The sequence below is a fragment of the Gavia stellata genome, chromosome 5 (genome assembly GCF_030936135.1).
Source record: "Gavia stellata isolate bGavSte3 chromosome 5, bGavSte3.hap2, whole genome shotgun sequence".
Taxonomy (NCBI): domain Eukaryota; kingdom Metazoa; phylum Chordata; class Aves; order Gaviiformes; family Gaviidae; genus Gavia; species Gavia stellata.
Window position 1 is genome coordinate 6386617 of NC_082598.1, and position 71599 is coordinate 6458215.

The following is a 71599-nucleotide window of genomic DNA, read 5'->3' on the forward strand; positions in this document are numbered from 1 at the left end:
TGCGAACACTTGTTTACAGTGCTTAAGAATAGGTAGTCTCTTGCAATTCGGTTTATTATTAACCTGGTCTTGGTTTCTGTACAGTTGGAGTAATGATATGTACTCAGCTTATAAAAACTCATGTATTCTACTGTTCAAATATTTGCACAATTGGTGATTGTGATGTTTGGCCACCTTCAGAAGTAGGAGATGCTATGTTATTTAAAGATGTATTTAATTTTCTGTTTATTAAAAATACAGTGCTGTAGTACAGTATAAGGTGCTCTAAAAGTGTGTGGGTTACTTCTACATGTAAAACTGCAGTGTTTTACATGACCTTTGTTATAAGTGATGTAATAAGCCACTGTCCTTGAACATGTTTTTAAGATCATGATTTTAGTTTTTCCCTCTTTAAAGAAAAATTAGAGCCCCCATCACTTCTCTAAACTTCAGCTTACTACACTGATAACTCTGGACAAGTGAGTGTATTTGGCTTCAGTTCTCCACAATAATGTAGTGTCCCTTATTGTTTAAAGTAATGATTCATATACATGTCTGTGTGTGCATTACCTCCCCCCTGCCCTTTCACGCCCACCCGAAAATAGTTAATCTACCCATCAGGTTTATTTGCACAGTTCCTTATTCTCATTGAAACCAATGTCTATAAAGGTCTTTCTGGGTCATTAGATCCAGCCCCCCTCTGTAGTCTGTAAAGTGATCAAGCTCTGCTCCCACAGCCTTTTAAGATTGGTGAGCCTGCTGCAAGCCAAAACTGCCAACACATCCCAGTTTTTTCAGGTCAGAGTGAAACAATCTTCAGGGAAAAAAAGGCCCTTCAAAAATGCCTTGTCAGTGTTTTGTCTCTGATGTGTTGTTTAGTTTTTTTTGTTTGGGTTTTTTTTTTCTTTTTTATTTTATTTTAATGCTTGAATTCTAGCCCAGGCAGAAATGCTTATTTTAGTTGTACTGCTGTGTAAGAAACAAGATTTACTAAAAATTGATGAGCTTCAGATGCTGTAGAAATCAAAAGCTACCCTGCCATTACCATGCATCCCCAGACAGATCGGCTACTTAAAGCCTAAGCTGTATAAGGCAGTTTGCTTGCTTTGTTGTCTGCAGATGTTGGAGGTTGTTTCTAGTGTCCTGTGTATGCCTTAGGTGAGACTTGTTTTATTCTAACTTGTCAAATCTCCAGGATTTTGATGTTTCATCTAGAGGTATTGAAAACTTAGTTGCAACTTACTATTTCTTATGTACTCATTTGCTGGGTTAATTGTTTCAGGTTTTGATTGTTTTGAAAGGATATATTAAAGATCAATGTGGAAGGGACTTGAAAAACTAGGATCTGTACTGTTAACATAAATATCTCAAAAGGTGATATGGTTCAGTGTTGTAGTGGTAACACCTGCATGTGGGAGCAAAAAGTCAACTATCTTCCCCTGAAACTGAAGTCTGAAAGTGTCTTACAGCACGTAAATTAGTTTATGACATCCAGCCAGAGACTTCAACTTTTCTACTCTCTTTTGTTGGTCTATGTAGAGCTACCAAGTTAAATTGCTGTTTTGCAGAATGTATAAACTTAACTTTAAAGTTGGAGTTGCAGTATGTTAAATATAGAAAATAGCTAATAGATAATCTCCATACTGCTGTAGTTTTGACTGTGAATGCTTCCAACTTGCAGATCTCTAGTAATTATCAGCACTTTGGATGGACGAATTGCTGCACTGGATCCAGAAAACAGTGGGAGAAAACAGTGGGATCTGGATGTGGGATCAGGTTCTCTTGTGTCATCCAGTCTCAGTAAACCAGAGGTAAGGCTTACTCTCATTCCTGACCAAATATTTAAAAACAGAGTTTTCTATAATAAAATTAATGCAACTTCCTCCATATTTGATAGATGTTAAATAATGCAGCAAACTTAGTATGGATAAAGTTTGATAGCTACTATCAAACTTTTTTTTGAGTGCTTACATAATGTTGCCATTTCAAACTAGAGTGTGTCAGCATTTTAATCTTGTGATTGATGTATGTGATAACTGTCAAACCGGATGATGTAACTGAGTTTGGGAATTGTATGTGATTGCTGATTGAAAACAAGTTATTTGTAATTTGAAGCAAATGAAAGGATCATCTGCTTTGTATTACTAGAGTATGTTTTGGCAAGTAGTGGCTTTTTTTTTTCCCCTTAAGAGAAGCAAAAGTCCTTGTGACTTAATAAATGAACAAAGGGTTGGGTTTTTTATACTAGATAAGCGGGCTGCCTATGAATTAGAATGTGTTAGCAATGAAATAGAGCGCTGAAGGTCACCCTGAAGTACTGAGTGCTAAAGGGTTGCATCACTTCTTGCTGATGAACTGTAAGAAGAAAATCTAAAGAGTTAAATTTCTTGTTTGATGCTATTTCTACCATCAGTTTGAATAAACTTAGGCTAGAAATTAGAAGGAAGTTTTTTGCTGCTTTTTTTCCTGCACTGAAGAAGTGAGATCCATGAGTCATTATGTCCTAGAATTAGGAGGAATAAATACACCAACTAAGAGGTAGTTTGTGGTTATGACAAAGTGCACGGTCCTTCACTGTCACGGATGGTTGGATTTGATGACAAGTGTTATAGCGTGCTTTCACATGATGAGCATCAGAGAATGGAAGTTGAATTCAGGGGTGTTCAGACTGCATGAGCTTCTTGCTTGTGGTTCTAGTTTACATGACCTCTGTTTCAGTATAAAGAAGTCTAAGGAAAGAGTTGGTCTGTTGCTGTGGTAGTGTAAGTATGAGAGCTAGTAATAAGTATCTCAGATTGCTAAAGCAATATGAATGTTAACTCATGTTCCTTTGTTTCTGAGAGAGAATTTTATTTACAGATGCAACTTTTTGAGTAGTGTTCAGATATATTTTTGTGTTTAAGATGTATTTTTGTGTTTAAGAAAAAACAGCGTGGGAAAGAAGAACTTTCTTAACAATATGTTCTAGAACAGAATTTAAAAGAATACGAAAACTGTAAAGAGCTCTGTAAAGAGGAAGGTGCCAGTTATAAACTGTGGTCCTTCACAAATGTTTTCAATACTAGATTCTTAAAATATTATGTTAACTGTTGCTGCAAATAGTTTCTAATGCCCACTGTGAAAATAGAACAACCGGTTATAAAACACACATTTGAAATATGTGCAAATATAAACTTCATTTTTTAGTACACATTAAGACATGAGCCCAGGTTTTTAAAGATTTCAAGAATGCAAGCATTTGATACTATGGAAATGTTTTTGCAAAACTAGATTTTGTCACTCAACTGATCTGTCCAGAGTTTTGATCTTTTTCCAATGTGGTATGACTGTAGAAACTCAAGATTGGTGCTTAGACAACAAAAATTGTAGTTTGTCCATGCAATATTTAATTCCCTTTTGTGGCTACAAGTTAGTAGGTTGTGGGAGTCATAAAAATATGCTTTTAAAGAATGTTTGTTATGCATATAGGAAGTTTTCAGATGGGCTTTCAAATTGTTGCATTTTTACAACTGTGGCCAAAGACACTGATGGATTTTGGCAGTTAAGATGCAGAGCCTACGAGAGAACTAATTTTGGAAGTAAAACTTCATTCTGGCCTTTTAGAAGCTGTTAAGCGTTGTGAATATAGGCCTTTTTAGACTTAGTATCATGTAAACAAATGCTGTTAAGATGAGACAGAATTTAATAAGAAACAAAAGTGATGAATGCTCCAAATAAGTTACACTTAAACATTTATTTTAAACATTTCAATATTTAAATGTTTAATCTGCTGTCAGTATCAGCTGAAAGACTTCATGCGGCGGATCTAGACACTACTTGAGTGAGTAATTGGCCTGTTTAAAGTTGTTGGGACAGTTCTGTTTTGGGTCAAAATATTAACAGACTCTGAGACTTTAATGATTTTATCTCCCCACTCTACAGTATTTCCTCTCTGATTTGAGCATGTGGCATGTTAAGTTCTACTCTCTCAAACTAACTCTTGAGGCTTTTTCAACCCCTTCTAACATTTCAGAGGTAAAAAAGGTCTCTGTGCTCACAACCACAGTATTATCTTCATCATAAACCTGTATCGTTATGTAAGCTGATAACCTACATCATCTGGCAAGAAATGGCAGATGAGAAACTCTTTTCGTGTTACACTTGCAGTGTTAAAGATTTGTGTTCTTTCAGAGTGAGGAAAGCGTGTGCTGCTGTGTCTTCACTGTTTTGTTGAGGGTTTTTTAACTGTCTTGGTTGAGAGTGCAATGAACTGTAGTTCCAGGTCCTGGTGCGAAAGCATCAGTTTAGTTTCCAAGTGCCTTTTAAGAAAAGACATTAGATCTTCAAACTTTCAGTGTTTAATACAACAGTAGTTACTTCCTTTGCCTAACTGTAAAGTGTCAACTTGGCTGTCTGGAGCTCATGTGTTAATTAGGAAAGTGAGGTAGTAAAATTTCAAATGTTCCAGCAGCTCTGTCAAACACTTCAGATCTTGAAACTACTGCTTAAGACACTGACAAGTGAGATGTTAATAATCTGTCATGTGAACAGATCCATTAGAAAGTAAAGGCTGCTGAACTGGTGATTGTGTGTCTGGGTAACTAAAGTGGTAAAATTCATTCCTTGGCTCTCAGCTCCAACATAAACAATCATGGTCAGGGTGCCAGTGCTGAAAAGGTATGACTCTGCATTTCAGTCTTGTGCCTAAGAATTTAAAAACTTTGTTTCCCTCTCCATTGTGTTAAAATGAAAAGCCCTTCTCTATAAAAGCTGTATGTTTATAACTCCAAGATTTCTTGTTACTTGCACGTAACAATTGCTTCTTGAAGTTCAGGGTAAAGTCATTGAATCTCAACTTTTCTAAAAGGGAGCCTACTTTTAATGAAAACATTTTAATTTATTCTTCAAAATCTAGCTTTGTAATGAATGTATCATCTGTACTTAGAATGCTTTTGGGAGAATCAGCCTGTAAAAATGATGCTTAATCATAGTGAAAATAGAGAACTGCCTCTCAAGCAGTGGAAATGGTTCATAGCACATCATTATGAGACTGTTGTTGTTTACTAACGAGGGTGATGTGTCCTCTTACCTGCATAGCTTTATACTAAATTACTTAATGGGCTTCTGTCTTTCTTTTATGAGGATCTATTATATGAGAGAAATGCAAGTGTGAACTTGCCTGTATATTAAAATGACTGGCCAGTAGTGACTAGCATGACTGATGGGACAGGGGGAGGCTGGAGAAGAGATGGAGACAGAAAAAAAGCTTACTATAGGATGGATAAACAGTAAAGATACTCCTGTGAAAAAGCTGGTAGCTGATGTTTGGTGAGAAAGGGGAAAATAACTGGGATACTTGATGGTCATGATGTAAGAGTAACAGCTTAAAAATACATTCACGACTGTGCGATTTTTTTTCTTTGCACTGTCAGGAATGCTGTAGGGAGTTCAGCCTGATGGCACAGCTCCAGTCATAGTAGTTACAGTGCTCTGGGCAGAGGCTGCACTGGGATGTACTCGACAAAAGTAACTGCATTGGCTCATGATTTGGCTGTTACGGACTAATCCCTAAGTAAGCATCTTATTTCCTTATTTGAGAGATTGGGGATCATGGGACAAAATGAGTTTCAGTCCACAGGGCTGACATTTATAGCAATCACAGTAAACATATCACTGTATCCTGGAAAAATTAAGTAATTGGGTTATGTCTTGTCACAAAATCTGTCAACATCCTTATTCCTCTAAAGGCTCTCAGAATCTTTGAATTACATTATATATATATTAAAATATTGTCCTTTTTTTCTTGTGATAGCCACATAAAATAAACTTCTTTACAAACTTACAACATCTGTGTGGTGTTTTTTGACATAAAAGTGGCATATTTTTGTGGGATAGCCCAGTATTACATTTTTTCCTCCAGAGAAGAGCAGAGATGCAAAGAAGTTTTATACTGAAGTCAGCTGAAAACTAATGGCATTGTAGGCAACCCATAGATATCTTTAGCAGATTGTTCCCTTTTTGCTCTTTGGAGAGGACAGACTGATGCATAGAGCAGTGAGTTGACAAAGGATTTGGAAATCTCCAAAGCTCCACTAGTGACAAGATTTAAGGTACAATATGAATGTATCTTTTTTCTTTTCTTTTTTCTTCCCTTTATCAGCATCATAAACAGTTTCAAATTTTCAGTGCTTTGATTCCCCAAAAGAAATACTAAGTTCTGCTGTGAAGTGTCGAGGCACCTGGGCATCACTTTAAGGTTCTGACTGCCTGCACTTCCCTGCACATTTGATAAGGTAACCTCTGTACCCAGTCAAGCCAGAGAAGAGCCAAAAGCTGTCCTCAGTTTTTTTGAGAACATGGGAAGAAATTCAACACCTCTCATCCGTGGGCCTCTTAGGCTTTGGTGCAGAAGAAATGACAAAACCCACACTGAAGCGGGTCAGGGCAAGACATGAGATCAAAATGCCCTCTGAGAGGCTTGAATTATGATTTCTGGATTCTTTTATGTGCCCTCCTAGAGGTTAAGGGATGGTAAATAGTTTAACTGTGTCTCTTTGAAAGAGAAATCTTGTGACATGTGTTTTAGGAAGTTCACACCCACCACTTAGGGCACCCCTGTAGCAGCATTTTATTAGCCTGAATAAGCCCAAGGTTTTTGTTTGGTCCATGGTTTTCTACTGTAGTTATTTTTCAGTTAAGTCACTGCTTGTAAATATCATACAACAAAAAGCTGAGCTATGTTTGTTTTGAGCTTGGCTGGGGAATGCTTAAGACAGACTTGTTTGGGTACTTAAAAGGTTAAAAAAGTTAAAACTGTTGAATACAGTGCTGAATATTATGAATTTCTATTAAACCTGTATAAATCTGTTCTGACTCTGCTAACAGTCACTGGACAAAACAAAAGGAGGTTCATTTCAATCTACATAAACATTCAGAGAAAATGGCTTTCTGTCTGGCTTTCTGCTGAAAAATAAATGTGTCTGTCTAGCTCACTAGTGTTACTCTTAACTTCTAATGTATCTGTGCATCTTAAAACATCTGGCATGGGACACATCAGCAACAGAAGCAATCTTTCCTGCTCAGCACTAGTCTTTGTGCACCGAACAGGCTGCTTGCAGGAGCAAATGCTGTGCAGTGCGGTCAGACTTCCACATACAGAGAATAAGTTGGTGCTCTTAAGCCTTTGAGTGTGTGCAAAACTTCCTAAAGCAAAGTCTTATTCAAGGAAGTGAAGAATAAAATTTCAAGAATTTCTATTAATGCTGTAAAATTACTTTCCAGCCGTAATATGTTGTGCCCAGATGTAAAGCCCCAAATTGCCACTCTGTTCAAGCAGGCAGAGTGTGAATCAATGGACTTGTTATTGAGGTGACTAATCTGGGGAAAATCCTTTTCCTTGCAGATATTTTAGTTGTCTGGAAGAGTATTCTCAGTGTTCCTTGTGTCTTGTAGCTGATCCTTATTTTTGTGTGCTACTGAGGCAGATGTAGAACCACCAGCTGCTTTGATAGCTGGAGGTATCATTCCTGTAGAGGAAGACTGGGGCATTATCCAGTGCTCCATCGTACAGGTTTTCTATAATAGAAATGGAATTAAAGTGTGCTGAACAAAATACAAGATGTGGGGACTGATAACAACAACTTTGTTGGATGTGACCCGTTTAAAACTGAGAGTACTGTGTACAAAGAGATCCCGTGACAGGTTATCAGCTGCCATCTCGATTCCTCTGCAGGGGAAGGAAACGTGATCCTGTGCTGCCTGCGGGTAGCGAGAGAGAGAGATATTAGTGTCTTAAATGGTCCTGGCAAAGCTCATAATGAATAAGAAGTGAGTGTCCAGAATTGTACTTCAAAGGAAGATAAATTCTAATTGCAATTGAGGCAGAGAAGGCTTATTAGGGCTATCAAGGGGAGTGGAGCCTGTGTTTTGCAAGAAGAGAATAGATGTGACTGCTCTTTAACTACATTGATATATTATGATTTCTGATGGCACAAGCAGTTCTTTTCATTTCTGTTACTGGAAACGTGCATGGCCGTAAAGAGACGACAGGCTTGGGAAACTTGCTGGAGAGATCTGTGAATTTCTGAGTATAGATCTTTGCTGCTTTCTTGGTGAAACAAAAAGCTATAATTTATAATTCTTCTGAAAATAAACTTCTAATTATGTTTACTGGACAAAAAATCATTGGCAAAAGACTAATTGCTTTAAAATATTTGGATAGCTAGAAGTTGTGCTTTTCTAGGAAATACAACGAAACTTTTTAATGTGAAGTGGTAAACCTGCGGAGAAGGGGAATTGCTGTCAGACGCCTGAGCTGAGTTAGTGGTTAGTATGATGCAGTGTTATGATTTTTGTCAGCACGATGAGTAGGGCTATTGCTTAGACAAGCGGTCTTATGTATTTATCAAAACTGCACATCTTCAAAGACAGTCATCCTAGTTCAATGTCTTGTTCAATTAAAAAACCAAAAGACTTCCTGTAACTGCAGCTTGGTGACTTTCTTGCTGACACTTGATGTAGTTATCACTGATAAAGCTCTGATAAAGTGCTGACATGTGTCCTCTAACTCTTACTGTAAGGATGTTTGGGGCGATGACAACTTCTGTTATAAGACACGTGGGAAGCTACAGAACGAGATCTTGTGGCTTGTATGACATCAGAGCTCTCAACCCCAATCCTCACAAGTGATGCTCTGCCTTGAACAAGGCTGGGAAAGTTTCTCGGAGTGACTCTGGGCTGATGTTTTTGACCAACTTTCATCTGTCTTGCTCACAGACACGGTCAAAAATGCATTGCTGCAAATCTTGGAAAGGATGTTTATTATCAGCTCGCTGTCACTCTTTTTTAGTTATCTTTACAGTAGCTTGTAATTTAATTACATGTGGTACACTGCACGCTTTGTATTGGCTGTTAAGCAGTTGTAGTGTTTACAGATATTAAAATGGATCAACTCTAGTAATGCCTAGACAAATACCTGTTTCAGCACAGGGAATGGATAACGTAGCTATCTGGAGCTTAGCTACCCAAAACACAACAAAGTGATTTACTCTGCCCTAAAGCCTTTTTGAACTTTCGGCCTGTATCTTTATCTGTAAAAGAAAGTGCCTGTTTCAAGCACTGAGCATTTTAGACAGTTTAGCAAATCATTCCTCTAGCAGCACAGCCGCTGACATTTCATTTCCGAATTTCTTCTGGACTTTGTCCTCCGTAGGCAGGTAAACATTAATCTTTCTGTTAGAGTCACTGTGTGTTTCGTGTTCTCTGCTTTCTTTGCATCCTTGAAAGAGGAGACTGCGTTTGCCGTGTTCTGTTCTTCTCGTGTACTGGGCTCTGCTTTCCCATAGGAGTTGCTCTGTGACTTAATTTTTCAAGAAACATGGACTCTTTGTCCTTATCTAAAAAAGCACCCTGTCCAGGCAGGGCCAGAGGAAGAAACACATAAGGTCTGGCAGAGATCAGCTTAAATCCTGGACCCCCGAAGTGACATGGGCTTCTGCTATTGCCTGTTTAGCCTGTCTCTGAGGAGAAGCATCTTGCTTAGCTCCCAGGTTGTGCTATAGGAGCCCAGGTAGTCTGCAAGAAAGGGCGGGGGGGCGGGGGGGGGGGCGGGCGGGAGTGGAGGTGGTGGTGGAGTTAAAACACCATCTTAAAATGTCCAAATGCTGGAACAGTACCAATTTTGACACGGTGGCTAATGAGCTTCTGTATAGGGCCTGTTTCTGTAGAGGCAGGGTTCTGGGTAATTTTCATTTTTATCACTGATCTTCTCCCTTATGTGCTATTAGTTTTAAGGAGCTCAGTGATGGGCTCAGTAGCAGCAGCAGCGCCGGTGTTTCAGAAAGGACTGCTCTTAAGTTCCAGAAGACTGCTGCAGTCTTTTCTTATTAATAAAACTTGCCACGTTAAAAGAGGGGGATGGAATAATGTCAAAATAAAGTCTTTCTTAAAGCATCATGAGGGTTTTTTTTATTATTAAGGAGAACAGTTTTTAAAAGTCTGTTACCATGGCAGCAGAGCAGGCTGGCATCTCTGTAGTCAAAACCTCAAGTCTTATTTGACTATGATTAAAGTAACAGTGGTATTTTAGTTTGCTAGTCTTCAGAAGAAGGGTCTATTTGATTGCACAGCAAACAGTATTGGGGACCTGATCTCTTTTGAAGCTGGAGTGGTGTAGTTAACACACTGCGGTTCCTCCATTTCCCTGCATGGCTGCTCAAGAGAGGGCAGAGTAGGACTAACTCTTCTAATGGCAAACTCAAGATGAACAAGATACTGTGTGCCTGACATTGGAAAGGAAAGTATAATTCTCAAGCTACTGAGCTGCTGTCATCTGTTGCTTTTTGCACTGTTTGTGTAAAAGACAGTTTTGTTGGGACCCTGGTAGTTTACACCTGATCAGATTTTAAGATCTGAAGTGTAGAATCACGACAGAGATACCAACTATAGTAATTTAATAAAGTTGTTGAAAGGATATTGCAGGTGTTGCTTTGAGGAGAAAGGAAAAAGGAGTTTTCAAAGGAATTCTCTAGTACTCATCCAGGCACAGGATTACAGCATTACTTCATGCGCTCATCATATACAACATACAGGGCCATGAAAGTTGTGTTTAGACTTGGCCCAGTTTTCTCTAACCAATGAAAAATGAAACTACCAGCTCGTGGAGTTATCAGCGATGGAGGAGGGAGAAGGCAGACCATAATAGATATAAACTTCTGTCGTATGGATCTTAATGTGGGCGGCAGCAGGGGACCAGGTTTGGTCACTTGACAAATCCCGTGAACTCCTGTTTCTGGGGGAGCTGTACAGCTTGATGGTAAAAATCATCCTGAGGTTTGAGAAACATCTACACTCACTGTTGCTGTGCAGAGCTGGCTTCTACCTCTTCAGAGGAGGAAGGCCACATAATCCTGCCTCCATAAACTGCTCCATAAAATACTGATCCATCAGATGTCCAAACGCAGCCTTTCTCACGGTCCTGGTCTTGAAGATGGTCTCAGCACGTACACTGGTTAACAGAAGCAGGAGGTAGTCAGGAACAGGTATGCACTTCGTAAACAAGTGTAGTGCTGAGATCAGAAGTAATGACATTCACAAGAAAAGTTTTTTCTAAACAAAACAGCCACCTGTCTGTTGGTTATTTCCTGCTTCAGCTTCCTCATTGCCCTTGAACACATCTCAGAAGGACATTTCGCTGATATAAATCATAGACTCCCCTTTGCAGTCAATTTTCTTCTTCCTTGGCTGGTTAAACAGCACTGTATGCTCTGAAGAATACTTTGCTCTTTTACTAGTGCTTTAGGCAGTGGAATAGCTTAACTTGACAGCCTTTGTTTTGCAAAAGATTGTACTAGTGACTGGGTCTTTGTTCTCTTCTTAAGGAAACGGTGATGTTGTGGGCCTTGCAGAAAGTTTGAAGAAAAATACCTCCTTAGACTCTAACTGGCTCCTTCATCCCAGTGTACTCCTGTTTGATTAGGGTTTGCCTGTTAGTAATAGTACGCTGTCATCATTGTAGTACCCTGTGCTTCAGGATTTCAGCAGGTAGCTGAAGGGAAAACAGATGAATCAACATCTTGAAATCTGAGCTGAAGAGGAGAAATAACCTCTTGTGTTGGAAGGAAGTTATAAACCAGTGCATCTGTGCGATACCTCCCTGCATGCATACCTAAAAAGAGCAGACAATAAATCTGTTCCAGACCAACCCGAACTAGGGACATCTGAAGACCTTGCCCAGTGTGTGTGTATGTATATATATCTCACCTGAAAAATCTGTAAACATTTATAGTAGGGATATTGGTATTACTGTATGCCTATGAATTTTAAAAAAAATGTGGAACATACAATGATTGCTTTCTCTTTCCCAGATTTGTTTGTGCGGACTCTGGTTTCTACCCTTTAGAGTGAAGCTGCCATATCTGGCTTTTAATATGTTGCCTAGATTAATTTTTAAGGGGCTTAGAAGACATAGTTCTCACTGAGAAGCAGCTTTCTTAAGAACATGCCTAATATTGGCTTTGATCCTGTTTGTTACAGTGATCCCATTGTAGAGATAATCATAGAGGAAAAAAAAAATCGGTAACCTATATGATCTTAAATGATAAGGGTAGTCTTAGTTAATTAGTAACTGGAATGAAGCTCTTGCAGTTTATCATAAGAGTAAGGTTTGAAAACCACAAGCTGAAGTGTTAGAAAAACATGAAGACATAATACTTCCTAGTCTAAAGAAAATACTTTACCTGTGCTTAGTTATTTCTTTGGAGTTATTGGAAAGTCCAGCCCATCTGAAAACGATAATATTGACTGTTTTGGCACCAGACTTGTCTCAGATGTGCCTGCCTGTGAGCAGGCTTGATTTTTGCTTCATGTGATAAAGAGCGTTAGGCATGGGAAATGAATGTCACACTGTTAAACAGCTCATGGAAGCTTTAGTACTTCAGCTTGTTTTGATCTCTGTTTACACGATTTTTTTTCCTTTCTTTTTTTCTTTTTTCCACTGCTATAAATCAGCAGCTTTCTTCCTGCACCGATCAACCTGCCGTGGAACCTCGCGTGCGGTGCCCTCCTTTCCAGTAAAGAGTCTAGACAGCAAATTCCCTGGTAGCGTATGCCATTTCAGATCGTTATGCCTTTTTGCTTTTTTGTGAAGGCTTTTTAGAAACTGCATTACCTCACCCGTCGGCCTGGAGATTGAGCAGCCAGCGCCGCTGATAGGGCTGCGGCACCCCGCGCTGAGCCAATGGAGAACTTCAGCTTCAAACTCGTAATGAGCAAAAGAGCAGCGTCTCATTTAGGGCTCGATAGTTAATGTGGGGTTTTTTTAAGTGTTACTTCTGAAAGACAAGCCACTTAACAATTATGTGCCATATTGCTGACCAGTGAAGCTGAACAAATAGCTATTTACATTGACAGATCAGAGGAATGTGTAAGTGCATCGTGGTAACCTACATTTTCTGTGCCAAGAGATTTGCAGCTGACTGCCTGGGTGACTCACTCCTTGGATTAGGAGATGAGGTAATGCTTTTGAGATACAGGGTGATGTCATTCCTTTACCTGAGCTGCATGCCGATGCTAGTTGCTGGTGCTTTCAAGGAAAGTCCCTTTACTGCTTCCGATGTACTAGAGAATGAGCTGCATAACTCGGACAGGAGTTGTTATTATTAATGTCCTTCTAAAGCCTCTGGCTAAACTACTCTTTTAAAGGATGTCAGCACAAGTAGCCACAAATGCCTTTTGTTATGTGTCTGTGTGGGCACCTGCAAGTATGCACATTTGCATACCTGCACCATTCTTCAAATAAAGCTATTTTAGTAAAAGAAGACCTTTGTGGTAATCAGGTGCAGTCCTTTGTCAACACCATGTCATATAATCCCATTTACAGATAGATACATCTTAAAAGAAGGTGATTTTTTTTTTTTCCCTCTGTTCTGTTTCTGTTGTGAAATAACACGTTTGTGATGGTTGGTAACCAAAATGTCTAGCTTGCACTTACTCACGGTCAGTTTAACCCCATTTGCTTGTACTCTGGCATTGTCCTAGAGTGTAATAGCTCTTTCTGCTGCCTGCACTCCCTTTCCTGATGTGTTCACCAGCAGCAGTTGTGTCTTTTCTCAGCCTTTTTTTCCCAATGTCACGCAGGACGTGCTGCTCCTGTAGGCACCCTCAAGGTTGGGAGCATGGGCAGGTGATCAGTCAGCAGAGCTGACCGAAACGGTCTCGTCTGTCCTCCGCAGCTTATGGGGACCAACAGATGAGCAGGCAGTGCCATACTGTTGGGGAATTTTTGAAGGCATACAAGCCGTGACCTGATTTGACCCATATCTTGGGAGCATACAAGTGTGTGCTGCTAAGTGACCTTCGTGCATGTTGGGAATTTGGGTGTGTGGTTCCCAGAAATGGCCAATGTTTTGCCTGTTGTTTGCTAGTGGAAAATTTCCTACTCAAGCCCTGGAGCAAAGGTTTCAGGACGAGGGAAACACTTAAGGTGACGTGTGTCACGCTGTCCCCAGAGCTCGCAGAGTTACCCACCGAGAGTCTCCTTTGCTCAGCAGCAATTCCTGGGCAGTTTGCACCGCTGCCCCCTCTCTTCCCAAACTGATGGGATGGTCTGCAGCCCTTAGAGCACGCCGCGTTACAAAGCCACTGTGGTTGTGGCTTCCAGCAAGTGTATCTGAAAGTCTGAACTTGCAAGTGGCTGTCTAGCTGCCACTGGCACGTGTCTAGTTTGACCACACCGTATGAATGTAGCTGACTGATGGCCAGTTGAATTTCTTCAGGATCTGGCTTGAAGTCAGTTGATGGCATAGCAGGGTTTGCCGGGCTTGGGCTTTGTGTGCTGAAACAGTGGTACCGGAGCTGTTCTGGCTTTTGTATTTTTGGAAGGCTGCTCATAAAAAGAACCTTTGCTGTTCATTCTTATTTATGTATGGAATATCTCATATTGCTGGAGGTGAGCATGGGCCTCCAAACTACTTGCAGGTATCTGGACAATGTGCAGGAAGAAACCTTACAGAGGATTTATTAATGCAAAGTAACAGCTGCACAGGATAAAAGTTATATTCTTTCAGAAATGCATGATAATTTTGGTATTACAAAAACATTTTATGATGTTACTCTTCTGTGTTGAATGTTTTAACAAGATACTCCAACATGGTTACAGCTGCAACTTTGGCACTGGCATCTTTTGTTTTTAAAAAGGTATTTTCCAAAATCTGCATGCCTTTGTTTCTCACGATCACAAGGCTGCTCTTGAATATGAATGTTTATGTAAACCTTATTTGTTTGCTTTATTTTTCCACTGATCAGGTGATGTCTACAAATGACTCCTCCCCCCCTTTTTGCTTTTTTGTTGGTTTATTTCTGTAAGCATATGTATAGAGCCATGTGTGTATTTTTCCTCCTCAATGGTAGGCCATAATGTAACATTTCTTGTGCATCACAGATCTCATGCAATGTCTCTTCAAGGATGTTTGGCCTTTTTTGCCATAAGGTGAATATCTGGGGGGGAAAGAACATACCTCATTTTGCTTGGTAAAGAACTTCGCAGCTACTGTCAGGGGTTTATTTTTATCATCTCTTCAATTACACATTGTGCTCCTGAGAGGAGTTTTTATTTTAATTGTCAGTCATTGTGAGGCTTTTCAAAACCAGAAAGCATCGGTGTTGGATCCTTTAGGGATCTTAAATAGAGTCACCAGCGTTGTTGGGTAACTCACCTAAATTTTCTCTTTGAATGAGGTGTGTCAAACAGTGTAAGAAGAGGTATTAGTCATGACATGCACGCATTTACAAGATCTGTCTTTCCCTCCCTGTTTAGGTGAATCCCAACTTTGCTTAATGCTGTTTGCTTGTCTGTGACCCAGTTAGAGGAATAAAAAGTCTCATGTTAGAGAGAATTTTAGCCATGCAGAAGATGTGGTTTCAGATCCTCACAGTGGTTTCAGAAATAACCAGAAACCTTCTGCATCTTTTGTATGGCTTCTGTGCCTTGGAGTCTGAGCGGGAATATTTTGTTTGAAGTGACTAATACACATCTACCAGAAGTAGTCTTTAAATCCTAATGTGTGAAGTATCTGAAGTTAATGCAATTGTGTTGTAGGATACTGCCCAAATGGACAGAGGTTCTGAAAAAGCATTAAAATCTTCCATGTTAATCCATGTCCTCAAAAGCTAAGATTATGTGGATTACAGTTTCTCACTGTTCTTGGTCGGCACAGCCACTGTGGCTCCACAGTATTAGTTATGGTCTATCATGCTGATAATGAGTTTCTTAATAAGTCCCTTAGTACTCATTGACAATGACTCATACTTCCGAACTAGGATCTCCTTGAAAATCTCAGTGTAATGGATGAAATGCCGTATCCTGGTGAAGATTTTTTTTTTTTTTAAACTTGTGTTTTTAAGAAAAAGCCAGGCAAATTTTAAAGGAGCGGTATACTTAAAAATAAGAAATTCTGGGGACGAGAAGTTAAATCTAACTGTCTGGAAAGGCAAAGGCGAAATGTGAGCTCTGATCTCAGTGATAATTGCTCTCTGCTTTACAGGAGGATAGATATTCTGGAGTAGTCATTAACTGTAAAAGAGTTCACATACAGCCTCAGTTTTTCTTTTAAAACCAAATTCAGTCTTCTGATCTAGAGAGAATGATTGATTCTGTGTTTAGCAGTAAACTAGCTCTGGGAAGAAAAAGAACAATTAAGTAGAACTTTAACTACAATGCCACTATCTTGAAAGTATCACATATAATCTGCAAAACTTGCAGTTTAACCGGTGACTGTCTCTTCAAGGGGGCTTCTCCCCATATCATGTTTTCTACAGTTTGGATGAAGACTAATCTATCAACTGACTGAGCTTTAAAATGTTTTGTGTAAAGTGGAAGAAGTGTCACACACTGAACTGTTTTTTAACTAAGAATAGTGAAATACGGATTTGATTTGAATGCCTGAAAGTTTTCTGTTTTCAGTATAAATTTGAAAAATAAGACTCTGGGATACGAAACCATAAAATAGGACACTGGAATATAAAGCAGTGTACTTGCACATACAGCATTTCTGTTTCCATTTATGATCTGTTTGTTTCGATTAAAATTGTGGTTAAATGGTAGCTAACATTCAATTAAATTATTTTAGGTATTTGGAAATAAGATGATAATTCCTTCCTTGGATGGGGACCTTTTCCAGTGGGATCGGGATCGAGAGAGTATGGAAGCAGTTCCTTTCACAGTTGAATCTCTTCTCGAGTCATCCTACAAATTTGGCGAGGACGTTGTCTTAGTTGGGGGAAAGTCTTTGACAACCTATGGGCTGAGCTCATACTCAGGGAAGGTAAGAGCCTGAAAAGTTGCCTTGCATATGTGTGTTTCTAGCACTGTCTTGCAAATAGGTTTTTGAGAGATATAAACTGCAGTGCAACTCAAATATACAATTGCACAGCACAGAAGAGGAGAATCTGAGCTTCTTGGGCAACAAATGCAGCGGGCTGGAATAAGGCTAATGGCTGGTGCAGTTAGATGGTATGGCTGAGCCCCTCACTGCAATCTCCTCCTGCCTGTGAGCTCCTGCTGTATCCCCTGTGCTGGCTTAAACACTTGTCTCACCCTTTGCTAAACTGATTCAACTTGTTAACCCAACAGAAAACTGTTCACTTCTTATTGCATTAGTTTCGTGCTGGGTTAGCTGTAGCCAGCTCAGCAAAGGGTTGGGGAGTGCCAGAGCCAGCACAAGGAAAAGGACAGGGTTTTTGTGACCAGAGATGAGTGAGGGGAAAAGAGGGATGACTCCTTTCTGCCAAGCTGGGAGAGGAGTTCAATTTTATCATATAGCTTTGTTTGAAGTAAGCTTTGCTTGAAGTAGCCTTTGCTGTTGAGCTTATTGCATATCGAAGAAGGCTTTAGGTGACACACTTTTTTCAGAACTAATTTCAGATTTTTCACAACTAATGAGGGATAGCTGGTTGAGAGCAAGAAAAACATTCAACACATGTAAAAGTTTTAAGACTTGTAGTTGTCAGTAAGTTTACTATCTCTTAGAAGAAGTTCTTTCATTTTTAAGTCATATGCAAAAGTTAAGTTGAAAGCTACTTGCTATCTGACTAGTTCAGAAGGTATTTTTCTTCTGAAATCCATTGGTTAAAAGTTGTATATTTTGAAAAAATACAGAAGGCAAAAATACAGAAGGCAAAAATTCGCAAATGCGAATTAATTGCATTATTCAGAGTCCTAGAATTGACATCCCCCTCCTTAATGTCAGATGTCATTAAAGTGCTTGTAGATACTTTGTGTAGTGCAGAACAGATATTTGCTAGATCAGAAACATTGGTGCATTTTAAAATAAGTTAAAAAAAAATAGATTCAGTTTAAAAATTTTAAACTTCCGAGGTTTGTTTTCCACAAAATAAGTTTTTTCATTTTGACCATACATTTTAATGTAGAGAAGTTCTATGGTATAGTGTAGGGTGATCACTAGTGATAGAGCATAGACTCAAAACAAGAGTTCATGAAATCATTTTGATTTCCTCATTGATAGCAGAGGGCACTGTGCACCAACAGACTGCTCCTCACCCAGTGTTCAGGAAGTGGAAATTTCGGTTTCTGCTTTGATTCCTGGCTTATGTTCACAGTAGCAAAGGTGCCTCATACAGGAAATAGTGCCTGACTCTTCCTTGTTAAGAGTTGGGGCAGTCTGTTATTTTTGGCAGTACGATGCCGATTCAGACTTCCTGAAAGTGTGTTTAACTCCCTTTTCAAAATACAATTGCCCATATAATCCAAATTTTGTTTGAGTCTGTGTGACTGTGAGAGTTAAATAAGGTCTTCTTTTCCCCTTTAATAGCTGACAAGGCAAAGGGGGAAGGCTCTGTGCTGTTTTGTATAAATCAATAGTACTTCATCTGAAGCTAATAGAGTTATGCTGAGACAAATATGGCACAAAAGCAGAATTATGCTGTGGGTCATGTAGGAATGTTCTTTTGATGTCCATAGAAATAGTGGGAAAAGAGTGTGCTAAGATTTCTTTCTGTTAGAAGTACAAATACGTGCAAAATATAGTCAAAAGGTAGTCAAAATAGCCCAAACTGTAGACCTACTCGAATCTTTTGAAAATTCTAGTTCTGAAAAGCCCGTATTCCTTAAACCAGGCTTTTCAACATCCCTCAAGTCGAGCATCTAAAATCACGGTGCTCCAAATGGCCTGCGAGCCAAAAATGTGTTGTGAGGATTGTTAGCTTTGAATATTGCTGTTGACTACATTTGTTTGTCTTGAAGTTCTTCAGAACTTGGAAGCATGTGAGAGTCTCTTGCCTTGTCCCTTAGGTGAAGTACATCTGCTCAGCTATGGGCTGTCGCCGGTGGGATGACGATGAAACAGAACAGGAAGAGACGCTCCTATTGCACCGAACCCAGAAAACAGTCCGTGCTGTTGGACCACGTAGCGGCAATGAAAAGTAAGTCTAAGAATTGTTCAGAAACAATCCGGCAGAGATAAGTTCTTAATACGTAATGTTTTAAGGATTTGACCTTCTTTTTACTTTTGTTAGACTAGGAATTGCACAAGGGAGTTTAGATTGCTGCATTCCTTTGGTTAACAGACTGTTGGCTAGGATCTAACCCCCTTGCTCTTCAGTGCTTTTGAAAAATGTCTTGAACTTCAGTTTTATAGATGATTAGACAGAAAAGATACGTGCACATATTTATTCCCTCTAAATCAAATGAAAATTACTTTCCTTGTCCTTGAATACCTCAAAAGAGTTTATCCCTGCTCTACTGCACAAGGAAAATGCCACTAATGTTTGTTCCAACTGTTGATTTTTGTACAAAAGGAGACAGTTTAAAAGTCTTATGACCTACTGATTCATTTTTAAGTTCTTTACCTACTCATGGTAACTGTCACAAAAAGGGTTTTTTATACTTGCTGTCTTTAGCTTTCATTTTAAGTTGATATTTTAAAATTTCTTCAGTCTTATTTTTAAAAAGTCCCATTCTTAAATCTACTTTGTTCATTTCATAACGTAGGTGGTCTGTTCTTTACAAGCTGTAGAAACTGGTTCAGTCTGTCACTTTCCTGATGCTGTCACACTGAAGTTCTAATACATCAAGATTTCTGTAAAAATACAGACATGTATTCTACTAAAAAAACCCCAAACCCCACTTCATAGAATACAGGTTTAAAAGGCTGGTTGCCATACATAGATACAATACTGCCCAACAATTTAGTGGAGAACTAGTCATTCCCTGTTCCCCTGCTCCCTCTTCTGTTTGCAGCAGGATTTGACATGTTGTGCATCTGCAGTGTATCAGAAATAACCTAATTAGAACTCCAATAGATTAGCAGATCAGATGTCTGAAAAGAGAAATCTTGGGTTCTGTGGTTCCTGGAGAGATATTGGCAGGGAGAGGTATGTCATAAAAACATGCTTTTTCCTTTGTACATCTCTTTCAAAAACGTAGTATGACATCTTGTGCACCAGAATCCTCCTGTCTTTGTAATCAGAAACAGAGGTGCTTTCCTGGTGACGCAGTATGGCTGCTATGGAGTTTACAGGATAATCTGGGTTTTTAATCCAGAGAAAGAAAAACTTTTAATAAACCAACTGAATATATAAAATATGCCAAACTTTTACCATAAGGGTGTAAATTCTTTAAGGAGACAGTTTGGGCTCCTGGTGGTTGCCAGACTGGTCCTAAGAAACTTTGGGTACCCAAACATACTGTTCAAGAAATATTTTTCCCCTTCTTGCTGTTCAAGGCACAAACACCTGTATCTTCTCTACAGCATTGGGCTATATCATGGAAAAAAGAAAAGAATTATTCTTTCTCTTTCTGAAAATAATTTTCAGTTTCTGCCCTAATTTGTTGGTTTGCAAAAATTAAAGAGCTTTTGACTATGCAAGACAACTCTGTGTTCCTTATACATGAAGTCAAAGAGATCCTGTGTTAGGTTGTGTGCGGGATTCAAACAAAAAAAAAAAAAGCATTGGCCCTCCCTCAGCTTGAAAAACCTTACATTTCAAATTAAATCTGCTTTATTAATGAAGAGAAATATGTCTTGCGTAGCATGCTGCTTCCTAAGTGCTTTATGCTTGTTGCTTTCGTCAGCTACATAATGTTTTCCTACTAAACAGACCCAGCTGCACTACTTGATGATTTTAATTGCCTTCTCCATATACTAAACTGTTAATGCCATTGGCCCTACTTTATCACCTGTTTTCTCAACTCAGCTTGTTTAGTTTGTATTCTGGATTAGCACTCCCCCTCCTGGTACAGTTGTGTTCATCTGACAATCTGAGAGTTTACTGTGAAAATATGGGCCAAATATAGGTAATTCAGTTTAAGAATCTTCTGGACGGAGGATTTGGGACTTCCTGGGAATATGTAAGTTGTTTCTACAAAGTTTTTCCATTTTTCTTTAAGGTGGAATTTCAGTGTTGGTCACTTTGAGCTGCGCTATGTCCCAGATATTGAAACTAGAGCGGGATATATTGAGAGCAATTTTAAATCAAATATGAACAAAGAAGAAACAAAAATTATTTCGGATGTGGATGAACAGGAAGCTATGATGAAAGATACAGTGATAAAGGTCTCTGTAGCTGACTGGAAGGTGATGGCTTTTAACAAAAGAGGAGGACATCTGGAATGGGAATACCAGGTAGGGGAAAAGACAGAATATTAAATGTTATGAAAGTAGTTTTGCAGCATCATAGATGATGTCTTTCCTCTTGGGTTTCAGGTGCTGTCTTTGTAAAGAAGCACACATCTGCTTGTAATTTTTTTAACTGAGTTTCTGACTTTGAGCTGCTACATCTGTTACAAAAACTAAAACCAGGAATTTAAGCATGTTGTTTAGCATTATTCTAATATAATATCTAGTTAATACAACATTAATTTTCCAGTTACCTCTCTCTTCCTCAGTTTTGCACTCCAATTGCTTCTGCATGGCTGGTTAAAGATGGCAAAGTAATTCCCATCAGTCTGTTTGATGACACAAGTTACACTGCGAACAATGAAGTATTGGAAGATGAAGAAGATCTTGTGGAAGCTGCAAGAGGGGCCACAGAATCCAGCGTCTATTTGGGTGAGACACCGACTGCAGCATTTTCTGTAGTAAATGTTATTCTTTTCTCTGTTGAGGTTGTAGTAAAGCAGATCTTTCTGTACTGGTAGATTACAGTTAAGAGGAGCTATAACATGTCCAGTCTGATATTCTGCATAGTGAAGGCTGTTAAATTTAACCCACATTGCTTTATAAAGCCCAAAAATCCAGGCTTCTCTAACATACATATCCAAAAAAGGCACCTTGACTTGATTTAAAGACTTTCAAAAGGTAGAGGTGTGTTCTCATCTCTTCCTAGCCTGCTCTGGTCATCTTTGCTGTTGTCACTCAAAGTCAGAGTTCTGTGTACCCACCTTAGAAACTCTGACAATTATAGAAGGAGTAGTATACCTTTGACTATGGCGGAGTTAATATCTATGACTGTTTAGCCTAAACAGTGATAGTTAAGATTGGTTTTTTCCCTTTTTCAAAACCAAAACATTTCAAAACCATAAATCTTTTCCATTTTGAGTCTGAAATGTTCACTGCCTGTTTCAGTACATTGGAGATGATTGAAAGTCTTGAAACTTTAAAGATAGGTTTATAGCTAACCAAGGCAGTCTTATTGCTCAGTAAGCAATGGGCAATATCTGCCTCCAGCCTGCTAATTTGTGATGTTCATTTTTTCCTCTACATTGATTACAGTAACTTACCATGAAGAAATTTCAGTTAAGATTTTACATGACTGAGTTTTCATCCAGCTGTCAAAATTTATTTGATGTAATTTGTGACAATTTGAAATAGAGTAGCCCCACATCCTTCTTCCTCTCAGCTGTCTGTCTGTCTCTGGGAGGTAAACGTGCCTTGGTTTTCTAAGACTTTGTTTGCCTTAGCCTTTTCCTGTAAGTCTTTACACCTTGTAACTTTCCTGTTAGTGGTTACACAGATAAAGAATAACACTAGGAAGAAGTCAGATTGTTCGAGCCTTCCTGGTAATGCCTGTTGGGGAGTAATCTGTACCAGCGTTAACAAGGGTAGGAAGTTTGAAAGAAGTCCTACCTGTGCAAAGCCCAAGCTACTTTATAGCTCTTAAAAATTGCTGGTATTTTTCTGTAGCAGCAGCTCTCCAACAGTGAAAATGAGGTGTCCTGGTCTCATGTTTTTCTAGAACAGAGGGATCATATTACTTGAATTCATCCAGCCTAGCAATCAGAGTCAGTATCTCAGATTCTCAGAATATAAAGAACCATTTTCAAAAATGTTTTTAACTATGTATTTTAACTGGGCAATTTTATTCTGGAGGTAAAGAGAACGAAATCTTAAGACTAATATGCCCTCTGGTTTATTACTTAGGCATGTACAGGGGCCAGTTGTATCTTCAGTCATCAGTCAGAATTTCTGAGAAATTCCCAACCAACCCAAAGGCTCTGGAATCCAGGAACGATAATGCAATTATTCCTCTTCCCAAAATCAAATGGAAACCTTTAATCCGTAAGTAACAATTCAGAGTTTCATTTGCTGTCTTGGGTCTGAAAAGACAGGACATCTTTCTGATTTACAATATGTTTCAAACTAGTCTAGTGTTTCCAGCTGTAAACCAGTTCATGAACTATGTCTGTGCTTTATTAATTGTTTAATTTTTTTCTAATTAAATGTTTAATGTCTGCTTTCTTTTACTATGGATTTGACAGGGTCTTTTTTAATAATGAAATGTTGGGTCTTCAAATTTTTCAACAAAAAGGGGAAGAAGTTTTTTGCAGTGATGTGAGTATGAGTGAATTGAAACTAGTATTTTGGCAAGGGTGAGAGGTGTTAAGTAACTGCTACCTTAAAATACCCTTCTTAATGTTTCCTTGCATTAATTTTGGTTCTCATGGTCTGGTCCAAGAGACATTTTGCATGATTATGCAATTGGAGTTCTCAGTAAATTAATACAAGAACAGAATTTTTATAACAATTCAGCTCAGAAAATTGTGTCTTTTCTATGCTTAGATTCTCCTTCCAGGACTCCAGTGTTGGTGGGGTCTGATGAGTTCGATAAATGTCTCAGCAATGACAAGTATTCTCATGAAGAGTACAGTAATGGAGCACTTTCAGTTCTGCAGTATCCATATGGTAGGTGAAAGTTGCAAATTTTGAAGTGCTTCAAATAGCCAGGTTTACCCATTTATTATTTGTGAAATTTAGCAAATGTCCATTTGTTTGATCTTAAATATGTGTATTTTTTTAACATTTAATGAAATAGGAAATTATTGCCCAAACTAGGATTTCCAAATTGTGGGGTATGTACAATTAATGCCACACAAAGCACTTCTGAGTGCCAGAAATTGCTACTGCAGAGGTATTGTGTCTACTGCCATTTCCACTGGTAGTCGGTCCAAATGGAAAAAGCTTGAGAGGTTTTTTGGGGTTTTTTTCAGAATTTGCTAACAGTGCTAGAGACTCAGCCTGGAAGATATTCTGCTTTAAAGCTGTCAGTGGTCAGGCCATCGGAAGTGGTAAACTTTGGGAGACGTAGTTGCTGTGGAGTCCACAACCTTGATTAACTGAATTTGCTTATGTGCCATTTAAAATCATGGGGCATGCAAATAAAAATGCCCTGTGTCTGTTGAGGAAACCTATTAATGAGAAGACAAAATTGTTTCGTAGTTACCTACAAATAAATCTATGCCCTCTTTGTGTCTTTTATACGCAGATAACGGTTATTACTTACCCTACTACAAGAGAGAGAGAAATAAACGTAGCACCCAGATCACGGTTAGATTTTTTGATGATACGAATTACAAGAACATTCGCAAAAAAGATCCTGTTCTTCTGCTTCACTGGTGGAAAGAAATTGTTGGCACCATTATATTTTGCATTGTGGCCACAACTTTTATCGTACGCAAACTTTTCCATCCTCATCCTTATAGCAGAGTAAGTATTTTTTTTCTGAATCCTAAATACAGAGGGTATTATTCTAGCCTTTTCTTTAGGTTTTGAGTCTGCAATGAGTGGTATTAATAAGTTAATAACTAATGAGATAACAAAATAAAAAAACTAAATTTATTGTTTAATCTATCTGTGAAGGCTGTCAGCTGGCATTTACAATTTGCTTAACTGCTTCAGCAAGCAGATTAGACTGCTTCAACCATATCTGCCATCTTTGGAGATATTTACACTGAAATTATTTAATGCCCTATCTAGGGATACAAACTGATCTCAAGTACTTAAGGAGTTGAATTTTTTTTGTTTGGTTTTTGTTCTTGTTTTGGTAACCCTTGTTAGCTGCGGAAGGAGTCTGAAACACAGTGTCAGACTGATAGTAAATATGAGCCCACTTGTGGAGATGTTAAAGACAGCAGCTGGAGTGACCTCAAGAACTCTGGATACGTGTCAAGGTGAGCTCAGTTCAATGCAACATGTATAGGGTCTTTAGTCAGTGTGACAACTAATACTATCTGGAGAAAAGAGTAGGTGTTCACTTGTTCTTACCTACCCTAGTCTTAGTCCTCTGACTTCGCAAGATAGTCGGCAACTGACACAGAATCCTGTCACCCCATTACCAATGGGAGACTGCAGTTACAATTAGTCTAAGCAATCCCAGAGAGTCTACAGGATACTTGTGATCAGGATATGTTGCTCTCCTATCTCCTGCTGATACATGAAATGGAAGATTGATTCTTGAAGGTCTTAATCAGTGGTTACTCCCTCTGTTTCTGTGTTTATGGATTAAAGCAGAGAATGGCAATTGCGGATGGAAACAGATGAAGTTTTATATACTCTGTAGAATAAGCAGACTAATTTGGAACAAACCTTTGTTGCTGTTATGAAGGAGTTGGTTAAGACAGAAGGGTGTATAGGGGCACGTCATGATACTCTGGAGAAAATGTGAACATTTCCTGTACACTTGTAACTCACTGAAAGTAAGAACTGGAGTATTTAAAATGAGGAATAATAAGAAATGTAATGAGATATAAGAACAGTGATGTTTCGGAAGGGATGCTTAGAAGGACTAGTTGCAGAAATAGTTATTTGGGGTGGAAGGCAAATCATGATTTAGAAAATACTTAGTTGTCACCACCTAGTTTGGGTATAGAAACTTAGGCTGAATACTCATGGTCCATGATCCAGTAAGCATGCAACCAGATATTCTGAAAAACTTCTTCAGTTTGTCATGTGCGCGCATAATGGATCTTCCGGGGTTGTGACAGACACTGAATAAATGCATAATCAGCAGCTGTCCATTTCATAAATAAGTAAGCTTCTGATTGCTTCAGTCGGTGAGCAGGGAAAAATATAAATGCTTCAGGTCGTTCAGCATGTTTTGCCTGTACGGAAGTAACTCACTCTGTCCTAAATGACTTTATTTTTCTATCTATTATAATGCATTTTTTTCTCCTCTATCCTCCCTCCATTCTTCTGTCCCTTCCTCACACCATTCTCCTCCCAGATATCTGACAGATTTTGAACCAATTCAGTGTCTGGGTCGTGGAGGTTTTGGAGTAGTTTTTGAAGCCAGAAATAAAGTGGATGACTGCAACTATGCTATCAAAAGGATCCGTTTACCTAACAGGTAATGAATGAGATTTGTTGAGATATAGAAGTAGTAATGAATGAATGGTGGGATCCCGTCCTACACTGAACCATCTGTTCCTGAACTGATTTCCCAGATATTACATTAGGATGAATGACATACTTTTTAATGGGGGGGCTGACTCAGTTTTGGCATTGAGAAATTGGCATATGTAATCACAGCAGAAGGGTGACCTGCTTGGCTAAAATACTTGCATAGCAGGACCCTTGTGAGGATGCTACAGCTGCTTGGGAACTCCTCTGATTTCCTTGATGAATACAGCCTTTGATAACAGGACCAGTTGTTGTAGCACTGTTAATTTGCTTCTCTCCTTCCTCTCTTTACCTTTCCTACTCCACCTTCTCTTTTCTCTCTCCCTCACCAGCTTTTCTGACTCCATTTGTCCATTTGTTTCATTTTCTGGTCCCACAACCCCTACCTTTTCTCTCAGTCATAGGTGGTCAAGCCATGCTGCTGAATTACCCTACACAGAGCTTGCAGCAGTTCCTTTTAGTGGGAGATGGGAGACACTGCTTCTGGAAATCTCAAGTTAGAACAGCAACAGGCAGGCCAGTAGAGGGAGGGGGTAAAGCTATGAAATCTAGAATTACTATTTTTTTGAATGTGTTAAATAAGTGTGACTATTTAAGGTTAAAGGTTTTGTTCAGAAATTTAAGGTAGCTTAAATTCTTCTTTTCCAAGCATATTCAAACCCATTAAACAAAACTATCTGACTTCATTTGATTCAGTTACGGTCTTATGAAGAGAGATTATTTACTTCAATAAGACAGTAGGCTACCTGCTTTCCTGTCTGTAGAATGGAGATAGTCTTTATGCAGTCTCCTTACGTTACGCCAATTACAAAAGAAATACTAAGGTATTACTGTCTGTCGTCTTTTGCGTCAGTGTCTTCTACATCCCTGTAGAATATTGCTGTTTAGCGGTCTTTTTTTCTATCCTTGTAAACAGTTGAGAGCAAGATGAACCTTTTCTTCTCAGTTTTGCTGCCTGTAGTTATTTGAAAAGGGATGACTAAATACTTAGTTGTTATGAGCACATACTGCTTTTCCACACTTCTAACCTAAAGGAGTTACTCTGGGGAATTTAAGACATACCTGTTTTTTGGTGTGAAGAGCAATACTACTGGCCTGGTTTATACTGGGCTAGCTTTGATTAAATTTCTTTGCAGAAATTTCTGTACTATGCTGTTGCTTTATGTGACCATGTCTCTGTTGTTCTCCTAACCCCGAATCATAGGGAGCTGGCTCGTGAAAAGGTGATGCGGGAAGTCAAGGCGTTAGCTAAACTTGAGCATCCGGGTATTGTTCGGTATTTCAACGCATGGCTGGAAGCTCCACCTGAGAGATGGCAGGAAAAGATGGATGAACAGTGGTTAAAAGATGAAAGGTAACTTGTGGGGTTTTTTAACAATTCAATTTGAGATTGTACATCAACAGAACTGGAGAACTGGTAGATGATTCAGGAAGATGGAGAGACTATGTAGGAAAGAGATGGTTATTAACTTAGCCTGTCAACTTTTTAATTGAACAAGGTACAAATGTATCACACTTGTGCATAGTGTCTCTCAGCTTTTGGGTCCTCTGTTGTGTTAAGGTACTCCTTTCAGCTTAGGAAACGTCTTGTAGTTCTTAATTTAACTTCCACTCGGGGCAGCAGGTGAACCCCCTCCCGGCCTCCCTCACCTTCCCAGCTGCCCTTACACAACAGATAAGGGGCTCTGGAACTTGAGGGACAGGCTAATGAGGATATAGACGAAAGTCCATCCAGGGGGTTGCCTAGGTTGAGTCAGTCTACCCCACGCATTACGACTACCTCTACTAAGACTAAGACTAAGACTAAAAAGGAGGGTAGTTGTCATAGGCAATTCCCTTCTGAGGGGAACAATATGCCGACTGGACCCAACCCACAGGGAAGTCTGCTGCCTGCCTGGGGCCCAGGTGAGAGATGTCACTAGGAAACTCCCTGGTCTGGTACGGCCCGCTGATTACTACCCACTGTTGGTTATGCAGGTTGGCGGCGATGAGATTTTGCAAAGAAGCCTAAAAGCAGTTAAAAAGGACTTGAGAGCACTGGGGAGACTGACTGAAGGATCAGGAGCATGGGTAGTGTTTTCCTCAATCCTTTCAGTGGCAGGGAAGAACACTGAAAGGAATAGGAAAACGCACCTGGTTAGCACGCGGCTCAGAGGCTGGTGCCGTCGGAGGAATTTTGTTTTGACCATGGGGCAGTTTACACAGCACCGGGGCTGCTGGCACCAGATGGAGTTCAACTGTCCCCAAGGGGGAAAAGGATTCTCACTTATGAGTAGTCGGGCCTCACTGAGAGGGCTTTAAACTAGATTCCCAGGGGAAAGGGGATGAAACTAGGCTGCCTAGAGATGTGCCTAGAGGTGGCATGCCGATGTTGGGGGCAAAATCGATAGCCCAGCTCAAGTGCATCTACTCCAATGCACACAGCATGAGCAGCAAACAGGAGGAGCTGGAAGCTGTTGTGTAGCGGGACAGCTATGATGTAGTTGCCATCACAGAAACATGGTGGGACGACTCACATGACTGGAGTGCTGCAATGGATGGCTATAAGCTCTTCAGAAGGGATAGGCAAGGAAGGAGAGGTGATGGGGTGGCTCTGTATGTTAGGGAGTGTTTTGATTGTATAGACCTCAACGATTGTGATGACAAGGTTGAGTGCTTATTGGTAAGGATGAGGGGGAAGGCTAACAAGGCGCATATCCTGCTGGGTGTCTGTTATAGACCACCCAACCAGGACGAAGAAGCTGATGAAGCATTCTACAAGCGACTGGCAGAAGTTTCACAATCGCAAGCCCTTATTCTTGTGGGGGACTTCAACGTACCGGATGTCTGCTGGAAATATAACACAGCTGAGAGGAAAAAATCCCGGAGGTTCCTGGAGTGTGTGGAAGATAACTTCCTGACACAGCTGGTGAGTGAGCCTACCAGGGGAGGTGCCCTGCTGGACCTGCTGTTTACAAACAGAGAAAGACTGGTGACAGAAGTGATGGTCGGAGGCCGTCTTGGGCTTAGCAACCATGAAATGATAGAATTCTCAATTCTTGGCCAAGTAAGGAGGGGGGGGTCAGCAAAACCACTACCATGGACTTCCGGAGGGCAGACTTCGTCCTGTTCAGGACACTGGTTGAGAGGGTCCCTTGGGAGATGGTCCTGAAGGGCAAAGGGGCCCAGGAAGGCTGGACGTTCTTCAAGAAGAAAATCTTAAAGGCACAGGAGCAAGCAGTCCCTATGTGCTGTAAGAAGAGCTGGCGGGGAAGACAACGAGCCTGGCTGAACAGGGAGCTTTTGCTGGGACTCAGGAAAAAGAGAGTTTATCACCTTTGGAAGAAGGGGCAGGCAACTGAAGAAGAGTACAAGGATCTCGTTAGGTCATGCAGAGAGGGAATTAGAAAGGCAGAAGCCCAGCTAGAGCTTAATCTGGTCACAGTCATAAGGGATAACAAAAAACGTTTTTACAAATACATTAACAACAAAAAGAGAGCCAAGGAGAATCTCCATTCTTTACTGGATGCAGGGGGGAACATTGTCACCAAGGATGAGGAAAAGGCTGAGGTACTGAATGCCTTCTTTGCCTCAGTCTTTAATAGGCAGACCAGGTATCCTGAGGGTATTCAGCTCCCTGAGCTGGAAGACAAGGATGGAGAGCAAAATAAACTCCCTATGATCCAGGAGAAAGCAGTTAACGATGTGCTATGCCACCTGGACACTCATAAGTCTATGGGGCCTGATGGCATCCACCCAAGAGTACTGAGGGAGCTGGTGGAGGAGCTTGCCAAGCCACTCTCCATCATTTATCAACACTCCTGGTTAACAGGGGAGGTCCTGGATGACTGGAGGCTTGCCAACATGACACCCATCTACAAGAAGGGCCGGAAGGAGGATCCAGGGAACTGCAGGCCTGTCAGCCTGACCTCGGTGCCGGGGAAGATTATGGAGAGGTTCATCTTGAGGGTGCTCACAGGGCACGTGCAGGACAACCAAGGGATCAGGCCCAGCCAGCACGGCAGGTCCTGCTTGACCAACCTGATCTCCTTCTATGACCAGGTGCCCCGCGTAGTGGATGAGGGAAAGGCTGTTGACGTTGCCTACCTGGACTTTAGTAAAGCCTTTGACACTGTCTCCCACAGTATTCTCCTGGAGAAGCTGGCGACTTGTGGCTTAGACAGGTGTACTCTTTGCTGGGTATAAAACTGGCTGCACAGCCGAGCCCAGAGAGTCGTGGTGAATGGAGTCAAATCCAGTTGGCGGCCGGTCATAAGTGGTGTTCCACAGGGCTCAGTATTGGGGTCGGTCTTGTTTAATATATTTATCGATGACCTGGATGAGGGGATTGAGTGCACCCTCAGCAAGTTTGCAGACGACACCAAGTTGGGTGGGAGTGTTGATCTGCTTCAGGGTAGGAAGGCTCTGCAGAGGGATCTGGACAGGCTGGATGGATGGGCCGAGGCCAATTGTATGAGGTTCAGCAAAGCCAAGTGCTGGGTCCTGCACTTGGGTCACAACAACCCCATGCAACGCTACAGGCTTGGGGACGAGTGGCTGGAAAGCTCCCCCGCAGAAAAGGACCTGGGGGTGCTCGTTGACAGCCGGCTGAATATGAGCCAGCAGTGTGCCCAGGTGGCCAAGAAGGCCAATGCCATCCTGGCCTGTATCAGAAATAGTGTGGCCAGCAGGAGCAGGGAGGTGATCATCCGCCTGTACTCGGCACTGGTGAGGCCGCACCTTGAAAACTGTGTTCAGTTTTGGGCCCCTCACTACAAGAAGGACCTTGAGGTGCTGGAGCATGTCCAGAGAAGGGCGACGAAGCTGGTGAGGGCTCTGGAGCACAAGTCTGATGAGGAGCGGCTGAGGGAACTGGGGCTGTTCAGTCTGGAGAAGAGGAGGCTGAGGGGAGACCTCATCACTCTCTACAACTACCTGAAAGGGGGCTGTAGAGGGGTGGGTGCTGGTGTGTGTTGATCTCTTCTCCCAAGTGACAAACGACAGGACAAGAGGAAATGGCCTCAAGTTGCACCAGGGGAGGTTCAGACTGGATATTAGGAAAAATTTCTTCTCTGAGAGGGTGGTGAAACACTGGAATAAGTTGCCCAGGGAAGTGGTGGAGTCACCATCACTGGAGGTGTTCAAGGAACATGTGGACGTGGCACTGCGGGACATGGTTTAATGGGCATCGTGGTGTTGGTTGATGGTTGGACTTGATGATCTTACAGGTCTTTTCCAACCTTAATGATTCTGTGAATCTTTGGGTGGTTGGAAGGTTGGAGTGTTGCTACTGTGATTCAATTTTAAACTTGGGCATCTCTGTCCTCTTTGTTCCTTTCCACTGCTTCCTTCCTCTTTGTTGTCTTAGTTTAGATGGATCTGATTCAGTACGCCAATGCTTCAATGAATTTATTTCAGCAGAAATATGTGAGGGATAATCAGAGTGACGATTTATAAAGCTTGGTAGAAGTAGGTTAAAAATGGAAAATTGGATAAAGGAGTTAGAGGATGTTAAGAGCAAGGAAAAAGTGGGTGTATGTTAGCATTTAAAGAATGAGGCCTAATACAAGACTATTTAGTGGTCTCATAATAACATCTTAACGTGCCTAACAATTTTTAGGATATAGTGACCTTTATATTTCAGGCATCAAATTAACATTTCACAGCTGTAATTCTTCCAAGGCACTTTAAATAGTCATTGCAATGCACGTTCTAAAGGACTGAATGTTTTCCAGCTGAAGATGAGCCTGATTACCTGGATTCCCAATGTACAACAGAGCTTGCTAAATTTTCCATTATCAACACTCTTGTCTCAATGAGAAAACATTATCCTCGCTAAGAAAAACAGATGCTAAATCCTGGTTTTTAGTGATTCCCACACTTGGGTAGTCATTTACTGTTATGATATTGCACAGTTTTCTCAGAGGTAGCAGAGGTTAAAACCTGGGCTTCTGAAAATGCATTTCTAGTGGAATGAAGTTCTGTAGTATTGATCGCTTCATTTTGTTCTTCTAGCACTGATTGGCCGCTCAGTTCTCCCAGTCCAATGGATGTCCCATCGTTTAAAATCAGAACAGAGCCATTTTCTACAAAGGAGCACATTGAAGTTATTGCCACTTCATCGGAGAGGGTAAGGTCCGTGGGAATACCCTGTGGTCAGTCTGATTCATCCGGAAGCCAGTTTTCTCCTCTGGAATTTTCTGCCACGGACAACAGGGACTTAAACCAGTCGGAAGATCCACTATTAAATCTTCAGGACAGTGTCCTTACGGGCTGTGATATAGAAAACAGTACTATCAACAACAATGAGCTGGGTGACTCCTTGGAAATTTGTTCTTCAGCTGTTCCTGTTGTACACCTGAGGGAAGGGACCTCCTCTTCTATTGTGTTTGAGGATTCTGGTTGTGGAAATGCTTCTAGTAAGGAAGATAAAGTTGATGTTTCACATGATGAGAGTCTTTCTGAGGATAAGGCAAAAGGTACAAAGGAGTCTAATAACAAGAAATCTGCTTCAGGAAGTCCCCTCTCTGTTTCTCCACCAAGGCCAACAAGTTTAAGCCTGGACCTTTCTAAAAATATTGCAGAAAAAGTCAAGCCCACCTCTCCAAAGGTGTATCTTTACATCCAGATGCAGCTCTGCCGGAAAGAGAACCTTAAGGACTGGATGAGCAGAAGATGCATGATAGAGGAGAGGGAAAGGGCAGAGTGTCTGCAGATATTTCTGCAGATAGCTGAAGCGGTTGACTTTCTGCATAGCAAAGGATTAATGCACAGGGATCTCAAGGTTTGTATTCGAAGATTACTGTAGGAAATGTGTTGGGTTTATTTTTTATTTATTTATTGGCGTGATCATCACTGGATGCCTGAACTTTCAAATTGTGTTTGTAACTGGTTATCTCACTGGCTGTGTCCTATAGGCAAATGTTTTCTGGTTTAGTACTGTGAGATTATCTTTGGATATATCATAACTTGAATTACGTGTGCCCAAAGTATCATACAAAAGTCTCTGGTGCTGTAAAATTTCTGAAACACATGAACTGACTTAAATGGTGTCACAGGGTAGCAGTCCCTTCACTGCATTACAAACTTGAGCATCAGCAATTCTGAATTTGACTGCTCCTAATGCAGCAGTGCAAGGCTGTTTAGCTCAGTGTCAAGTTCTGCTTTAAAGTGACAGATCACGGGTGTGTGGATACAGGTAAAAATTTTTTGTATGTGGGAGTAATATGGGACTGGAGACAAATCCTGCTAAAATAGTTGACTTTTATCAGTGACCTCAGCATGGGTGTTACAAAAGCTGAGTTAACGTTTGTAGAATAATCTGGAGGTGCAGTGCTCCAGGAAATAAACATTAATCATTCATTATTGCAATTAAAGTCTTTCTTACAGCAAGAATTCTTGTACCTGGCACAGATCAGTTGCAATTGGTTTATGGTAATTCAGGTTCTTTATACAGGGTTGCTCATTGCTGAGCTGTGTGGCAAAGCAAGCTATTTTGGATCCTGTTCTACCATTTCAAGTGAAGCAGGTAATTGGCAGTGTTACGTTTACAGTTGGACTATATGATCTTAAAGGTCTTTTCCAACCTAAATGATTTTATGATTCTGATTCTGGTATTTTCCTTCTTCTTTCTATAGCAATATGACCTAAGAGCAGCTGTGTTACTCCTGGTTAGAGAAAGTAAAAATTAAGTGTTACTGCTCTAGGATTGAAATGTAAACTGTCCTGGTGTTGAATTCTGAGTCAATGCTGACTATCGCAATGCAGCTTTATGAAGGATTCATAATCTTTTTAATGTCTGATAACATCCAGATGGTTAAGACTGGGAAAGGTGGTTTTTACCTCTGGTGTTAAATGTAACTGAAGTCAGGCATAACTTTTTGTACCTTTTCTTTTATTTTGCTTCTGATCCTATGTTAGTGCCTAATCTTGCTGGAGCTTTTAGCTCTGGAAGTGTCAGTATGTGTTACCAAATGCCAGAATTTAATTCAAAAGCCCAGGTTAAGTTAGTCTTATTATTATAGGTGCTGAGAAATGGATTGCTTTTGCCAAACGGTGGAGAGGCAGTTCCTGTTTCTCTTTGCTTATTTGAGGAGGCATTAATACCTACCTCGATGGAGTAAATACTGAAATTATAACCATTGTTGTAGCTTCTCAGATGGTAATCATTTGGTATCAGCAGAAACAAAAGGTAAAAATGTCATCTCAGATGTGGCAGTAAAAGGGGATTCAAACTTGGTAACACTGAAAGGATATGTCAAAGTTAGGAAAAACTCACAAACCCATCCATGTATTTTCTTTCCCCATCAACATTAAGCAATTACCTTGAACCAGTTATCTGAAAAATCTTTAGTGCTTGAGAAACTGACCAGAAAAGTAATTAAATCCCTATGCTAATATGTTGCTAGACATGTTAATTAATAACCTTTCTTAACAATACTGTGGGTCGTAACTCTCTGCAGTCTTTACTGAGATCACTGTTCAGTAAAGCGTATGTAGATCTTCACTTAAAGCTATATTAGTCTTAATCACCAGTTGCGTAGCGTTTTGTTGGAACATCTTAGAAGTTCAGTGTTGGCAGCAATTTGAACAAGAGATTTTATTTTGTTTACTTCATATAAACAACTTGGAAAGGATCTCTCTGAACGAACAACTTCCTGCTTCAGAAAACTTCCCATGCATGTATAGAGGTTATTCTTGGATCCTGGAAGTTTATTTGTCTGTTATGTGTTAATTTGGTCAAAACAACAGCCAGCATATTTAATTTTTTTCTATGGTTTTCGGAAGCTACTTGGAACAAGTCTCACCTAATTTTGTAATTTGTCCAAGACATTGGTCATGCAACCCTAAGTTCGTGCCAGCACTAATAAGCAAATAACCTGCAAAGCTGTTTTGTCTTTGCTAGAGGCAGAGCTAGCTGATAGCAGAGGCCGGCTCTTGCTCCCATTAGCCCCAAGAAAAACTCATTGACCTATGTGAAAATAAATTTGTATGCATGCATATTAAAAGATTCAAGAAGATCTTTTTAATATTTAAATTAACAGCGTACATTGAGATGCATTAATTAGGCTCCTAGTAATCAGAGATACCGTAATGACAAGATGGCAAGAATTCAGGGAGGCAAGTGAATAGGTCACAATTCAAATTCTTTTGAAGAAAATGAAGTACAGAAACAGAAGTCTGTCTGTCAAATGAATTTACCGTTATTCCCAGGATAAGCTGACAGTCATGCTTGACAGCTCAAAAGAAATTATGAGTTTCATAGAACTGCAAGAACAGTCTTAGATACATTTTGCAGCATTAAGTGAATTAAACAGTGGTCTTCTAGATGTGTGAGTAGCTTATTCATATCTGTGGAAAAAAATGGGAATTCTTACTCTGATTGAAGAATCTGGAGAGAAATTTCTTTGTGCAGGTGGCAGGATAACTAAACTAGAGGGTGGTTGTATTCTACTGATTTAAATTGAAATTGTGTGCATCTGCCTTAGATGACAGACAACTTCTTTCCAAATGTGGTCTTGATGGCTTATTTTTGCTGGTAGTTTGCAATAGCAGAGTCCATGGTCCTTAATTTGTAGAAACTATATGCTCTACCATTCACAGACAGTCTGTTTTCATCCAGAGAAGTACAGGAAATAAAACTTTCTGTTAAGAAGAGCTTTGCTCTGTGAAGCAAGACAAGAGCTTGTTGACTTCTCTTGTGTTTGGAGGAGGAGGGGAATGGAGATCAAGGCAATGGGATACAAATCCCTAATGGAGACATTTGTGCCTTGAGCATTAAATTTCTGATACAAAGATTTTTGACAACGTGGGTGTGCAGTCAGAGGATGGGTGCCATGTAAATGCTTCAGAGAGAGCCTGGAGACGCTATGGGTTTACAGCTTTTGTGCACTAAGTGAGCTGTGACTCCAAAGGGCATGACATTCATTACAGGAAAACATAGCGGGAGATAAGACCTGGCTCAGAAAGCAGTTTTAGAGGCAGGATGTGGGCATTGTGGAACTAACAAGTTATGTCTAACTATTTCTGTAGTGCTTATCTCAGAGCTGTCCGTTGCTTAAAAAAAAAAACCAAGAAGCCTTTTTTCTGTCTTGTTTCTCTCTTGCACAGAGTGGGTTTGTCTTAAACTGAGGAAGTTGGATGGACTTTGAAATAGGTCAGCTTTGTAGTCCTTTAATCGTGTGGAAAAATATTGCCCTCTATCTGTCTACCTCCTCCTGTTCCAGGGTTTATGTCAACAAAGCATGGACCATGTTCTCCCAGCCTTGAAGGTCCAGGAGCTCTGAGAGGAGCTTGCCCAGCACCACCTGCTTTTTTACCATGCCTCGGCCCTTTTTCTGTACATAATCCTGCTGCTTCTTCCCCCTTGCAGGATCAGTCTGTTCTTCCCCCAAAACTGTGTGTCTGTCTTTGTTTGTAACTAAGGTGGAGCAGCTGTGTTTCAAAGAAGTAATCATTCATTTGGTGTGTGCTATTCTATCAGCCAGAATGCAAATCTCTTGAATAACCATTAGCAAGGAGGTGTCTCAGTTCCAGTCTCTGTTATCAGTAGGTTAGGTCAAGGACAGAGGTACGTGGCAAACAAGTTAAAGGAGAGTTAAGCCAGATCATCACTGTTGCTGCTTTTGTGAATTGCAAAGTTCTTAAGCTTCTGTCAAAAAGAAACTTATAATTCCGTTATGCAAACAGCAGTTCCCACAGTTAAACTGCACAGTACCAACTGAAAAGCAGACCTTGTTCCCAGTCTTCCAATGCATCTGTAATTTAACATTAAGATGACGTGCTGGTTATTAATATGGCTGACAAGTTTAGCACTCAGATTAGAATAAAAAAGACTAGGAGTCAGAACTCCATCGTCTGGTGTGAATTTGCCATGTGATGGAGAGTTGGATAACTTATCTGTGCTATTGCCAACAGCTGTTGACTTTTGTGTATGTTACTCAGCAAACCTTTGTAGTGCTAGTAAACCTCGACTGGATGACGAGAAATGAGCAGTCTGAGTTTCAGGAAGGGAGACTATTTAATGCAGGAGTAATTCCTTTTTCCTGAATAGCTAAGATTCTTAGCTGGCTCTGCTAACCTGATGTTTAATGAGCATTTTTACCCTTGACAGCATGGCTTGTCTGAATTAGAACAAAGTGTTGTATCTACTGAAACACAGAGACTTGATTATTACTTACATATTTTTTCTTTTCACCTGTTTGTTTTCTTAGCCTTCCAATATATTTTTCACAATGGATGATATAGTAAAGGTTGGAGATTTTGGACTGGTAACTGCTATGGACCAAGATGAGGAGGAAGAATCAGTACTTACCCCAATGCCAGCTTATGCCAGGCACACAGGACAAGTAGGGACCAAACTCTACATGAGCCCAGAACAGGTTTGTGCTCTCTGATCTAAAGCTGTATCTGACAGTGCCTGGAAGACACCTGAGTTCCCGGGATCTCAAAGATCAGGCATTCTTTCTAGTAAATTGTTGCAATCAAGTTACTTAAATTCTTTCTCATCAAAGTAGAGTTTTAAGCTAAATTGAATTCCAACATTTGTATTTTAATATATAGATATATTTATTATAGCAAAGAAGTGGCTAATGATTTGTACTTAGATGTATTCATTTATCTTGCTTTTAGTGTAGTAGAAAGATAACTGTATAATATTCAAGTTAATTGAGCAAGGACACACTATTGTGCGTCAGATTTAAGTTGAAACAGTTTGCTTTGCAGTTGGGCCTGCAAAGAGGAGCTGATGATTAGGACCTTGCTCACCCATGCTCATTTGATGAAGTTTGCCAATGTGCCTGTCCTGTAGTCTTCAGCTCTGCACAGGGCTAATCACTTCCATATGTTGACTTGAAAGGGCATTGTTTACATTGTACATAATTACATACAGTGAGTAGCTTGATTGACCTAACCCTAATTTTGAATTTTCAGATCTGCGGGAACACCTATTCACACAAAGTGGATATCTTTTCTTTGGGACTGATTCTCTTTGAGCTGCTTTACCCTTTCAGCACACAGATGGAGAGGGTCAGGGTATGTACGGTATTAGATTATCCTTAGTTTCATCATTTGTTTGAAATAGCTGTTCGCTTGTTGAAACACTTGCAAGAGGTTCTTTTCAGTTTTGAAAAAGCCTTGCAATTAGGAGCACAACTTCTTTCAGCCTTGTACAGACCCCCTGAATCACTGAAAATAAATTGCAGTCTTCCTAATGTGTGCAGTTGAATTGAGGCCTTAATTTCTTTACAAAGCTCCTCTGTTGTCAAGCCAAGTAGGAGAAACTGTTGAACTGGGATATCCAAGAACTCAAGCAACAAATATAGCTTGTGACTTTAAGCCTACCAGCTTGTTTTTCATTCAAGAATTGGAACCATGCTGTGCATTTTTATCACTTCTTCCTTCGTTTGCATCTGCAGTGCTTTTTCACCCAAAGCACTTAGTGAAAAATTGCTGTTCCTTTCCCTGTGGTAAGTCTTAGCTGTGAGTCTCACTCAGCTTCAAGCACAATCTTCCCAGTAATTGATGACCTTCATTGCATCAGCTGTGAATTTGGGAGGTTTGATGGTGTATAATAACTCTTCTTTGCTGTTAAAATGCATGTGAGATCCATCTTGCTCAGGAACGAGTTTATAGAGAACAGAGGCTACAGCCAGAAAGGTTTTTCCTCTTGTATATGGTGACCAATGACTTATGCAGGAAAGGAAGAGTCATTATAACTTGTATTTGTCATTTATATGTGCTTGGGGGGTTTAAATTCTCATGTGAAGATGGATTGTTTTTAGCAGAGATGTAAGAAGCAGCTTGAACCATACCATGAATTCAGCCTGACCAAATGCTTTACCTATGCTGGTGTTGCATTCTCTTGCTTAAAATGCTCTGGCTTTTCATGGTACAAAAGAGCATAGTCTAGAGAAGGAACGACAGTGCTTAATTTGAACCCCTTGCACTGAAACCAATTTCAATTTCCCTAAATAAAATCCGTTTTACTGAGACACCCAATGAAGAGCTATCCTGGATTCTCAAGATCTCCTGCAGCAGTGACTACAAGCTTTGCCCTTTCTGTTTCTGTCCCGAGTATAGAAGCAAAGCAGGTAATCGGAGTGAATCCTAGATTGCATCTAACTCTGATGTTTTACTTCATAAGAGGGTAAAAAGAGTGCCCTAACTTCCCATGATTTTTACTGTCATTCCACTCTTACAGATAAAATAAAAAAGAAATCCCCATCCCCCTTATTGTCAAGGTCTGGAGTTTAGCTACTTTAGTAGTTGTTTCTGAGTTGTTACGCTGAAGTTTTCATTGGCATCAGCCAAGCATTAGCACCACTTGCTGAAGCAAAACATGCTCTGCCTGACCAGGTAGCCCAGCAAATTCTAGGAATCTAGAAAAAGGCTGGAAAAATCCCCAGAGGAGGAGCGTGAGACCTGCCTCTGTCTCAAGCTGTTAGCAGTTAGTCTGTGGCAGTGCAATTTATTTCCAAATTAGATGTTTGAAAACAGATCACTAAATGCAGACTGAATTGATAGAGAAGGAGAACAATTTTTTTGAAGCATTTTATTGTCATAAAACTCAGTTCTCTTGAACACGAGTTTGACTATTGCCCATCGCTATTATCTGGTCAGTTTATACTTTCAGTGGAGTAATAGTGGATTGAATTTTGTTTTAACTTTAGAATTCTTATATTTTGTGCTCAAACTTTTGTAAAAGGAGATCCATCCTAAAAGAAATTAAGTGCTAAATATTGCCCTTCTGCACTAAAAACATGCTAAAGTGGGTCATGGGTTGCTGGCAATTAGAGAACTTAAATTCCTAAGGTAGCCTGCTGCAGATAATTGTGAGGCTGAACATGGGAAAATTACTGTCACTAGATGGAGCCAATATGCTTGTTATGCAAGAAACACCGAAGGAGACCAGCTGCCTTGTAAGGACACAGAAATACGCAACATGAACTGCTTTCGAAACTGCTGATAAATCTGCATAAACATTAAATAAAGACTAGTGTTTACATTGTTAAGACAGAGCCAGTCATTTCATCTGTCCTAATGCTGGTGTAGGTGATCTTGTGGATTATGGGTGGTGCACAGATTTGTTGACTTTGATGAGCCAAAGTGAGAAAGTACAAGTTTGTGATTCTGGCTGATTTAAAACTGCAGGCATCAGAATTCTTGTAACGTGATTCCTATTGCAGGCTGTATACCTAGGGAAGGAGCAACTTGCCCATTTATACTGTGATTTTTAACCACTAAAGCAAGACTTTAAACCAAGTTTTTTTTCCATCAGGCTGATTTGTTTGCATAGTTTGCATATGTTTTAAAGAATAATAGAGTAATACTACTGAAGAATGGTATTGTGGAAAAGTTACATGTTTTTCTTAATATTTTGCAGACTTTAAGTGACGTTAGAAATTTGAAGTTTCCACCATTGTTCACTCAGAAATATGCACAAGAGGTAAGTATATCTGATGATATTAATTGTATCTTTTTCTTTAATAATTGTAGCTTTTTTCTTTGCTTTCCAGTTGCTTTGCAGGTAAAATTGGAGGGGGGGGAAGCTTTTGTGTTATTAAGATGCATTTCTCTATCCCTGTACTTTTCTACATTTCAAAGCTTTAACATTACAATAATGTGGATGATGATACTTTTGTCACACAGTTTACCTTCAGCAACTATACAATATTACCTGGCTTCCCTTTGTCGCTTGCAGTCATTCATTTCACATATATCCTGACATCATTTCTTGCGACAAATCCATATTCACAAAGAGCAAGTTCAGAGTTCTAGACAGGTAAAGTAGGTAGCACCGTGGCTGTATGGGATCTCGCTCCAGGAAGTAGATCTCTCAAGTAGGAAACCATATGAGCAAATCATGCTGTGTTCTTCTTAGTCAGATCTTTAAAGTGATATGGTTGCAGATAAAGAGGAGGTCGTGTACACAACCTCTCCAATAAAAAGCTGAGATGCTTTCAGGCTTTCACGGTAGTTTCAGACCAGCAGCTAAATGAGACTAGGCTTTCTTGCTTTACAGCTGCAGGCTGCCCAGGGGAATGTGATGTGCTGCGCTCAGCTGGAGCAGGACACTGTAATTCTGATTAAATTTGAGACAAATATCCAAACTACCTGTATATTTAAAGGAAAACCTTTAATTCACTGTGAAAAATTACTGTGTGGCTTAAACATGAAGCTAAAAATGACTCGTAAATTATATTTCATATGTTCTTAAATTCTTTCAATTGCAAATAATGTAAAGGTTGTAGAACTATTGAATCTTGGGTCAGATTTGATTTGCCAGATTGATTGTAACCCTTGACAGTAAAGATGGTTTAACGGATGTACAGTGAAACATTTTTCAAATGTTTAATGCACTTCTAACTACTGTGCCAAAGCACTAATACCCAAATTACTCAGAAAGCAATTGGGGACATTTTCCACTTGTTCATACAGCCACAACTGAAGTCAGAACATTAAATAAGAAAGAATTTATGACTTGGTTCATGTAGCACATGTCATGCTTTCTTTTAGTACACCATGGTGAAGGACATGCTCTCTCCAAGTCCAACTGAAAGACCAGAGGCTGCAGCAATCATAGAAAATCCTGTATTTGAAGACTTGGAACTCCCACCAAAACCAGTGCTTAGACAGAGGTCACGGACAATGAGTTTATCAGGAAATAAGCATTCAAGACAACCAAGCAAATAGTTATCCTCCGGATAGCTTCTTCCACTCGGCAGGTTTTACAGGGATTGTGCAGCAGAAGGATCCTATGATGCAGAATGTCTATCATGGAAATAGTTTACTTAAACTTTTTTTGCCATGTTTAATGTATAAGACGTGTTGGACAGATTTTTTGTTTACTTTGACAGCCAACGAAAGCCAGTAACCACGCTTTTCACATTCCATTTTTCTTACCTTAACTCTCCTAGGCGGATGGGTCCAGCTACTGTGCTTACCAATGTTGTGCTCCATTATCCTTTTTTTGGGTTTGTTGGGGTTTTTTGAAGCTTGTAAATATCAGCTTGCTGGGTAAGTGAGAGATCTGTAACATGTAAATAGAATTAAAATACTGTATTTTTATAGAGCAAATTACAGTCTCTAAGCCTAGTGAGTATCTATCCAGATCACTTGCTCTTTGGTGAAATGAAGATGATTTTGAAATGAACTATGACTCCATTTTTGTCCCTGGTGGGTCACCTGGGAATATGCACTATTTTTAAAGCAAAAAAGTACCACAGTTGTACATACTGTCACTCTCCATAGCCAGTCATTAGAGGAAATCTTTTCATACTTCTGCACTATAGTAGATCTTAGGGAATGCATTTTATACAGATAAACCTGTAGAGAAGGAAAAGGAGTTTTTTGCCATTAAAAAACGGGGTTTTATAGGCAGTGGTTGGAAGAGCCATAGTAAAAATTATGTACAAAAATGTTGTGATTCTGAAAATTTAAACCTAATGAAGTCATACGTGTCGTATGTAATCTTGTAGATTTGTACTTTTTAAAAAAAATCAACTGGTAGGCATTTGTGTAATCTGCTAATTTAACTGCCTAATGCCATGCTTTTATTTCTCATTGTAAATATGTTAATTTTTATTTATAAAATACAGAATCAATCCATTTGGGTTGGTGGTGTACAGAATGCACTTGCTATAATTGTTGAGTGCATTGATTATTGTGACTTCTTTCAAGTCTAAATGATTTAATAAACTTTTTTTATTTATAAAAAAAAAAGTAGTTGTTTCTGTTCAAAACCTGCGTCAGCACATGCTGCAGATGGCAGCCGTGTGCGGTTGGAACAGGAGGACGGACACTGCATTTCCGTAACTTGCTTTGTTTTCCTGTCTCATACTCGCCACAGTGCACGTGGTGATGCAAAGATGAATATGCTGCCGGGAAGTGAGTTACTGTCTGAAGAAGGGAACTGAGTTCTCCTAAACTGAGTGGATTATGGAGGCAATCTCTCAACTGTTAACAGAGAGGGAAGAAAAAGGGGTGATTCTTGCACTATTAGAACTGTTTTTGCATAAATGCATTTTCTTGTTTCACAGGCTTAAATTTTTGAAGTTGTAGGCTCTGAAATCAGTTTCGTAAAAAGATGCTGGATTCAAATCCTTCTGGGGATCACTGTACTGTGGTATGACATTATGACTAGCAATTAAACCAGCTGAGACTCTGCAGCTTTATGATAAGGCAAAAGTGGATTATAAAGATTGTCTTCCTTTTGCTCTTGGATAACTCTCCTAGATACTGGCTTGTCCAGTTGAAGCCAGAATACTGCAGTGAATATTTGGTCAGAAACAGAACTTTATCAAGTTTAGCTGGGATAAAACAGAAGACAATTAAGCGTGTCCCCTTCCCTTGAATTTCCTTGTTAGCATCAGCTGTGAATGCACACTTAAATGGCCATGTTTGAAGCCTCTCCAGAATCACAGAATCACTAAGGTTGGAAAAGACCTGTAAGATCATCAAGTCCAACCATCAACTAACACTACCATGCCCACTAAACCATGTCCCACAATGTCTCATCCACATGTTCCTTGAACACCTGCTTCCCTGCCAGTTCAGTGATTACTGATGGAGCACAGGAAATTAAGAATAAGGTATTTTTAACTTGCTGTATATCTGTGCTGGATGTAAGTAGCTGCCTGTTCCAAGGGCCCTGCAGCATTTTGGTACCAAAAATGGCATACATATTCACACTAGGCATGTCTGTGTGTTCTGGGATATTACACTTGCCCTCAAAGGCATGTACAAATCCTACCCTGTGTGGTGCATTCCCAGCCACAAAAGCACCTGGCCACACTCAGCTCTTAACTGCCTGTGTCAGTGAGTCTTTGCTTTTCTTAGCACTAGATTCTGGCGTGTGTTGTCCCTGTCTTTGTTCCTTTTTGCTCCAGGGTTTGAGTAAGAAAGTCTTCCCTAACCAGAGTGGTTTTCCTCTGAACTCAGGTCTTGCCTGCAAGCCCTCATTTCCCTGCCTCTGGCAGCGCCACGTGCTCTGCCCCACCAGTGGGGGAAGAGGACACTTTATGCAATGAAACATCCACCTGGGCTTTAACACCCCCATCAGCTCCAGAACTATTTTACCAGCTCTTCAGAACCAGGCTGTGCAGGGGGGTGCACCTCCCATGTTGTTTTCCTTCTTTTAAATCAGGTTTTAATTATGCTACACTTCTCTGTTCCATCCCTGTCCTTCTGCTGGATGATGTTCTTCAGTCAACTCGGACCAAATGGTCAACCATGACCAGAAGACTGAAGGCCTTTGGTCTAATGTGCATTTGCTCTGTGCTCACATCCTGGAAGGGAAAGCAATGAAGGCAGGCTTTTCTCAGCTCTGTACAGATGACAGCAGCTTTCTGCCTTTTCTGTGAGATCCCGGTCTTTACATGACCACCCTGGTGGCAGAAACATCTGATGGCTCATAGACAAGTTTATTTGCCGCCTTTTGTTTATCAGCATCTAGGAACCAACTATCAGACTGTCTCAGGTCTTCCTGTGGCCGTGGAAATCGGTGTGTACTTTCCTGCTACCTTTTTTTGCGAAGGGACACCTGAACGCAGAGGCTAGGACAGCTGCCAGCGTGCAGCCCTGCGAAAGGGAGCTCTGGTCTCGGGCTCTGCTGCACTGTGTGGCACTGCGGTCCTGGCCTGTTCTTGCAGAGGATGTTGCCTATCCCTCAGCTCCCTCCCCACCTCTTGGTGCTGAAACACAATTCCTTGTCCTGTTTATCAAAATGAACTTGGGCGTCAGGAGCAAGAATCCTGCCCCATCCACTTTTGTGCCCACTGGACCTAGATGCTTCCCCCAGAATAAGGGCAGGACTGTGTAGTTACTCTCCTCACCGCTTCCGTGTTGTTATTGGAGTCGTAGGAGCTGGGAGACGTAACCCACTCCATGAAGAATCATTTGACAGGAGTACCAGCGTTGCAACCCCAGGTCAGGGCTGTTTCTCCTACCAGGCTCTCGAGAGAGCAGTTGTACCACTGTCTTCAGCAGCTGAGTGGCTCCAGGCAGTAGCTACTTGCTTTTGCTGCATCTCTGAGGACAGTCCTCTGCTACCTTTGAGCTGGAAGAGCAGAAGGACTCAGGACTTTTTTTAAACCCCTCCCTTTTTTTTTTAATTAACAAAGTGACATTCTTCACCCCTCTGAGTGCCTCAGTCCAGTAGTTTTAGCATTCAATGTCAGCCTGGATATCTTTCTGCTGCGTTTGCTCTGCTTCCCAGGCTGCAGAAGCCTTGCCTGTCCCAAGTAAGTGATTGAGCACTCAGAAAAAGCTATTGTAGAGACCATCCTTGAAGTGTTTCTTGTCCATAGAAGATCTGTCTAAGAGCAGGCTCTGAGCACAGTGGCTCTCCCATGTAAACCAGTGTGAGACCCCACCAGACCCATGCTGGGGGAAGCGATGGCTGTAGTCTGAGCAGCCACCAGCCCTCACCTGACCCTGCTACAGAAAAGTTGTGGTCCTGGGGGCTCAGCTCCTGCTTTTACTCACTGTTAGGATGCTGCAGAGATGTTTGGGAGCAGTCCTGCCTTTTCAGGGTAATCCTTCAGGGAGGTACTCCATGGCCCTCCTGCAGGGAGCTGGTGCTGTTTGAAGTCCAGACAAGCACTTAGGAGTGGTAAAAATAATCATTCCCATTTATCTTTTTTTTTATGGCTGTGTGGTCCAGCAATATAGCTACACTCATAGCATCAAGGCATAGACATCACAGTGCAAAACACACAAGTAAGTAATAATTCCTTTTCACATCCCCTCTTTAGCTCTCTTGGTCACCTGTAGCCCCCTTTGAACCCCTTGGGCACTTGGTGCTCTTGGTGCTACAGCAAGTCTTGCTCATCTCCTGGGGTCTGCCACATAGGTTAGTTCCTTCCAGAATTAATAAGGAAACTCACAGATAATCACAGAAAACCACTGAAAGCTCTGAACCTCTTGATATTTCAGAAGGAAGTGAGTTGAACCCTGAGCAACAGCCCAGACTGCAGAGTGGTATCTTTGACCACATCCCTCCTAATTCCCATCCACAAACTGACACACGTGGAATTACTAAAACTGGTCAAATTTGTAATGTAAGCTGCAAGATGAGAGCTACAGTAGCTTGATAAGAAAATACTGTCCCACCTTACATTGTAGAACACCGGGATGTGCACGAAGACAAGTTCACATTATCATACTGATTTTTTTTCCCCAGCATGAAGAATGAATTTGTGTTAGGAAATGCTCATTAAAAAATAATTACCCAGGAAGGAATTAGCTCCATTAGTTATAACAAATTGTCCCTAAAATATCAAAGTTCCTCATTTGTGAAACTGGAAGATGAAGAAATGCATCTTTGTCGTATGCCCCCAGCTGTAATATTCCAGGCCCTCCTTCCTCTATTTTCCTACCCATTATTTTTCCATTAGGATGTGCTCTGGCACTTTCTGTACCACCACCTCCAGCAACTGATTCTGAATCCCTGTTACTTGGGTTTACTCTTCAGGGCACCATTGGGCACTGGCACCGTAATGTTATAATCTAGGTCTGGAGCAGTCTTGGAGAACGTGGCTATGGAAACCATGTCTTCGCCAATGTCCACCTGAGACCTGTGCCTGCAAACGAGCAGCTTCTTCAGGGCCCGTTGGAAGTCCCGGTTCAGGAAAGCGTAGAGCATTGGGTTGATGGTGGAGTTGCAATACCCTAACCAAGTGATGATCTTGAAGGTGTCAACCAAGACCGTGCTGGTGGAGTCAGTGCCTCTGGCAGCGAGCCAGACATTCAGGACAAAGTACGGCAGCCAGCAGAGCACAAAGACTGAAATGATAATGCTAATGGTCCGCGTGGCCTTGTTCTCCAGCTGCAGATGGTTCTGCCGCTTGCTGTTGGGGTGGTAGTGAATCTCCAGGGTCTGAGACATGATACGAGTGGCCTTGAGCCGTGAAGCTCGGTATATGAAGAAATACATGCTGCACATGACCATGAAGGGAACGAAAAATGCCAGAGCAGAAGCCACGATGGCAAAAATCCAGTTGGTGACAAAGATGCATTCTCTGCCTGCATCAAAGTCCACCCCGGGGATCTCGTTCCAGCCTTGCATGACGGGAAGGAAGGAAATGAGGGAGGAGTATACCCAGACCATGCAGGTCATCACGATGCATCTGTGAAAGGAAAGAGATGGGGAGGGGAGGGAGGGTCTGAGTTATTTTGAGTTGAGAACATCCAGTACGATTCAATCCCCATGGTAACCCGCGTGGGATATCATGGCTCAGCAGTCCCACAGGGCTTGGAGAAGTGGCCGAACAGGGAAAAAGCCAGGGTACAACAAGGCCGTACGTGAGTATCTCTAACGACTGGGTAATTGGGTCTGTGGTTTACAGAATTGGGGTCAGTGTAAGAGATGCTCAGAGCTAGCTGAAACAAGAGGAGGAAAGGTTTTACAGAGTATTTTTGTTAATATTTAAAACAACAGCATTTAGATTTTTCTGTTCAGTTTTAATATCTGGCGGTTATCTTATCCTCTGAGGAGCAATAGGGGTGGAGCTGAGGGACGCTAGATCCTCAGTACCGCTGCAGCGCTTGCTCTGCGACACGGCGTGCTGCGCAGCCCCCTCCTCGTTTTGGCAACTGCCCGCACTCCACAAATCGTACACAGCAAGAGCTGCAGTGGGAAAAACATCCCCAAAAGAGCCTGAACCCACCTTGTAAAGCATCCCCCAGCCTGCATTGTGAGTTTAAGAGGGGGAAGACTGCGGCTACATGCATTCTTCTGGGTGTCATGTCCCCAAGTCCTTGGGGAAATTCCCGTGAAATGCCTGCAAGGAGCAGAAGCTGTAGGTACAGGTCAGCCCACACCGCTGGTTTCTACCCCATTTTGCAACCCATCCTTAAGAAGTGCTTTCCCAGGAGCATCATCAAACCAGCTCAGCTTTCTCCTTTTCTCCTGCACCACATTAAAATTCTTCTGCAAAGTTTTAAATGGTGCAAAGATCCTTTTGCCACATTGCTCTGCTTTTGGGGAGCAACTGTTAATAGCTCACTTGGTCCCTAGTCAACGTAGGCCATGGCCAAGTAAAAATTTGGAGGGACCCCAAGTGAGGAGCAACTCCGCTCACCTGCCACGGGACATCCTTCTTGAATAGTGGTACGGGGTCACCACAGAGCAGTATCTGTCCAGGCTAATGAAGCACAACGTGACGATGGACGCAGTGCAGAACATGACGTCAAAGGAGATCCAGACTTTGCAGAAGAGCTTCCCGAACAACCACATCCCCGTCACCTCGTAAATGATACTGCGAGAGAAAAAATGGGTAGAAATAAAAGCTAGAAGGACTGATTTAATGCATTTCTTCAAGACTCCACTGAGGTAACACCATATTTTGACACGGAGGTACTAAAGGTGGGTGTGCAGCTCAGTTAGACAGCAGGCATTCATTCTCAAAGTGCAACCCAAGGCAATAACCCGCAGGTGGGGCTTGGCTGAAGAAGACCAAACCTATGCTCCTTGCCTGCACTCTGTTACAAGCGGGTGTCTTGGAAGAGGTGCTTTGCCCCCCAAAAGCTCCCCAAATTTGCATCTGCACAGCTTTGTTTGTCACAGCTTTTTCCAGTGCCTTGTGCAGCACAGACTTATGATTTCTCCCCAATTTCTGGGGCATGGAAGATGCTCCCTCCTCCAGGAAACTCACTTTTCGTCTCACACTTCAAAACTAGAGGATTTCAACTCTTGGTTAAAAAAAGAAAAAAAAAATCCTAGGAGGAAGCCTATGCAGCTTGTACGTTATCTAGCTCCCATATGCGAGGTAAACCAGCAAAAAACCAGACATGATGCCAAAATTATTCCTAACAAAGTCAAGAGGGGCCTGTAAGAAGTGAGCAGCGAAGGAACGTATGGCAGCTGTAGGAAGGCTGATGCATGTTTCTATAGCATTCAATTAGACGCCATTTGCTTCCCCTTCCTTTCACCAGCTTTCTGCAACTCCTGGGGTGCTGCTGAAATAACCATTGTGTGTGAATTTGATGCGAAAGGCTGAGTAACTACTTAGTCCTGCAAAGCTTTAATTATCCTGTAACTTCACAGCTTGCTGGTCAAGTACAGTGAAAGTAGGGCTGCTGCGCTGCGGCACGCTCAGGTGGGCTGTGCCATCCGGAAAGGGCAGAAAGGGTCAACTTGTTGTCAGAGGAGTTAGAAACCAACCCCTGCTCTGCATCTAATTAGCAGCAACTCATTAAAATGACTTTATGAAGGTTCTTTTAAAGCACAACTAACGTAAGTGGGTACAGTGCTGGCTGAAGGGCCCCAGCCCTCGGCAGCTTTTTGTTACGCAGGATGCTAAGCAAAAATTCAAGCAAACGTTAATCTACAGCAGAACCTGTTCCTACACCACGGTGGCCTCCGCCTGGGCAGCATGGAGGGTCGCACTGCGCACACATGGAAGGGTTTCATGGCTCTTTTTCAGATGGGGAAATGAGACATATGGAAGTTGAAGCACGGGTCCAGTAACGGACGTGGGTGTCTTGGTGCCACCCCTGAGAAGCCCTCAAAGCCTGTGGTGTGAGCACTGCAGCCATCCAGAAGTGGACCATGCTGCTGTCATGAACATCCCCTGCACACAGATCCCAGCTGAGCAGGTACCTAGCTCCCATCAGTGTCTGGTGGGATGCTCCTGACCTAGCAGATGTTCTCACAGCACAGGCTAGCGGATACCTGTTCCCTCTTCTCTGATGCATATAGCCTCTGCAGCCTGGAAACGATGCTAATTAAAAAGGAATAATAACAGCCAAAAGAAATGCACAGTATGAGCAGAAGTGAAGTCACTTCTGTGTTTCACTAGCACAATAAAAGAGTAGCTGGAAATATTCAGCCTGGAAACAGCTGGGCTGGCTGGAGTACCCAGATGACAAGCTAAGCACAGCTGAATCACTCCTGCAAACAAGCCAAACCAGGAACAAAGCACAAGTCTTACTCTTATGAAATTAAGGCACCAGGCGACAACCTTGGTTTTTCTCTCTATCACAAAACCTCTTATTCCTGAGCCTAACTGGCTCCTAAGATCATCTCTTTTCCTTCTTTTTGGCATGTTCTAACATGCCGCCTGAGAAGCAAACTGCAATTCAAAAGAGCAATCTAGATACAAAGCTGAAACAGTGGGAAAGATGTGGACCAAGAGCCACCCCATCAGCAAGAACAACGCCTGATGGAGATGGCAGGGTCTGTTCCTCACCATGTGGCCCACCAAGACCTGGAAAGGCTTCACGCCAGGTGATGCTAGAGCTTTCAGGAGGGGCATAAAGCATCAATCGTGATCTGCTCTTTGCTCCCCTTCATAATTTTTTTTTGTTAAATAAGGCATCACTCTCCTAGGTGGGCTATTTTCTCTCTGGCTGCATAGCAAAGCCATTGGTTTTCATGGGAATCTTTCCCCCCTTGTAATGTTCTCTACCATCCTTTGATAGGACAAGGGGTAATGGTTTTAAACTAAAAGAGAGTAGACTCAAACTAGATATAGGGAAGAAATTTTTTATGCTGAGGGTGGTGAAACCCTGGCCCAGGTTGCCCAGAGAGGTGGTAGATGACCCGTCCCTGGAAACATTCAAGGTCAGGTTGGACGGGGCTCTGAGCAACCTGATCTAGTTGAAGATGTCCCTCCTCATTGCAGGGGGGTTGGACTAGATGGTCTTTAAAGGTCCCTTCCAACCCAAACTATTATTCTATGATTCTATGATCTTTCCCCTCCCCTCATATTCTTCACACCTGTGGTCCCCTCCTCGTCCCTGTTGTGCCCTTCTTCTCCTTTCTTGTCGGGCGTGAGAAGCCACAGACTGTTTTCCCAATGTAACATATTTTCAGCTGCTGCTTCTCATTCCTTCCATCCTTCCTGGGAGCCTAGAAGTAGGAATTGTCCCATTTCCTTCTCCTTTTTATTCCTAACTGAGCAAAACCTAGTGCCAAATTCCCTCTTTCTCCTTGCCAAGGAGGAGGTCTTATTCCAGTTATGGGGGATGCTATCAGTCTTACAGAGGGAAATTACAGCTGCCGAGACACCCACCTACCTTTGCTCTTTGCTACCACTCCCTCCCATCAGCCAGATTGCAAATACCACATCAGTAGGTGGGAGGCAGAAGTAAAGAGGATGCTGGGTAACTGGAAATGCCCAAACTCCATTTAGAAGAAAGAGAAAAAATTAAGGACACATATTGCCAAGCAAAAGCAGAACATGGAGACACCAGAGAAGTCATCAGGTGGACAACAGCCAAATTTGGAGAGGAAGCAGTGACAGAGATGATCAGCTGGAACACACTCCAAAGCGGGAATTGTTCAGCTTTTCTTCTTTGAGCAAAGGGGGTGATGCCATTCCTGGGTAAGATGGGGTAATGGGGAAGGTGATCTCCTGGAGGGATGGTTGGAGCAGGTGGAAGAGCAGGTGATGCTGTGCACTCCTGGAGAGGAGCCCTTGAGGCACCTGGGCTAGACTGGGATGGAAAACCCTCATTTCTGGGCTTAACAAGAACATGAAAAGGAAAATAAAAATAGCCCGGGGAAATGCCGGGTAGCAGGAAGATTGTTGCTTTAGCTAATCTTTGGTGTCTGACACACTGTTTTTCTCTTTCTAGGAGGCTGAACTGGTCTGCCGTGTTTTATTGCAGTGACTTTGTTCATGCAGTGGGAAACATCAGAGCTTCTCTCGGGAAAAATTAGCAGGCGCTACTGTTGACAGAAGCACATGGATCATTTCTGCCTCCCTCTGGGCAGGGCAGGGGGAACCACGGTGTTTTGCAGGCAAGCCCAGCTCAGGCCCTGTAGACTCCACCATCACCAGTTGCAGCCCAGCTCCAGCCCAGTTTAGCCTGGTAGCTGGAAATGGGGAAGAAAGCGGATAGCCGTGTCAGCCAGGTCCTCACCCACACAACTGCTTGGAGCTACTGGTGATCCTCAGGGAACAAGATCAGCCAACCTGGAGACCCTTCCCACCTCTGTGTGGCAAAGAGCCACTTCCACAATCCCATCTTTTTCCAACATAGCGAAAAACCCCCACTGTCAACAATACAAATCTGGGTAAGTCACTACCCTCATTCCCACCAACTTGAATAGGGTAGGAGAGGCTACATCACGGTACAACCAAGCTGCAGCCCAAGCCCCCAGGGCAGGTATTTGTAGCACCAGGTGGAGGGGAGAGACTGGTGAATACAGATGGATGATTTCAGAACCTGAACTTAAAAATTCACCCAGCTTAGAATTGAAATTGGCAGTAATATTTTTTAAAGGGCATCATTAACTGCTTGGTTTTTTTCACCTGATGCTATAAACTTGTAACTCAGTTTGTAATTGCTTGTTGGAAAAATATCTTTTGGTGCCAAATTCAAAAGCGTAGGCAGCCCTGTGAGAGCTAAAGCACAAAATGTGAAAAGAGTCCAGCTTCTTCGTATTGCTCCAAGAACACTAAATAGGGTGCAGCCCCCCACTTTACACAAACCTACGGACATTTTGCAGCACAAGACAGCCAGAGCCTCCAAATAAACTGGTTTCTGGATTTGTTTCACCATGTTTTAGCCCAGTAGTGAAGCTCCTGTAAATATAAGCCTCAAGCAGGGAGAACTGCCCTCTGAAGTGCCTCTTCCTCCAGTAGACATAGGGGGAGCCTAAATAACCCTCCTTATACTAAAATAAAATCCTTACATTTACACAGAGAGAGGGGAGATGACCTTTGTCCCCACATCAACACTGCCAGTTATCGATGTGCAATGCAGTCAGGTAACAGGGGCAAAACAATTCCCCAAGTGCAGCAAATCCCGTTTGTAATCCCACTGCCGACTGCAAATCTTCTAGTCTGCTTGTGCAGGCAAAAGATTTTATTTTGCAAGGTCACCAGCCTTCCCTGTGAACTCCACCGGTACGTTGTCTGAACCAGAAGGAACAATCAAAATTTTGTGTTTCACCAAGAATATGAAGAATAATATCTCTGCAATAGCCTTTCAAGTTCAGTAATATGAAATCACCCATTTTCTTAGACTACTAAGGATCTTTTTTACTTCTCCCTTGCTCTACCAGAAAATAAAAGATAAGGTTAAAGAAGTGTAAAATCAAAAGCACAGAATTTAACTCCACTGATTCCAATAGTCATTCTTGACTAAGAAAAATGAGGGAAGAATATACTCCATGATTTGCTCTACCTTTGAAATGCTAGCAGGTCAATGCAGTCATTGCACATAATGCTGACACACCAGTGACAGTCCTCATCTCACATTCCCCAAACACTCAGAGCGTGCAAAATCATCTAGCAACCATATTGGCCCCACATGCAACACAGAGCTAGTCCTGGAAGAGGGGATTCATCGCACTGGAGCCACCTGAAAAGCTGAATATCTGGTTCAGACCAGCAGCCAGGGTCCCTCTATAGCCAACAGGAAAAATACCCTTGGGAAGTGGCACCAGGGGAGGTTTAGGTTGGATATTAGGAAAAATTTCTTCCCTGAAAGGGTTGTCAGACACTGGAAGAGGCTGCCCAGGGAGGTGGTTGAGTCCCCATCCCTGGAGGTATTTGAAAGACGTGTGGATGAGGCGCTTAGGGACATGGTTTAGTGGTGGACTTGGCAGGGTTAGGTTTAGGGTTGGACTTGATGGTCTTAAAGGTCTTTTCCAACCTAAATGATTCTATGATTCTACAAAGTCTCTCTCCATTCATTATAAAAAGGGACCCATTATATAGGGTAGGGAAACTGAGGCACAGAAGCACATATAATCACTGATCCTCAGTTAAGCTCTTTGGAGAGCCCAGCCCTAAGCACAGCACGTGAACTTCCAGCCAGTCCTGCTCAAACAGCGGCCGCTGAGCTAGCAGAGATGACATTGCACGCACACAGCGCCATCTGATCTTACCTTACAAGCACTTCTTACCTAAAGGGCATGACCAGACAAGCTACAAGGAAATCTGCCATGGCTAAGGACATGATAAACATATAGGTGACGGTGCGCAGCCTCTTTTCCACCACCGGGCAGATGAAGACTACCGTATTTCCCAGGAGCGTGATCAAGTCAATGAGGGTTAGAATCAGCCCCAGGACCACCTCCTGGAAGCCAATCCCTGCCCAGTTGCCACCTCCTTTCACAAAGGAGGAGGCACCAGAGGAGAAATTAGAAAGCCAAGATTCATTTTTGTCCATCAGCATCTTCCCACTGTTAAAATCTGAAAGAGAGGAAAGGGGAAAAAAAATAAATAAGGACTTTAATGCACATGACTTGGAGGTCTACGAAAGGAAGTACAGAAATAATGTTTATGCTTCATTGACTTCAGGAAAAATCCACACACCCTGCTGTGTCTGTGCCATCACTGTCCCATGGTTATCAGTCCATTAGAAGGGTCTGAAATCCGAAGGGTGAAGATAAATGTGCAGCATTGGCTGACATCCTTCATGGCAATTAAAAGCCCTCCTGTGAATGAAAATGCATCATCAGGTGAAGCGTCGTACAAAAAAAACAAAGAAATGTCCTGAGAGCAGAGAGAGGACAAGCAAGCAACTGAAATCCAAAATTAAAGCAGCTCTGCTAAATCCCACTGAACAGCATGCCGTGTCCACAAAACACGGGGGTTGGAACTAGATGAGCTTTAAGGTCCCTTCCAACACAAACCATCCTATGATTCTATTTTCTCATTATCACCTTTGCCACCCACAGACCAGGTGGGGCTGCTTTCGTAACCCCACTATTCAGTACATGCTCTGCCCTGGGTTGTCCTGGTACTTCTTTAGGCTCTGAAGCTAAGAGCTTTTTACTACCACGGTGGGCAGCTCCATCCTACAGTCTGAATGGCCATGCAGAGCTGCCAGCAACCACACAGGGAGCCTAATGCAAGTGAGCAAGTAATGGAGGTGTCTCAGGGGCAGCAGTGACCTCAGACTCATGTCCCCTTCTGTGCCCAGCTGGGAGAGGATGCTCCCGACTCCGTAATGGGGAATTTTTCCATTGATGAAATTCACCTGCTTGTGTCCTCAGCTCAGTTCCCAGACTTTGACCAAGTGGTGTCCCAGGTACCTGGGAAGGTGGGAATGATGCACTGCAAAAATTCCAGCAGTTCAACATTCACTGGTGTGGCTAATAGGTACACAAAGACAAAACTTGTGGGGAAAATTATAGAAATATTTCCAGACATCAAATTGTTATATTTGAATACTGCCACGTCTCCTGTGACTGGGCTCTGCTTCCACAGTACCCTCAGGTCAATCCCACATCTCCAGGGCACCTCTACTGAGTGCAGCGTGAGAATGGGTCAGGATGAACGTCCATGTAGTCCAACATGCCATATCTCACAGTGGCCGAACTTTGCCTTAGGAGGATTATAAGAACAAGGCAGCATGTAGCAAAATTTCTCTGATGACTCTTTTTCCTTCCAGCAGGCTATGATCCAGAATTACCTCTAAAGATGGTTTCAAGGACTTCTAAATCATGAAATTGTCCTGCTTCCCCTTTGGCCCATGCAAACTTTTATCATTCATGACCTCCTATAGCAACAACTTCCACAGCTCAGCTATGCCCCGTGCAAAGATACACCTCTTTTTGCTTGTTTTTGATCCTGTCACCAGCTCGTTTCATTTGCTGCCCTCTGGTCCTTGTATTGGAAGAGATGTCATGCACGCAATCCCCATCCACTCTTTCAATACCACTGGTGGGTTCTTTAATCTCTGTCACATCCCCCAGCCCCCTTGTCATCTCTTGGTCAGGCTGAGGAGCCTTCGCCAACTTGCTCATTCCTTGTAGAGAAGCGATTGAGGACTCCAGGCCATCCCTCCTGCTCTTCTCAGCCTCTGAGATGGACCAAAACTGCAAACAGTTTCCAAGAGGTAAATGCACCGTGGATTTATATAAGGGCAAAATGATGTCCTCTGTTTAATCCTGCTTCCCTTTCATAACAATCCCTAACGTGGTTTGCTGCTTTTGATTGGCACTTAGCACCGAGCTGACCTTTCCACAGGACTGCCTATCGCCATCCAAAGATCTCGTTCCTGAGCAGTAACCGTCAGCTCAGAGCCCGCTGCCTTACATGATAGGAAAACAGGATGAAATGTGGAAATTAGGTTCTCTCTATCTTCCCCAAACTCCATCATTTCACAGCTGCAATTTCTTCTTCCATTTTAATGCTCACTGAGCCTCATAAAACCTTTTCTGCAATTCTTTAAGTTAGGCCTCATCCTTCATCCGCTGATTAAACTTTGTTTCACCTGCAAATATCAGCACTTCACGATTCACAATTTTTCCAGTTAGAGATTTATTGAACCCCACATATCCCAGCCCCTATCCCTGTAAAGAGCATTGCTGACCTCTCTTCCACATGGTAACTCACTGTCCACTTCCCCCCTGCATTTCACCTTTTAGACAAGTATTTGCCTAAAATAGGAGCTTCCTTCTTAACTCAGGACTATTAAATTTCTTTAAAAGCTCCCACCATGAGGGACCATATTGGAAACCTTTCAGAAATCCAAGTGGACTACACCGACTGGGTGCTTCTCATCCACGTACTTGCTGACTTCTTCCAAGCACTCCCATGCGATTGTGAGGCTGGGCTGCCTTTTGTAAAACCAATACTGACCTTTTCCTTGGATGTAATCGTGTAATACATGCACCCACTCATCCTTCAAAATTCTCAGCTCCCTTCCCTGACTTCTATTTACTTGCTGGATTTAGCGGTTTCCTTTCTTTCAAGTTTAAAAATAAAAATTAAAAATAAAAATCAAGAAATAACTAAAGCTGTCCAGAAAAAATTAAGAAGGAAAGCTCCTCCTCTGCCCCTCCTCACCAGAGATGAGATTTGCTGACTGAGACCTGAAGCTCTCGGGCTCCTCCAGTGCTGAGAACAAGCGGGTTTGTTGGACATCAAGCTCTGTGGCAGGCTCCTGAGCAGGCGCTGCTAAAAGTCTACAGGGTGTCTTAAGTACGTCAGTCTTAACGAAAATGTTCCTTGGACAACATTTCCCATCCTGATAACACCTCATAAAAATAAAATAAAAAAATCCTGTCTCCAGCTCTCACGTTATTGACAGGATAATCTGCGCCATTCTTTCCAACAACCCCACTGAGGAGGTCATCAAACTGGATGAGCTCCTGCGGAACAGTGTGATTTCAATGCAACCACACTTCCTGGCAGAAAAATTGTTCAGCACGTTCTCCTCCCTACGTGGTCCACACAGACGGCACAGCGACTGCTGGCTGGCAAAACCACGTGGTGACAAGGCATGGCCGCACAGCCCGCCACGTTCCAGAACCTGCCACTGCGAGGTCCATTACATGGTCCACGTTCATCTTCCAGCTCAGCTGGTCATCTGCCACCTCCCATACCTGCTGGGAGATGCTGCTGTGCTCACACCTCCAGGGCCTCTGCAAGGTCTGGGAACAGTCTTCTGATTTCCACCTCAAGTTGACCCCTAACCAGTTTAAGCACATGAACACCACCCAGTCAACCCTACATTCTCCCAGAAGAGCACGCAGCATAAAGATAGGCTCCCAAGATATGAACAGCAAAAATCAGGTTTAATGGAAAATCAATGGTTTAAAAAATCAACGTCAGATTTTAAGGTTTAAAAAAAATCAGGTCTTAAGGTTTACAAAATCAATGTCAAATTTTTGGTCTATGGCCTTGAATAATCATAGATGAGAGTGCTGGATTTATTATTTGGGTTTTTCAGATGTAACGCTGAAACAAGAAGCTTTAGAAGTCACATCTTCCTTCTCCTGCAAACAATGACTGTGCTCACATGGTTGTTAAGTATGCATCAGTGTTAGTACAACTCTAATTAAAGCAGATCATTACTTACACAGCGTTGCTCTGGTACTGATCTGTGAACACATACTGCACTCAAAGTAGAATTAGGACACATCTATTAGAGTTCATCTTTGCAAGCTCTCTACGCTACTCAAGCACCACCTTAGTCACCAGCCTGGGTTAAAAGGTCTTCTCAAGTGAAAAACTAACAGCAAGTTGCTTAATGCAGGATACATCTAGGAGCATGACACAACGATGCACAAATACAGGAGTCAAATGTGCCCACACTCACAAAACATTAGAGAAACACTCTCCTGGTCATAGTGTTTTTTGGTCAACACAAAGGCAGGCTGAGGGGCTGGAAATGAGTCTCTCCTCATTTGACAACCAAGACTTCTCTGACAACAAAAAGGAGGGATGATGGATGCTTGAAACTTCAGATTTGAACCCTGAACTCTAATTCAGGGTGCAGACAACAGGGTCCTGCTGTTCCTGGCTCCTTTTCAAGGATCCCCAGGTAGAGAGTCCTTGGAAGCTCATCCGCAGTCTGCGCCACAGCCAAGCACCCAACTTGATGTCTCTCACCCTTTTTGCCTCTGACTGGGCAGCCAGCAACTTATCCCTTGCTAAGAAGTGCTACTCCTGAACCATCTTGGAGAATTGTTAATACAGGAAAGCAAGGGATGGTACAATCTTAACATCTCTGTGGAAATCTCTGGGACAAAGCAGGATTGCCATCCTTCCAAAGAATGTACTTCCACGACTTAAATAGTGGAGCTTTTAAATTCTCCGATGAGCTGCAGCAGCTCATGTGGTTAGGCTGCTGATATAGCACAGTGTCTGTCTTTAACATCAGTCTCTCAGCCTTTCCTATAAGGAGCCTTCTTAAATCAATGGGGTAAATGCCCAGTTGTACCATCATGTGGGATCATCCCAGGTTTTTTGGGGATCTCAGATGCCTTAGGGTTTGCGTTGTTCTTATTTGGACATTACAGTTTTGCTTCCCTTCAAAAATTGATGGGCTAGATTCTGTTCTCAGTCTGCCTGAGAGAAACAACTCCATCATTTCAGCAGTTTTCCTTTAATATACTGAAAGTTTGACCTAATTTATTCAGCAGACAAATCCCAAGTACAAGGTTAATTTCATTACTAAATGGTATGTTTTGATGGCAGGGGAGGAAAAAAACCCTCTGCAATCTCAAGGCTGACTGCACTTTAAAATCTTAGAGGAATTATGAAAATTGGAAATATATTTGCTGCCAGACTCTGCTCCTCTGCTAAATCAAGTATGAATCAGTGTATGGCAGCGTGCAACCGCACCTGCCCCAGGACCTCAAAACACATTTCCCTCCTCCCTTCTGCTGTGAGCCGAGACTGCAAGCAGCTCAGTAATTTATCGAACAGCGCATTGCTCTGCAAGGCTGGTGTGTGGTGATAAAGGAGGAGAAATATCCCTGGGGATGTTTCCACCTGTAAAATGTGCATTCAAGGAGGCCACGCAGCAAGAGAGCCTTTGCACCGACTTTCCTTCTCTCTCTGTCTTCCTCCATCCAACTTTCCCATTTGAAGGGCAGCATTTCTCAGGCTACAGATGGTTTCTTTCCACCCCCAAATCAGCACAGAACAACTCCCACAACCTCTCCAACAGCTAACCAAGCCCCAGGTCTGGAAACCCAGCGGCGGCAAACGCGCAATCCTTACCTTCAAAACTGGCCGTTGAACGCAGCCAGCCAGCTTGAAGCAGCTCAGCGGTACGGCTGAGCCGCGCGCACGGTGCTTTTCCCGGCAGCAGGGTACAAGGGACTCAGGCCAGCTCGCAGGGCTCCCAGATCCCATCCCACGGAGCTGCTCCCAGCCTGGCTGTGCGCGGCCAACGGTTTCTGTCCCAGCGCAGGATGTCGAACCCACACCTACGAGACCGCACGGTGGTTTGCCTCTTCAAGGTCTCCCCCCGAGCAGAAATGCATGCTCTTTCACAGCAAAAGCAAATCTATTGCAACCACTTCTCCGAGGAGCGAGGAGAGAGTGAAGTGCGATAGCAGCAGTAAAACTCAAGGCAAAGTTAAGCCCACTCTGCAAACGTGGGGTGCCCATTGGCGTTAGGGGAGCGACTGAGCCGGGGTGCCAAACCCCAACCCCTGGGTTGCAAAACAGCCAACCCCTAGGGTGCAAAACCCCAGCCCCAGGGTGCCAAATCCCACCCACCGGGGGTCAAAACCCCCAACCTCCGAAGGGGCAAAAGCCCTAGCTCCTCGGGGTGCAAAAACCCCAGCCCCCCGGGAGGGCAAAACCCCAACGATGCTGGAGGGCAAACCCCCCCTCGGGACCAGCCCGGAGCAGGGGGAGACAGCCCGGGGAGGGGCTGGGGGGTCCTGGCCGGGAAGGAGGTCAGCCTCGGAGTGGGGGAAGGAGCGGGGGGAGCCCTGCCCGGGGGGGAGGCAGTGTTTGGGGGGGTTTCCTTCAGAGGGGGGGTACAGCACCCGCCTGGGGAGAGCGGGCTGCAGGAGGGGCTCCCACCCTGAGGGGCGAGCAGGGGCAGTCCTGCCTGCGGGGAGCCCGGGGAGGGGGTGGCAGGACCTGCCCGGGGATGGGGAGGGGGATGCCGGCGGCGGCACTTACCGGCAGCGGAGTGCCGCTGCAGCCCGCCTCCCGCGGGGGTCGGCAGCGGGGGGAGCCGCCCCGCTCCGCTCCCCCGCCCCGGAGGCGGTCCACCCCTCCGGGCGCCGTGGCTCCCCGTGGAAACGGTGCTTTTTTCTGCCTCCAAACCAGCCCTTCCCAGCACACAGCAGCTGCGCGGGCACAACTGGGTAAAAGAATAAAAAAAAAAAAAAAAAAAAAAAGCTGTGCAATCGGATTGGTTTCCCTGTTGCTAAAAGCAAAGGGGTGCTTCGTTCATAAACTAAACCCAAACGCTAAAAAATCCCAGACTTTAAGAGGAACCTGTTAGCACCAGCATTGGTGAGATGTTACCTGCCCAGCCCCTCTCCGCTTTGCCGGGCAGGCTGAGTCGCGCTCGGTGCGATGGGATGGTGGCCGTTGGGTTTTGGAGCAGAGCTGGCCAGGTTGGAAACTAGGCACTGGGTTGTTTAGGCATGTCCCTGGGGGAAACCTGGCTAAATGGGCTGCTTGGAAAGGAGAGGTCCTCCTCCCAGCTGCAGGTCTGGGCTTGAAGGAGTCATTGGCACCTCACGGACTCCTCAGGGAGCTGCCTCAGCTCAACAGTCTGGCAGAAAATTAACTCGGCAAGAAAAGGAGTAAAAATCTGGTTCTTTGAGTGCTTGGGTGAGTGTCACACATGAAGCCAGGAGTGTGTAAACCTCATCCATAAGCTCCTGTCCTAAAACAACCCCCCAAATCACATCCAAATGCATCAACTCTTCACACCTGCTTGCCATCACCCATAAATCCTTCTCCTTTCCCACCTGTTTTCCAAAAGCAATCACTAAGGTTTTGGGCTGTGGCTTCACCCACCACCAAAAATGTCCTTGGAGCATTTTCTCAATGAGTCCGGAGAGGAAACATCTTGAGCAGGGTTGGTGGAAAAGAAAGAAACCCAGATTTACTGTCCTCTCCCTGGAACAGCTTCAGCTCTTGGCTGGCCATTGGCCTTGCAGGTTTCAAACTTGTGTTTGGCATCAACAATCAAACTGTGATGGATGAGCATGTTTGGAACACTTTGCCTCATGTTTATTGCTTCAGAAATAGCACCCTTTGAAAAGAATAAAAGCTACTTTAAATGATGCTTTTCCACTCCAGGAATGAAAAGAAAGAAAGGAAGGAATGGAAGGAAAGGAAGGAAGGAAGGAAGGAAAGGAAGGAAGGAAGGAAGGAAGGGAGGAAGGAAGGAAGGGAGGGAGGGAGAGAGGGAGGGAAATTTGTATCACACCCAAACACAATCTCCTCTCTGTATTTTCCTTTAATAAGGATAAAATATTTTCTATAAAGGTGGACAAATAAGTAACACATGGATCAGAGTATTTTGTGAATCTAGATTGATTTCATTACTTTAGTCAACGTAAACTTCTGTGTAGTTCTAAAAAAGGCAGTTTTGACAACTTCTGTGTAAAATACTTTAACATTATTGTGTTTAAAGTTATATTCTAATTTAAATTTAATTTTTTAAAAAAGGTTCTTATAAAACCTGAAATCTGAGCAAAATATTTTATTTCTGATCAAAAAGAACACTTTTCAAACCTGAAGGAAAGTTTTCATGTACTGTTCACCAACCTTCTCTGCAAGCTGAGCTCTTGAAGCCACTTTCTGATCTCCTTCCCCATGCTGTTACTGCCACTGAGATGAACGGGAGCACCTCACTGGGGACGATGAACAGAGGGGAAGAAGTTATAATCAAAATAATCTGAGGATTGAGGGGTTTATTAAAAAACTTGTACCAAACTCTGTCATTTCTCTGGTGCTGACAATCAAACATCAATAAATAGAATGAAATTATATATATGTTATATATACATTATAAATTATGTATACATTATAAAATATTACATACAATACATAATATACAATATATCTGTATATTAGGTAATAAATAATATAATATATCAGATATAAATAAATATAAATATATAATATATAAAATTTATAATATACAGAGTATATATCATCTAATCAATATAACATAATATAACATAATATAACAATGTAATATAACAATGTAATATAGCAATGTAATATAGCAATGTAATATAGCAATGTAATAATATAATATAATATAATATAATATAATATAATATAATATAATATAATATAATATAATATAATATAATATTGTATCATATCAATTATAGAAAATGTGTATATAATGAATTTTATAATATATGCAATACTTATTATATATAATACATTATTAATTTTTACACACATATAAATATATTTGTATCTAGAAATACATATTTTTAATATATTTATATACACAAATACAGAAACAAGAAAAACCTTGTAATTTTAAATAATGTCTAGTTTACCTTTCTTTTCGAAGAGCCTTCCTGAAGCACGCTTCTCTTCCTCCTCCTCCTCCATTTCCCTTGAGTTTAGGGTGCAAAAATCGTTCGCAAAGCCCCGAAGGACCTGGCCCCCGGCCCCGGCCCCGGCCCCAGATCAGCGGGACTCCACCGTCGCCGCGGGGGGCGGGAGCCGCGGGCGCTGTCCATGGTACCCGCGGGTGGCGCGGCGCTGCCCCGCGCAGGCGGCGTGACGTTCCCCGCGCTGCGGCTTCCTTCACCCTCGTGAGATCTAGGCAGGCTGTCCGACTCGAATAATAGAGTTTTTACGGAGCAGAGAATAACAATAAAGGCCTGCAGTTCTTCAAGCGTAAGAGCATCCGTCCCAAAAAACTGACGGCGAAGATGGGTAACAGCGAGAAGAAGAGGAACGTGGTTTGGACAAAGTGCTGCAAACGCTGCGTCAACCACTCGCGTTAATGTCTTCTGTGATCGATATCACCTGTCAGCATGTCACAAACCATCAAAAAACATGGCACGATTTAATATTTACTGGAATTTCTAGGATATTGTCAAGCAGGAATTTCTAGGATATTGCCTCTGGGGTTTTGTTTTTACATTATATGCAATGCTATCTGCAAAGGGAGGAGTGAGGAAAAATAGAATTTAGTTGACTTTCTGATCCTGGCAACAAGGAGTGTAATAGGAAATGTACATTCCAGACTCTTTTGCAGATCAGAAAATCCGATCAGTAGGAGATCTGTGTTCATGCAGACACCAAGGTACAGCCAAAGGTAGAATGCAACAAATATGCTTAAATTGCCAAATAAGAGGGGACAGGGTGTGGAATACCCTGGAATGCTTTGAGGCTTTATTTACCTTTGGTCCCCACTTGGAAAGCATTGTTAAAACCCCTGGGAAGGGGGGAAGGATCTCAGATGAATGTGTTATGTTGCCAAGTGGAAGGATACAAGGAAACACTTTCCTTGGTGGGTTTTAGACATCAAGGCTTTGGCAGTGGGGATACTGCCATGGCGTAGGATAACCCCATCACACAAGGAGATTTGTGAAATGCACAGAGAATAACAAATAAAAAAGGCCTATAAATGTCATGGCATTGGGTAAATAGGCCTGTAGGAGTGGCAGGTTTGGTTTTGTGTTTTCTGTTCCTTTGTCTTTTGAAAGGGAGCCTGTCCTGATGGTACTGCCCCTTCTTCAGCACCTTTCGTAGGGCAGCTGCATGAAAAACAGAAGGAAGAAATGAGCATTTGCTTTCCTGTCTGTCTTGATTTAGCCAGGTGTGAAACTGTACAAACAGTTATCTCTGGTGTTAAATAACTCTTTAATAACTCTGCTGATTGACAGGGTTTCTGAACAGAAGCCACCAAAGATGCTTGCCAACCACTGCTTTTCTAGCAGCACTACAGATCAGAGGCAGCTGCCTCTGGGATGTGCTTTCTGTCAGGTTGCATTGGCGTGCTACGCTTGATTTCTGTATAAATGGTGTTAGTCATCAGCTCAAGCAATGAAGTTCCTTTGACACACGATACCCACTGTGCTCCCTGATTGTGCTTTTTCAATACCTTATGTGCTGTAGTGTCTGAGACATTCTTTGAACTTGATGAATTCTATCTGAAATTTTCCCTTCCAATTTTCCCTCATCAGACCCTATATATTTATATTTTCTTTTTCAGGTGAGATTTGTAATCTTTCTACCTCAGCATACTCACTCCTAAAATGAACATTGAGGGATTACTCCTATTGCTTGCTGCAGGCATTCAGCTCAACTGTTCTACGTTGCTTCCACTTGCCCCTCTGACCCCAAAAGTGGTCTCACTTTTCTCCAATGGCTCTGTAGGGAAAATACACTCCTAATTTTTCCTGTCTCAATTGTATTTAATTTATATTCTGGAAGTAAACAGTACAGATACTCCCACTGCCTTCTACATTTGGCTTCCAGTAATCTTTCTGTTGATACTCTTATAAACCTGCAAACACCTCCATGTCTTTGTGCATGGCTTAGCTGAACTGCAGCTTGTGTCATTCTGTTGAAAAATCAGGATCCTCCTGCTTTTCAAGGAAACTAAAAATTCCAAAAACATTCCTAGTGAAATCCATGGGAATTACTGGAGTCTGGGATAGAGTTTATTAGACATTTATCATCACAGCACCCATTAATTCAAGGCAGGAAGATGGATATATAGTTATGGAATTATAGAAAGAATAAAAGAAAAACAATTCCCAAAATTTAAACTGGCTCAGTTTAAGCATCAGGAGGTTTTTATGGAAGCACTCAATGGTTTTGGTCTTACGGGCAATTTTGTGTCAGTGGATCAATCCCACTTGGAGAGGAAGAAGAGTAATTGTAATTTAAATACTTCAAAAACGAAACTCTAAAATGTGGTAGGAGTCTCCCATCCCAGTGCTGATCCAACCCAGTCTTTGTTGCTGTTGAGGATGCAAGTGTAATCTCTGACAAAGAGCAGGGTTGGACAGCTGCAGTACGGATCAGGGCAAAGAAGATGATTATTTTGCAGGGGAACTCCTGAGGTATAGTCTGTGTGACTAATGTTGAGAGGAGAGTGTAACCTTGGTAGCTGCTTGTTCATGAAAATGAGTTTCAAAATCCCTATTCTGTTGTTCTACCTGAGTTTCTCATTGGCACAAACAAGAAAAGTGTGGCTGCCAGAAGGACCTGTGGTCACTCTCCCCATACCTCTGCTCACAACCCCTGAACTGCAAGTCTGTAGGTACCAAACCAAGTCAATTACTACATAGAGTTATGTGTACAAATTTTGCTCTATTATGGATTCTCCTTTGAGCTAGAGAAGAGTTTGAGTCTCATAAGCCATAAAAGCATGTTCAGAAACAGAAATGGCATAGCACTGCCCATGACTTGTAATGGTGACAGGTCCTGAATGCTCTTTAATGTTTGAATTGTTCTTTGTGGCTTCATTTCAGCCACATTCAGGCGTCACTCCACACAGCAGTGAGCAGCTCCAGCTGAATCTTTATCACACCTTGAGGAGACCTTGGGCATTTTATCCCATAGAGGGATAATAGATCTATGCTGCCAGATCACAGTCCTTTCACACTGACTGATAACCCAACAGCCATAGTCGCGCCTGAGATATCTTACAATTCCAGTAGAGGTATCTAAGGCTGGCAGGAAAATATCACTGAGTTTATATGAAAGCAATCATGATTTTTTACAGTAGGACCAGCTATTACATATCAGGAGACCTTCTGGGAACTTTGGTTAGCTCTCATTGAAGTGTGTATGCTTCTGCTACATATTCTAATGAAATTGCTTGCTCACATCTCTGAAGTGGCTTGTTTATCTCTTTGTAGCTGCTGGGCAGATGCCTTGTATTTGTGTGGGAGATTTCTCCAGAAATTTGATGGTACTTCTAAGCAAAATGGTTTTGCCTGTAAAAGGGCATGTCCTAGTTATCAGATGGTCAGGTTTTCAACATGGGCACACTCCTTTCCTTTGTTTACACCACTGCACTTTCACCTGCGGATCACCGTGTTTTGCAAACAAAAGCCCATTGTCAAGAAGGAGCCTCAGTATTTTTACCCTTATGTTAATGAGGAATAAACCGAAACCCAGTGAGTAAGACTAACGTTCCCCAAAGTGCTCTCTAATTATGGGCACCTCCATTCCTAAGCATCCAGATTGGGATACTTGGCTGGGTTTGCAGCGGGGTTGTGTAACTAAGTCTTGCGCGTGCTTTGAGTTCTCAAAGACCTTCAGAAAATACAAGGCCAAGAGGTATGAAGATGCTCAAACTGAGTCACCAGAAATGAGTGGACATTTTTGTAAGCCGCCATTGCTTGCCAAAAACTGCATAATGACTCAATATCATCATCCAAAACAAATCCCCTGAGTTCTGTGGTTAACTATTAGACCATGTCTGACATGAGGGAGGGAGAAAAATATAAATCTAGTCAGAAATCCCACTGGGTAGACACTAGAGATCTGTTGCAGAGACCACCAAGGGGAGTTGCAAAGGTTTTTGGTGACCTTGGAAGAAAAGACCACCAGTGGGCACAGTGATACACAAAACAGTGTTCTGAGAGGGAGGAGGGCACTAAACACCCACAGACAAAAACACCAGAGGAAGAAAGGCAGTATATCCTACACACTGTATCTAGATGCAGTATCTATCTGAATAGCTGCCATATTTTTACTTGCTTCCAACAATTCTGTTTCATGGCTCTATTATGTATTTCTAGCAACAACGTTATAACTCTGGGAAAAAAAGCCATCTAAGAAACTTAGCATAGAAACCACTTGTCAGGCTGAAAAAGTTGCCAAAGAAAATTTTCTTTTCCCTTTTTATTGTTTTCCTGACAAGCTGGACAGGGCTGTTTTCTCTTGTGCTGCAAAATCTAATTATATACATACATAAAAAAATAGACGGCACTAACCATTTGTCTCGCATGACTCACCACTGTCTTTCCAAATGTCATAAATGCTGGCAAGGAAACTACAACCACGAAACACATTAGTGTCTCACAAGGCTGCTTGGCTCGATTACAGGCTGGCAAGGATTAGGGTGAGTAATTGGGAGAAGATGGGAGGAAGATTTCACTGGGCATCTGGCAGTATTGTGTGCTGGAAACATCATAGAAGATAAACCACTAAAAGACAATCTAGTGCCTTCAACGGCAATCCCCATCACAGGGCATTACATCATAGCTTTGTACAACCCAGAAGATGTGAAAAAACAGAGCGTGTCCAAGTGGAAGAGGAGACACCCGCATTTGGCAACACCTGAGAACAACAATGTCTTGAACTCAACCAGTCCCTGGGAATGGCTTTCTTCTAATGCACCCTGTTACTGCAGCGGCCACAGAAACCAAAGCCCAGACCTCCTCCTACCAAGTCTCTGCTATCATAACTTGAACTTGTCACCCCGGATAGACCTCGGGAAGCATGCTGAATGGGACCACAAGCTACGCTTGTACCACAAACACAAGCTGAGTGCTTCTCTGGGGTTGCCGTGCCTTAACCAGGCTGTCCAGAAGTCAAATTTAGCCTTGCATCTAAAATAAAGGGCTGTGAAACCATAACTTGGGCCTCCTGCTTTAAAACAAAAAGTGGACCCCTCTCTGGATTACATCTTCATGGCCACCTCCTGTGCAGGAGTGAGGCTGATGCCTGAAAGCCCTGCTCTGGACCAGGTGGTGGGGAGGAGGGTTTCCAGCACACCACAGTGAAACCCTGGACATCTTCACCAGGCTGCAGACAGTGCTGCACAGTAAATGCGTTTTACTTCCTCGCAGACCTCACTGGAAGATCAAGGTCCCACTGGGTAGTACAGCACAGCTTCTCCTCCACCCTGGGACTACACATGTTGGGGCAGACCAGAGCCAAAGTGCATTGGGTTGAGTAGAAGATGGGGCCAAAAGAGTAAGTCTCAATCTCAGAGCATCAGACGCAATGAATCTGCTATAGATAAGCTTTAAAAAAAAAATCAAATAAATAAATAATCAAAGTTACTTCTGAAACTCTGGAAAACTTTGAAGAAACTCATCCCTTCATACACTGCCCACCACCACCAAGGTGGGCAGTGTTTTTCTGAAACACAGTGTTTCTTAAATGCTCTTCCTCAGCTTTCATGGCACTGATTTGCTGGCACAGATCCTGGTGCCAGGCCCTGTCTGTGCCAACAAGAGCCATTCTCATTTTGATTTTACAACCCCATTTGAAAACGCATCCCCTTGCTGTTTAATTTCCCATCCCCGGAGCACAGCACTCATTCTCATTCACATGCACAGCATTTCCCCGCGCGGTTCAAGCCAAGGCTGGCTGCTGAGCTGTGAAATGTGTGTACTTCCACTCCACCGGCTCCTTCCGACATGCCTGGAGCAAAGACTTTATCTCACCGGGTGATGTCAGGATGGTGGTGCCTGATCTTTGGAGAAGATTCACGGTAGAATATTACAAATCAGGAAGAAATACTCAGGTAGACAGGGAAATTGTGGAAAGTAAAAGAACTAGGCATGATGCTTTTTTGGCATTAGACTGTTTAAATCTCAGACCATCCTATGCTGCACTGAGATATTGTGCTCTCCTCTGCAAACAGCTGCATTATGTTTTTGTCATTGGACAAATAGAACTGTGGTTTATTTTTAGCTTTAATTTTAGCTTTCAAATCTTATCATTTCCCACCCACATCAAGTGGAATGGACATAAATACAAACATAATGTAGACTACCTTATACTGAAGAGCACAGCAACAGCAAATTAATAATCTTTTTTCCAAGGCATTTCATCTTAAATCCAGGAGAGAATTGTTTACTGATGTGATTCATAGCTGAAGAATAAAAAGTTGTCTGGCAAGGTTGATATTTCACATTTTAATATGGATTTTCACCTGAGGATCTCAAAATATTTACAAAACTTAAAGCCTGATCTACACACAGTTTTTTGCAGCAAATATTCTTTTTTTTTAATTAAGAACACGATTTCCCCCCCACAGTACCTCTCAATAAAATCACAATTACAGTTACAAAATATTTTAGAGCTGTACAACTTAATTCCCTTGCCAATACAGAAAATTTTTTTACTAACTTCAGCAACTTGATGGTACTAAATCCATAGAACATTCATATACAAAAAACATACCATCACCTGTCTTCTAAAGCTTAACTAATGCTGTAGTATGCTTGCAGCTCCATGGGTGGAAAGTTGAACAGAGCAGTCAAAGCCTTGCTGTTCCACTGGAAAGTGTGGGATAATTGCCCACAGTTGTGCTGAGAATACACACCTGATCTGAATATCTATGGAAGTGTTTGTGGAAATGAGGATGTGTTTAAACTAGCAGGATGAGAAACATGCTGCTTCACTGTGATGGGAAATCAAACTCTGGCAATGGTATTTTGCTCCAAAGGTAAGTAAGCCCTGGGGAGATTAAAGGAGCACGTGTTGGAAATTAGATGTTATACTCCAAGGATTTTTTTTTTTTTTTTTTGTATGATGTGTGAATCTTACTTGGTCGTGAAATTTGGATGGCAAGAGAAGGGCTAGGATATAAAAGTAGGGTCAGTGAAGGAAGATAAAAAATGAAACTGTTTGGGAGCGAGCACGAATCATTGCACATGTTGGCAGGTTGTTAAGGGCATGCGTGCAGCGCACCAGCAGCTCCTGGCACCTCTGCTACGGATGCTCAGCTGTGCCCTCTGCCACTGTGCAATTGCATCTGCTGGGTCTCAGAAGGAGCAGGAGAAAGGGAAACTTCATTTGATAGGTTATGATATGAAAGAGGCTGAATAGACAATAATACATCTTGTCTGCTAAGAAGATGAACTACTATGGGCTGGAATACACGTCTCTTAGGAGCAGAATAAAAATCCATCTTGTCAAAACCCTATCCTTGCCATGAACAAATATAAAGAAAGTGGGGAAGGGAATGAAAAACTTACAACATCATTGATGAAGACAACAGAAATTGTGGGGGGATGTTGCCCTGCCAGAGGACTGTACCCACCCAGCAGATCTCTATATCAGCTCTTTGCTTTCTCTTATTTGCTTTTTTCCCCTTTCCCCAGCCTTCCAGCTCGGAAATTCTCTCCTAGGCATTCACATAAAGCAGTGCACCAAGTGCTGTCTCTGTGTGGATCTGTAACATGAATTACTTTATCTACCCAATAACTTATGAACAAAGTCCAAAAATGTATTTCTGTTGACATCTGTGTCAGAGTGAGACCTAAGGATCCCCAAAGACATCCTTTCACAGTAATAATCTATCTGCTTTCTGCTGCCTGATCTGGAATGCTAAAACATAGATTTACCTACTTTTTGGTTATTCTATTTTTCATGGCTGGCTTCGGCTCTGGCAATCTGATCTGAATAGCGTTTGGAAATCTTTAATTTTGCTGAACGCCTTGGTCATCTCAATGAGAGAACATCCACTTTTCTCGCATTTCCATCTTATATGCTTTTCGTGTTTGAGCTTCTATCACTGACATATCTAAGACAGAGTATTTGAAGACGTGATACATATTTATGTATGTGTGTGTGCACGCTAGAACTCTGTACTTAATAACGTAGGGTGGCTGTGTTATATTTTTCAGTCAAAGGACTGTTTTCAGGGAAGATTGGGATTCAACATTATAGAGACAAAGTCATGATTTCTGTAATAAAAGGAGAAATATCCCTCCTTTTCTGCTTTCTTCCATGAATTTTATTCCCATCCTTTTGAGAGCAGAGCGCTGGAGTAAAAGTCTGTATGATTTAGTGTCTGTATTGGCTCTGTGGTTGCACTACACTCAAATCCTGTTGCCTGCACACAACAGAAAGCTTCCCACCTTCTTGGCTGCAAGGGCACATTGCTGGCTCTTGTTCAACTTGGTGTCCACCAGGACCTCCAGATGCTTTTCTGCCAAGCTGCTTTCCAGCTGGGTGGCCTCCAGCATATATTGGTGCCTGCGGTTGTTCCTCCCCAGGTGAAGGACTTTGCACTTCTCCTTGTTGAACTACATTATTGCTGTTATTACCCAAAGTCAGCTGTTCCCTCCTCTCTGTGCATCCTAGCCATGCTGTGTGTGATTTTGAAAGGCTTTAAGTACAGTCTTGCCTTATTTATGAATTCCCAGGCAGCATCAGTCTAGATATAAGTAGCCAGGTGTTTACCCAAAGCCATGATGTGGGCTCCTCCAGGCACACACAGGAGGATTTTATATTTCTAAGCAAGTTTTCCTGGTAGAAATTCCCTGGGACAGATGTCTGTGACATCTCAGGTGCTTGGCCCTCTTTACATTATGGCTGCTTGTTTTAATACCTGGTCTATTGTATTTAAACACTTAAATTCTACCAAAGCTGCACCTTAACTCTTTGTCAATGGATCTG

At 42.1% G+C, this 71599-nt stretch overlaps 2 protein-coding genes across 2 annotated transcripts; one reads left to right on the plus strand and one right to left on the minus strand.

Moving 5' to 3' along the window:
• The first annotated feature begins 16583 nt into the window (after positions 1–16583).
• On the plus strand, positions 16584–42523 carry EIF2AK3 (eukaryotic translation initiation factor 2 alpha kinase 3). The gene is made up of 15 exons (XM_059817672.1): positions 16584–16778; positions 18764–18894; positions 20861–21095; positions 21359–21521; positions 22833–22970; positions 23472–23594; positions 24175–24395; positions 24747–24859; positions 25912–26034; positions 27292–27441; positions 32082–32850; positions 37280–37447; positions 37998–38099; positions 40450–40512; positions 41583–42523. Exons 1-15 carry the CDS (start codon positions 16599–16601, stop codon positions 41757–41759), a joined length of 2856 nt encoding a protein of 951 aa, XP_059673655.1. The 5' UTR covers positions 16584–16598; the 3' UTR covers positions 41760–42523.
• A 3995-nt stretch (positions 42524–46518) lies between these two features.
• On the minus strand, positions 46519–54359 carry LOC104252963 (octopamine receptor). The gene is made up of 4 exons (XM_059817396.1): positions 54341–54359; positions 53929–54217; positions 48149–48325; positions 46519–47194 (listed from the first exon to the last, which is right to left on the minus strand). The coding sequence occupies exons 1-4, from the start codon at positions 54357–54359 to the stop codon at positions 46519–46521; spliced, it is 1161 nt and encodes a 386-aa protein (XP_059673379.1).
• Between the last annotated feature and the right edge of the window lie 17240 nt (positions 54360–71599).

Coding starts and splice junctions, on each gene's coding strand:
- EIF2AK3 (XM_059817672.1), top strand. CDS start 16,599: ATGATAATTCCTTCCTTGGATGGGGACCTTTTCCAGTGGGATCGGGAT. Junction 21,096..21,358: donor ATCTGGAATGGGAATACCAG/GTAGGGGAAAAG, acceptor TCTCTTCCTCAG/TTTTGCACTCCAATTGCTTC. Junction 22,971..23,471: donor CAAATGGAAACCTTTAATCC/GTAAGTAACAAT, acceptor TTCTATGCTTAG/ATTCTCCTTCCAGGACTCCA.
- LOC104252963 (XM_059817396.1), bottom strand. Junction 48,326..53,928: donor TGTCTGGTCATGCCCTTTAG/GTAAGAAGTGCT, acceptor TTTCTCTCGCAG/TATCATTTACGAGGTGACGG. Junction 47,195..48,148: donor AGAAGGATGTCCCGTGGCAG/GTGAGCGGAGTT, acceptor TTCCTTTCACAG/ATGCATCGTGATGACCTGCA.